The 72,089-nt window shown below is 40.2% G+C and overlaps 3 protein-coding genes across 3 annotated transcripts; 2 read left to right on the top strand and 1 right to left on the bottom strand.

Annotated features, from left to right (window-relative positions):
• Positions 1 to 10,253: 10,253 nt before the first annotated feature.
• Positions 10,254 to 12,142, top strand: irx4b (iroquois homeobox 4b; the record flags this gene model as incomplete). Its single annotated transcript, XM_079258976.1, has 6 exons — positions 10,254 to 10,298; positions 10,495 to 10,668; positions 10,758 to 10,864; positions 11,062 to 11,218; positions 11,334 to 11,496; positions 11,574 to 12,142. The coding sequence occupies 6 exons, from the start codon at positions 10,254 to 10,256 to the stop codon at positions 12,140 to 12,142; spliced, it is 1,215 nt and encodes a 404-aa protein (XP_079115102.1).
• A 7,514-nt stretch (positions 12,143 to 19,656) lies between these two features.
• ndufs6 (NADH:ubiquinone oxidoreductase subunit S6) lies at positions 19,657 to 24,708 on the bottom strand. Its single transcript, XM_079259074.1, has 4 exons — positions 24,521 to 24,708; positions 23,586 to 23,639; positions 22,509 to 22,631; positions 19,657 to 19,791 (listed from the first exon to the last, which is right to left on the bottom strand). The coding sequence occupies exons 1-4, from the start codon at positions 24,662 to 24,664 to the stop codon at positions 19,723 to 19,725; spliced, it is 390 nt and encodes a 129-aa protein (XP_079115200.1). The 5' UTR covers positions 24,665 to 24,708; the 3' UTR covers positions 19,657 to 19,722.
• Positions 24,709 to 28,495: 3,787 nt separating this feature from the next.
• lpcat1 (lysophosphatidylcholine acyltransferase 1) lies at positions 28,496 to 54,315 on the top strand (the record flags this gene model as incomplete). The annotated part of the gene is made up of 14 exons (XM_079258766.1): positions 28,496 to 28,582; positions 36,406 to 36,545; positions 36,673 to 36,887; positions 40,536 to 40,648; positions 40,851 to 40,911; positions 46,062 to 46,120; positions 48,251 to 48,285; positions 48,473 to 48,527; positions 48,678 to 48,760; positions 48,874 to 48,999; positions 51,651 to 51,804; positions 53,315 to 53,413; positions 53,487 to 53,619; positions 54,188 to 54,315. 14 exons carry the CDS (start codon positions 28,496 to 28,498, stop codon positions 54,313 to 54,315), a joined length of 1,488 nt encoding a protein of 495 aa, XP_079114892.1.
• Between the last annotated feature and the right edge of the window lie 17,774 nt (positions 54,316 to 72,089).

Consider the following 72,089-nt stretch of genomic DNA (forward strand, 5'->3'; position numbering starts at 1 on the left):
ACATGTCCCCTTATATGAGCTTGACCATTGACTATGAAACTGATGCATCGTGTTTAGAGACCGTATGTTCCAGATAACCACATTGCCAAAACCGCAGGAGAAATTCTGATCTGTTTTAGCAGACTGGGGACTGGATCAGCATAAACTAGTCTGCACATTGAGATAAATGTTCTAAAAGTATGTTAATCTTTTACATGGTGTACTTGCATTATTATGGCATTAACAACAATAATCACTTAGCGCAATATTATCGTCGATCGGAATCATTTCTCAGACAATTAATTGCATGGTTAATTTTGTTACAATGACAGGCTTACCTGTGGTGTTCACATATCTGCTTAAGTGGTTTCAGATACCCCCCACACCATTACACCACCAGCAGCACTGAACCATTGCAAGGCAGGATGGATCCATGCTTTCATGTTGTTTATGCTAAATTTGGACCCTGTCATCTGCCATCTGACATGGAGACTCCAGACAACACTTTTTTGTCATCTATTGTCCAGTTTTGGTGACTCTGTGGGAATTGTAGCTTCAGTTTTCTGTTCTAACACCTGGTATGATCTACAACTGTAGCTCCACTGCTTCAAGGCTGGACATGATGTGCATCTAGAGATGGCATTCTGCAAACCTTGCCTGTATCGAGTCTTTTTATCATCTTCAACCAGTCCGCCCATTCTCTTCTGACCTCTGACATCAACAAGGCTTTCTGATCCCGACAGCTGCTGCTCCCTGGATATTTTTAACAGCTTATATAACCGGACCTTAAACTGTTTAACTTTTCAGTGATTTTACATGACATTTCTTCACATTCATTTATAGGAAGATACAAAAAGTACTTCCAGTGAGGAGAAGGCTTAAATCTTTCTAACTTTATGACAAACGAAGAACCTTTAAGGTTTTAGCAATGTTTGGACCATTGTGATTGGCTGCTTAGTTATTCATGCTGGCATGCAAATAAATCCACCTGAACTGTACAGAAGTGAACTTAATAAAGTGTCCAGTGAGTTCAGATTCCCACTAAAAGCCAATAATGGCTCCCATGAAGGGGTTTTTCCTTTCAAGGGGCTAATTAAATGTACCTCTTTGGTTTAATTAAATAAATGCAAACAAAACAAACAAATGAAACAGCATATAATAAACAATAAAGTCACGCATTCCCTCCAGTTTCCAAAAGGAAGTTTTTTTTCCAGTTTGGGCCCTTCAGCACTGCCTGCATTTCCAAGGTGAAATAGCTAAAACCAGGCGGAAGGCTTAAAAAGCATCTACATGTTAAACAGATTAAAATTGCATAGATTTCAGGCTTAAGGTAGAAAATGCTTGAATGCAACACAGTGTGATTGAAGGAACTTGTGATTGGAGTTGTTTGACCTCTTCTCCCAAACACTTTCTGCGGTACTTAGACCTCCTCCTCTTCTCACATTAACACGCTTCTATCATTAACCCCCATGCTCCACCTACTGCATAATAGCTAGAGCTGGATGCAGGAAGGAGGAAATAAAGAATGTGTTTCCTTTCTTTCTTTTTTTTTTCCTGCGGAGCATCTTAAATGAATGATTGATGTGAGGGGAGCGAGATCAGAAAGATATAATCACGGTCTAACGAACGCAGAGCCTTAAGAAATAAATACTAGAGGAATGCCATAAATTTATAAACAGACCATATTTTAATATATAAGTAGTGCATTGAATATTCAAAAAGAGGGAAATAACATTATCTATGCACATCTGTGAAGCAATGCATGCTTTGTGTTTCTTCTGTATGGATTTTCTGGAAAGACGGTGAGAAAAGTCCAACTCCACTGTAGTCTGCTCATTCCCATCTAGATCACAAGTTATTACTCCATAAACTACACCAAACTGAGATTAAACTCAGCCTTGTTTGTCGTCTGGGGCTAAACAAATTGCCATTTTCTTTGAGTGACATATGTTTTGTGTGAAGCTGTGCACCACCAGCAAAGGGAGATAACTTCATTTCCCAGCTTTGAGCACAGATGAGGGGAAGACAGTTAGGCCATGTTCGCTGTATGAGCACCTTTCACGGGACAAATGGAATGTCAATCAAGCGCCGGTACACAGATGCTTTCTCCCCGGTGGGGACCGAGATGCTTTCTGGTGATGCAGCTCTGTTGTTCCAGCGTTACTCTGGGTGCACTGGGAATATTTTGTCCTTTTACCTCACCACATCCCCTCACTCCATTTCAGATCCCCTGACTCTTAACGATTTCTTCAGCTCCCCAAGTTTGCCTCTTTAGGCTTTAACTCTGGTCCACATCCACTTCTCTATGTTGTTTTTTCACGTACATAACAAGTTCTTACTTTATTTATCAATTGTTTTGATAACTTTTTCACATATTTCTTCACGTTCATTCATAGGAAGAGACAAAAATAATTCCACCGAGGAGAAGGCCTAAGTCTTCTAACCTTATGATAAATGAAGAACCGTTGTGGGGTTATCAATGTCTTGGCAAACAGTACAAGCAACTACTGACAAAATGATACCATGACCATGCAGGAATGCTTTGTCATAACATGGAGAGACATTTAAAGTGAACCCAACATGATGGGTCATACATATGCGCATGAAGAACCTGCCTATATTTCCCCTTGAGATTGTTTTCTTAAACCTACGCATCACACAATCCATGACAAGATTTGCAGATGTGTGATTGTCAAACATCACCAGAGCTTCCAGCTGAGGTGCAACAATACGTTACAAAGATTCGATTATAAAAGATCCAATAGCATCTATCATATTTGCTAACAGCAAATGCTAATTTAGTAATCATTTACTGTACAACAACACAAACTTATTATTCAAACAAAGTATTATATTTGACACATGGAACTTATATGACCTCTGTTACACTTGCAGCAGCAGACAAAATTATTCAACTCCCACTCCAAAGTAGGTTTGTTGGCAAACTGTACAAACTAGCAGCAGTTTGCAATAAATAAATCAAGCAAGAACCATTATAATAGCTCAACACAATTTATATCACGAGTGGTTTCACCTAATTCAACAGGAAATGCAACTTTCCATGACAGCTGCAGTGGAAATTATTCAAACCTTTGAATAAATGTCTCCATCTACAAACCAGGTATGGCCACAAGCCCAGCTGATAAAACCAGTCCAGGTTTTCATTAGTTGCATGAGGTGAGCTTCAGATAGAACACCTCAAATACCAGACATTGGATCACAGATGGATCAGTAAAAAAAAAAAAACTTGTCCAAGACTTTCAGAGGGGAGATCATTGCTTTGCATACTGTTCCTATAGGTGGAAGCATGATTCACAGGTTTTCTGTTCAAGGAACAGTGGCTAAACATCCTGGACATCGTAGACAGAGGAAACAATTTTGGGAGGCAGGTGGTCCGAAATCCCTCAACTTACTGCAAAAGCAGTCAGCAATCAAGACTTGGTAGCAGGCAGTGAAGTTTCAGTTTCCACACTAAGGTGTACACTACATGCTGGAGGGCTCCATGCCCAAATTCCAAGACAAAGACCACCACTGATGCTAAAGCACAAGAAAAGTCGTCAATTTGCTCAACACGACATACAGAAGCCAAAGAGCGTTAAGGATGCTGTTCTGTGGAGCAATGAAACAAAACTTTTCAGGCTTATAGATCAGTGGTATGTCTGGAGGAGAAAGAATGAGGCGGAAAAATCACATAGCCTATTGGGAATATTATGTTACGTTACGTTAAGTTATGCTATATTACAGTGAAAGTCAACTTGTGGCTACAGTTGATGTGCAGTTCTTGCTAAAAACATTCATTCATTTTCTGAACCGCTTAATCCAATTCAGGGTTGCGGGGAAGCTGGAGCCTATCCCAGTTGGCTTTGGGTGACAGGCAGGGTACACCCTGGACAGCTTGCCAGTCCATTGCAGGGCCACACAGAGAGATGAACAACCACTAAGGGGCAATTTACAGTAACCAATTAACCTAACATGCATGTCTTTGGATGGTGGGAGTAAGCCGGAGTACACAGGTTCTCCACGCATGCACGGGGAGAACATGCAGACTCCACACAGAAAGGCCACTGACCAAACCCCTCCCCAGCCAAGGATTGAACTAGTGATCCTCTTGCTGTGAGGCCACAGTGCTAACCACTGTGCCACCGTGTAGCCAAAACAAATAGTTAAAAACAATCAATTTATTTTAAAATTAGAATTATGTGTCAATCCATCGAACCTTCTCTTCTCTTTATGAACTTTGTAGTCGAATCCATATCAAGAAGACCGTTGAAAGATTTCCACATTTAGTTTGCAGACTAAAATAAGTAAGCCAGTTCAATCACTGGGAACTACATTTGGTACTGGAAGACTTTAAGGATTCTTGGGAATAATCGTACATTCAAGTTACCGTTCAGCTCTGCGATGGACTGGTAAGCTGTCCAGGGTGTACCCTGCCTTTCGCCCAAAGACTGCTGGGATAGGCTCCAGCTTCCCCGCGACCCTTAATCGGACGAAGCGGTTAGGATAATGAATGAATGAAGCTACCGTTCAGTCAGAAGCATTAGTGAACGTCAGTGCTTATCCACTTTCATATCCCCCTTGAGAAAACAGTTTTGTTTCCAGCTGGGTCATTCCTGGAGCTCACCAGCATTCCCCGAACCACCTCAGCATCTGACATGTTATCTTGTTGCCATGTAAGTCTTCTTACTCTTGGTTGTACCATGGACTTTATTTAAAAAAAAAAAAAAAAAAAAAAAGCAACTTGATGCCAACTACTACCTTGAAGACTAAAGTCTGAAAGTATTTCTTTTCTGGTATATTGGAGCTAAAAGTTGAGGATGTATGGTTGATCGGATTAAAAATGAGAGAACATGAACACAAGCGCATCCATGGCGTCCTCCAACCCAAACCACCATGTATATCTCCCCTAAAAAAAGCGGTTTTCATTTCTAACCTTAGCCAGACAACTGTGTCATCCAACTCTAATCAAGTTGACAAAATAAACACTGAACAGAAAAATGGCAATAAGTGAATAAATATAAACTAAACTAAACCAAAGTGAAAACTTAGGCTGAGACATTTATGATTCAGGGCTTAGTTGCAGAACTATGCTGGTGGATAACAAAGATTTTATAGACTTTTGAAGTGACAAATTGATATTGACTGAATAGCCACGATTTCTACCGAGGTTAATGGACTCACTTTAAAGATGCAGTGTGTAAGTCCAATTTTTCTTACGATTGCTACATTTACATGGGAGTTTTAATTTCTGTTTTATTCTAAATAAAAGTTAATTCTGCTTTAAACTGATGACAAACAACCATGTAAACACTTAATTCCTAATGCAAATTTCTATTCGAAATTAAACTTAATTCTGATGTAAGTGGCTGGTTTATTCGCATTTTAATTCCAAACTATTTAATACCTGTCATGTAAACCTTAAATCTGATCTGAGTTAATTCTGGTCGTTCTGCACATGCTCGTTACCTTGTCCTGTCCCGATGATGCACGTTGTTTTGCCTCCCATGTTTATCTTTCTTGTTCCTCTCAGTTGTTGCCAAAAGTGAAGTAGTATGCCCGTGTTATGATGGTGCTTGAAAAGTATTAATAAAAATAGCGGCGAAACTGGTACTTAATATGTAGTTTTGACAAGTTACGACTGAAAAGATGAGAAGCAGGGTGCGAAAATTGTTTATTTCCGGTATAAGTCATACGTCACGTGCACCCTCTGTCCAATCAGAACCCTTCCCAACCCGCCGATCTAAAGAGGAGTTATATCTGCCCTGGTTGAAATGAGTCCACGCTTCTTACTGATGTCCACAATCGTTTATTTTCTTCTCTGCAGATTCACGGAACACCGTGAAAACTGGAAATAACAGAGTGTTTTAACAACAACATCACATATCAGCTTCCACAGTGGATAAAATAAAACACAGTCTTTACCGTGTATGCCACGTAAAACCAGTGGTAGATAGTTCGATGAGTGCAAATGTCCTTTTTTTCTGTCCGTGATGTCTCTTTCTTTTTTTGTCCGACTCGCGTTGTCACTTCCGGGTCATGTGACTCACGTAAACTTAACAACCCAACAGATTTTACCAAGTAAATTTAAAACGTACAACAATAACCTTATGGGGCAGAATGCAAGTATGTGATTATAAACATAAAAAAAAAAACAAAAAAAAAACTCTTACCACTGTTTCAACGTTGCCATGGAAACGCATAAACAGCCACACTTCAGTTACAGGAATTAAGTAAGGATGTGTTTCATGTAAACCTTCATTTGGAATTATTATTTTCATGCAAACTCATAGGAAAATACCAATATCAATTCCAGATTAAAAAACTTTATGTCTACTTGCCGCAGGCTGACATTCATGGCTGCAGCCATATTTCTGCCACCACTTTTACTACGTTGTCTCTGAATGGACAAACAACTCTGTCTAAAGTGAGAACTCCTTGACCTTTATCAGAAGCGTGCTGGATAAAGATGTTGTTTAGTGTGGTTTTTAAGCCTCGGGCAGTTCCAGAAATGCACAGGATGGATGTTACTGTGTCATCGAACAAGTCTGGAAGGCCAAGTTTTAAGATCAGAAAGTTATATATGCATCTATAAAAGGCCCAGAAGAGACTATTTTGAAGTGGTCATCAGTCATCGCTGGACCTAAAGTAAGTGGATCAACTGGATCCACTAAAAGAAGAAAATATTTTCATGTCTGGAAGAATTTTGGCCACTGAAGGCCACTGTCCATTCACAACTGTGCTCGGCATTTGATGTAATTCTGTTTAATAGGTCAAGTTTACCTTCAAGACAATTGAGGGTGGGGTCAGAGACTGCAGTAAAAAAAATGGCAGCACCAATATGGCGGATGTTGTGTATGTGTGAGTAAGTAAAAATAAATGGCTCATTCTAAGATGATAAAAGCATAATTTATTTTTGTAAAGTGGTTAGATACCAAAATAAAATAGTTTTAGATGTGGGTTTTTTTTTTTGTTTTTTTACCTGTGATGTTGCGTCCTGCACCTTTAAAGGTGGAAAATAATATGCAGTTCAGTGGAATGAGTGGGTCACTGACACTTTAAACTAGCAAGATTTGAATACATAGTATAAGCAGAGTTGGTGGAAGGTGAAACAAACTAAGCTGCTAAAACAACACGACTTGTTTAAAAGAAAATTTACCAATATATCATTTAAGAGTTAAAACAAAAAAAAAAGGTAAAACACACAAACTCTGTATTTTAACATATTTTATAATATTTTCATCATAATTCAGTTGCAACCATGACAATGTAATGGCTGACAGAAATAATGCTGGTTTTGTCAGCTCATTTTGCAGACTGCCTCTGTTGCATGGTGCATGTGCATTTTGCCGCACATGGCAGGCTCAGTGACGTAAGCAGCGAAGTGACAGACGGATGAGATTTTAAGCCAATTCGTCGTGAATTGTTACATGTTTTGCTTTAATTTACAGCATGTATCCTATTTGATACTACTTTCTGAAACTTTTTGCATGATTCTATGGTAAAAACCTGATACTGCCCCCTAGTGGAAACCTTTGATTCTACACCAAGTCTGATCCCTCACGCAGTAAAACATCAGACATATATGCTTTAAAAATTATTTTTGTTTATTTTTTTTATTTATTACGTTTAAGAACCAAATGAAGACCACTTGTTAAAAAAAAAAAAAAAAAGATTTTTTTAACCATTATTTCTTGGGTCAGGCTTCGGAGTATTAAACTGGTTAACTTTTTCACTGCAAATGTGTTCTGATGTTTTCTGTTACTTTTAGATACAAGTTCAACATACCACACATTGTACCAGACATTTACTACTTCTGTCATTTTTAAAAATCATCACCAAAATGACATTGGTGTGATAAATGCCAATGACAAAATAAAGCAAATCAAATTTAGGACCCCATTAAAACCTCAGTTGGCTCCAAGCAGCAACCCTCCGTTAAAAGTGAAGCCTATGCGGAAGTAAAGCGTAAACAGGAAGCGTAAAAGTTGCCGCCATAGACCGTATATGAAAGATGGACGGAGCCTCCAGCAGTTAAAAGTGAAGCCTATGCAGAAGTGTATAAAACTGTTGTTCCCCCTTTATCCATTAGGGGCTGCAAAACAGCAAATCTCCATAGACTCCCATGTTAAAAAGGCCAACTTCACAGTAGAAATAAATATTTTACAGCCTGGTTAAAAAATCCATTTTCGGTTTAATAGGTCAGGTTTAACTTCATGACAACTGTGGGGGGAGTGAATTTTTTTCTAACTCGCCGGTTTAAAAGTAATTTAATCTTGAAATTCAGCATATTTAGGGGCGTGTCCTTTTGATTGGCAGGTAACCAATCTCCCGCTTCAAGTAAGAAGAAAGTAGAACAACCGTAGTTTTTAGCTGGTTAACAACATGACTGAGCTTTAGCCCGCTTACCTTTGTTAGCTGGTTAGCTCCCGTTATCTCGGGGTTAGCTATTAGCTACAGGCAGCACGGAGTTCGCTCGATGTCAATCATCCACCATGACACTCACGGCCCCCCTCTCAGCTCCACCTCTTTGCCCATATTTGTATTTTCCAGGCGAGACGACACGCATGCCTCTGCCAAGATGGCGAAGGTAGGAACCGCCCACCAAGCTTCAGTTCAGCTCTTCAGAAACCTACTGGTGACGTCACCTTTTTCTGAACACCTTTGACCAGCTTTAGAATGAAAAGAGGCTTAATTTCTCTTTTTAAAAATGGATCTACTGACACTTCTCATCTCACATACTTCTGTCTTCACAATTGGAAATTAATAGTTTGTAAATTTGGCCGTTTAATGAGATTATGAAGCATAAAAGCACTTTGAAAGCAAAGATGCCACTTTCTTTGGCTTGTTTATAGAAAGTGAAGAGCCACAAAACATTTAGTGTTTCTTTTTTCTCCCTTTTTACACATTGTCACTGTTTTACATGAATGGGTTGCACATATTACATATGCCTGCTGGACTCCCACCGTGGCCTATTAATGTCCTGCTGTTTCTCTGAGATCTGATGAGTCTTTAGTAAAGAGTGTTGGATCCGAGGTCAGAAAACTGAAGGCAATCATTTTATTTTCCTCATCTTCGAAAGGAAAAGATCTAAAATACAATTCTCAGTCTTCCTGTGTCTTCTTCTCCCATCATTCTGTCCCTGAAATAACTCATTTCTGTCATTTCTGAGCAGAAATATTTCACTTTTCCTTGTACCTTTTCCTCCACACCTGTTCTTATATTTCTCTTCCCTTTAAAAAAGAAAAGAAAAAAGGCCTCAAATCTGCAGGTAGTTTGGAGAAAAAGAAGTGTTTCCACTTGGTCGGGGCAGCTTAAGACTTCATTAAAAACATGACAAGCCATTCAGCTGCTAAAGGTGCTTACTCAAGGGAATGCACGGAAGTGTTTATTGTTTGATTAATTTGCTTGGGGGGGGGACCTGAAATATCCCCACTCATGAATATGTGGGTGACAGCGAGATTTCTCCGTGGTGACAAGTTATCTAAACTACAGGGCAAAACGATTATGCTAATATCAGGTTGTAGTCATCAATCATCTTGTGTCAATGTGGTGTCAGCGCGTCACGTCCCTGATCCAATCCCCCCACCCTCCCTCCGCTTCATCCATCCATCCCACCGTACCCCCACGGCCATAATCTTTACTATGGAGTATGTGCTGACATGTGCACGCGCTCATGTGGGGATCTGCGTTTGTTTATTTGGAGAATTGATCAGAGTCTCCTTAGAACTGGAGACAGGTTGGAGTGGGGGGAATTGCACTTTCGCTGCAGAGCTCCTAAATATGCGCCCAAGAGGAGACTGGGGAGTAGGGGGGTTGGGGGGAGATGGGGGGGTCATTCATTAGGCGACTTTCTTCACCTTGATTTGAACACCGGGACTGCACGCGCCGACTCCGAGCTGACGTCAGGGAGGCGCGCCTTAAAACCAAAGAGCGCAACACGGAGAGATGCATGGTTAGATCAGGCACACACACGCACACACGCGCGCCAAACTCGCTTTGGGTTGGACGGTGGGGAGGCTTGTAGAGGGAGAGCTGCGAGTTTTTCCAAAAGTTACTTTTTCAGGTTTGCTTTTTCTTTTCTTCTTCTTTTGGAATGAAAGCGGCGCGTAAATGTCGGCGCGCTCTCGTTTGGACAAGGTGGTCGATGTTTATGTAATGTTAAAAAGCCAGAACTGGTTCTGAACTGGTGCCAGAGGGGAGAAATCTGGTTCTTGGCACGGATGCTGTTGGATTTTGCCACTCCATGCTTCAGACTCATTGATCTTCCTTAAACCATGGCTTACTCTCAGCTGGGATACTCCTACTCCTCCACACCACAGGTACAGTACTTTTAATTAGTAAAAGTCCATCCAGAATGTCTGATGTGTAAACTCCCAGTTTGTTTCCAGTTTAATTACATTTTTTTCTCATTTATATGAAGAAATAATACAGAATTTTACTCATTTGAACAAAAATATCACGAAGTAGAATTATGATGCGCATTTAAGCCCTTCCACTCCTTTAATCTCCCCACAGTTTCTGATGTCCCCCAGCTCTCTGACGGGGAGTCCCCCGTCCCACCCGGCGCTGCGCACGCCGGGCCACCAGCTCGCGCCTGGAGCTGGAATCGGGGTTTACAGCGGCCCTTACCCAAAGACTCAAAGTTATTACAACGCCTGTGCCGCTGACGCGACTGCTCTCTATTCCAGGGTATGAGGACATATTTCCAGTTCATCTGATGCAAACTGCACTCGGTGGAAAATGCATTCATAGATATTATATTTCCTTTGTATTTTCAGGGGGCTCTAGATGCGAAAGAAGCTTCTGTGCACGTGGGGACTTCTCAGACACCTGCATACTATCCTTATGAATACACATTTGGACAGTATCCTTATGACAGATATGGGTAAGTTAATATGGGTAAGTACGGATGACAAAGTGTCTGACTGTGTAAATAATATTTGTTAGATGTTGATATTTTTAGTCTTAAACCATTGTTTTCTTGTACTTTTCTAGTTAATATTTGAGGGACATCTTTTTTTCTTTTTTTTTTTAAATTTTATTTTTATTATTTATTTTTGCATCTTGACTTCATCGGCTCAGGTATTCGTGCTCGGACAGTTCTTCACGCCGTAAAAATGCCACCAGAGAGACCACCAGCACGCTGAAGGCCTGGCTGCAGGAGCACCAAAAGAACCCCTACCCAACCAAAGGGGAGAAAATAATGCTTGCAATCATAACCAGGATGACACTTACACAGGTGGGTTTTTACAATCTGACACGTTTTTATTCCTTTTTTTTTTTTTATTTGTGTTATTTTTCTCTTTTTTTTTTTCTTCTTTCTCTCTGACCCATTTGCTCCTTCCCCTCCTCAGGTGTCGACATGGTTTGCCAACGCACGCAGGAGGCTGAAAAAGGAGAACAAGGTAACATGGTCGCCACGGGCTTGTAAAAGCTCTGAAGATCGAGGCTGTGAAGATGACGGTGATGAAACTGAGAAGACGCTTAAAGATGAAAAGGATCTTCCCGGTAAGCGAGGTCTGAGTCATTTTTTCAAATTGTCTTCCCGCCTTCATGGTTTGTCAAATGGCTGGCTGTGTGGTTTGCTGTTGCAGACCAACAGAGTGATCTGGAGGATTTCGACCTGCTGGAGTCCGACGCCTCCGACAGCGAACCCAAGCAACGGTTTTTACCAGAAGACAATGATGGAAACCCGAACACGGATCTCTCACATGGGAGTCTCTTGCACCACTCAGACCTGCTTCAGGGAAAGGAGAGACTGTCCCCCGACTGCCCCAAGCTCACACCGGTCCATCAACAAAACAGCTCCTTCTATACCGCTCCAGACCTCCGAAGCCCAGACAGCAAGCCAAAAATCTGGTCCATAGCGAACACGGCCGTGTCTCTGGAAGCCAGCTTGCAGCCAGACTACCCAGCTTGCATGCTGTCGTCCAGCAGCTCCTCATCTCCCGGCTACCCCACAAACATGGCGCTCACCAAGGCAGACAGGCAACAGGAATCGCCGGTCGCCACGCTCAGAGAATGGGTGGACGGTGTTTTCCACGGCCCTCCGTTCCAGCAGCCTAAACCGGCCGAGGTGTGGAAAGGCTTAAACGATGCCATGATGGACAGCAGGACGCCCGCTCAGTCCTTCGAACTAGTTCAGTCCCCGTCATCTTTGTAGTCGTATGTCGTCGTGGGAACTTTGGACTTCTGGACTGAAAAGAAAAAGTCTGTATTTTGTTTTTTGTGACATGAAACAACTGACCGCTCACTGAAACGCCCCCTCGAGTTCATCTAGAACACAAATCCAGCTATCTGGATTAATCCAGCTTTATTTCATCTCCCAGGAAGCAAACTTAAAAAAAAAAAATCCTCCAAACACTTGATGTGAGGAGTAAGTCAACTTCCAAGCTTATCGTTCAGGTTGGGGCTTTAGCGAACGGCCAGTTAGCGATGTGTGATCCCGCTTCGGCTTTTTGAAATTCCCTAACGCTCCAGCATCTTCCGGACTCTCATAAACTCCAGCGACGGCCAGACGTCCCAAAGCAAAGTAGCTGTCACCACACACACTTTCCTGCAGCGAGGTTGTACAGTTTACACACTTTGAAGAATAGACACTATCGTACACTTTGCACTACGGCCTGCACATGCACTGAGTCACGGAAAAAATCCCAAATAAAAAGTGTATTCTGTAACATGGCAAAGTTCTCTGCGTGTGCCCTCACATTAGATATCCTTCTGGAACCTGTTATGGAGTCACTTTTAGCTGATATGAATCCTTTTCAGGACCGGCGGAGTATACCTCTGCAGCTCCGGATATGTGTGTGTGTGTGTGTGTGTGTGTGAGAGAGAGAGAGTGAAGGAGTGTTTGTGTGTGTTTGGAGGGAGTGAAAAGGGGGAAAGTGGGTGGTATTCATCCGTGACTAATGGAAACACACAGAGGAGGGTGCTGCTAAATTGTTAAATCGATGCCACTTCCACCTCGGCTCCAGATATAGCTGCAATCAGCGATGCGTCCCTTTTCATTAGGCAGCTTTTGACTTTGTCAACCTTGGACAGCAAGAAAATTCGCAACGAGCAAAACGCTACGTAGAAGCTCTAAGGTGATCTGAAGTGTCACACATTTATCCATTAGGTGATTTTTTTTCTCCCCGTTTCACGCAGGAAACAATGACAGATACAACTGACAGAGAAGGAAACGGAAAGAAAAAAAAAAATGTTGGCACGACTGTGTCTAAATATTTATCTAAAAAAACAGATTTACATCAACTTGAATTTCTCAAGAAAACTCGTAAATTTAACCCAGAAAACATTTCAACCAGCAGAAGCACAATAAGAAACAGTAGTTTGTTGGTTTTTTTTGTTTTGCTTTCGTTTTCAACCCCCATCTCTCTCCTGCTCCTGTCTTTTGATTTAGGAACAGTGATAAAGTATTTATCAGAACAGAGGAGGGATCTGCCTGGGCTTTGTATGGAATTAACCATTTCAGATTAAATAATTCAGGATGAATTCAACCGAGAATTTCATTCTGTTTCTGCCTCATAAATAAGTAAGGTTTAAGATGATAAATAATGACATCTGACTTCTTATTTCTGCAAACTTTTCTTTCCTTCACTTGCTGGCAGACAGGATCTCATTGTGGGGGGTGTGTAGTCTTTTGTTTTATGATCTTGCTGATCATGGTTAGTTATTCTATTTAAGTTTAATGTACCTAAACCAGTACAATTTTCCTCCTTTAAAATGAGGCGCATTTGACGACAAAAGAGGAGGTAGCATTGAGTGGAGTGGCAGTGAGATAGGAGGCTGACTGATTGGGGTTTGCTGTTTGAGACTTGTCTTTTTTCCATGGTTTAGATGATGTTGGTTTCTGCAGAAACACCAGCTCCACCTGTTCAATTGCTTTACACAATAGCAGAAACTCTATGCATTTAGACATGAAGACATGGTCAAAACTACTTGTCAGAGTTTAAACTGAGCATCAGAATGAGAAATAAAGGAGGTTTAAGTGACTTTGAATGTGGTTTGGTTTTTGATGCCAGACAGAGTGGCCTAAAGAGTTTTAGAAACATGTCTAACCCTGAAGCAGATGGGCTACTGCAGGAGAAGACCACACCAGGAGCCACTCATATCTGCAATGAAACCGGGAACTGAGACAACAATTCACACAAACTCACCAAGAGCAGACATTAGAAGATTGGAAATGCATTTTCTGGTCTAATGCGTCTCTATTTAAGCTGTAACATTGAGATAGTAGGACCAGGATTGGTGCAAATCATTGCAAACAGGTTTCTTGAACACAAGCTTGCTGTACTCCAACGGCCTCCACAGTCGCCAGATTTCAATCCAACTGAGCAGCTTTGGGATGTGGTGGAACTGGAGATTCTCATGATGCATCTCCAGAAACTGTGTGATGTTTTATGTCAATATGGAGCTAAATCTGAGGAATATTTCCAAACCCTTGTTGAATCTATACCACTAAGAATTAAGGTAGGTCTGTAGACAATAGAACCTGTATAAGTGAGGTGTACCTAATAAAGTGCCTGGTAGGAGTAAAACTCTAGGCTTGCATTGCTAAATAGTTCACAACTGGATCCAAATTGGGGAAAAAGTAAAGTTTCATAAAACATAGTATAGTTTTAAATTCACTCTAGCTGTTAATATGTAATAAACATTATAAAGATTAAATATTTTCTTCAATTATTTTCTTCACAAAGGCCATATTATTACCATTTAGGTTTTTTTTTTTTCTTTTTTTTTTCTTCTGTCTGATAAAATATGGTTTTATGGTTTAAAAAAAAAACAAAAAAAACCAAAAAACATTTTTTCTTGATTTAAACATAACAAAGTACCTCTGATTTACATCCCCAGTTTTAGCAACTGTCCTTTAAAATGGACAATCTCCTTTTTAGAAAAAGTCGAGAACATAGGAACCAGTAACACACTATAAAGCTGAAATGTCACAACTGTGCCAAACCTTCGTATACCTGCTCTCAGTGCAGTTTTCATCCTTAACAGCAGGTGTCACTGCTGAGAAAATGGTACTGTTACACTGCACTGCAAGAAGATGCTTATGAAGTATGGCCCTGTCCCAATTCCCACACTGAAACTCTTGTATCCCAAGAATGCGTATTGGTGTTAAAGGGTTCTAGTCTGTAGTGTGTCTCAATTCTCCAGAGGGGATGTTAGCCCCACCCTCTTTGCACTTTAAGTCTTTGACTTAGTCCAAATCCATCCGTCCTCCATCTGCAGACTTCCATAGAGCATATTCATGGCTGCACGTGACATTTTGGACCAAAAAAGGAGGAAAACAGGTGATGTATGGCGATCAAGGTCTTGTGCCTGTGGTAAAAAGTAAAATCAGTCTTTTCAAGTTCATCCCAGCAGCCAGTAGCCCACAGCGTTAAACTCACCATTCGGACTAACTCCGGCGCAGCGACGAGAGTCTGCCGTGCTTCAGCGTCTCCGCTTTTTTCTTCTCAAAGTAGGTGTTGCAGTTTTATCATCATGTTCAGCAGCAAAAAGTGTACACAACTGTTGAGAAAATGACCTAAAGGCTTAAGTAACCATCACTGTCACAATTCTGCTGTTTTCCCACACTTGTAACCCGCACACTTGAACCCTTATGTGCACTTCTATCAGGTGCTCACCTCAGAAGACCATACGGTGTGGTGTGGGTATGGGACAGGGCCTAAGTTATAAACACAAACTGGGAAGCTAATGTGGGAGAAAAGAAGCTGTTGCTGTGGATTTTGGGCTTTGTAACCCTGCAAACCTTTTAAATGCAGAAAAGTGAAAGAAACCAAAAAAGTTTGGCACCATCTACTCCATCTTTTAATGAAAAACTAGTAAAACAAACATTCTGAATGGTAAACAGACTTATATAGTGCTTTTCCAGTCATATCAACTGCTTCACATTCACACTCATACCCCAATAGGCACACCAGGGGGCAACTCAGGGTTCCATGTCTTGCCCAACGACACTTTGGCATGAAGTTGGGGGAAGCCTGGAATATCAGTCGGAAAGGTCTGGCAAACTTCTAGCTGAAAGACAACCGTTCTTCCTCCTGAGTTACAGATGCAAGTCTACATGTGCCATCAACAAATGGTTTTGGAAACTAAAATGCCACTAAGAACATCTAAAAGTCAACTTATTTATTACTTATCCAGAGGATGGAAGGTGGATGATGCACAGCAAAAATTCTTCACTTCCAGTCTGCAGGATTTAAAAAAATATTTTGACAGATGTTCATTAAAATATGAATAACTTTGTTTGTCTTTATATTACACCAAAGCAAGCAATTTGTCACCAAACTGAGAGTGCCACTTTGTAGGGTGTTCTCCAAGTCCAGGATCAGACTCAAGAGGGTCTTGGCTGCAGCCTGGAGAATGAGGCAGTGCTAGATATTGGGCAGGGTTGGACATCCAACTCCGCCCAATATCCAGCCCCATTCTGGAGAACGCCCCATTCTCCAGGCTGGAAAATGGGGCGTTCTCCAGCCTATGACAATAACCTCCTTATTGTTATACTCTGGCTCCAAGAAAGATTGTTGAAATTCTTTTCTTTTCTTCTTTTTAAGAACAACCACTCCGGTTCCTTCTACACCTCTGGAAATGGTCTGAGATGCTCACAGATGTGTTTACTCAAAGCTTGATTACCAGTCGCTCAGACTTTTTCTAACTGTTAACCAGCTATCACAGCATCCAATTTGCCCCATTTCCAATCCAATCTCACAGCAACTTCCGGAAGAGAAATGCACATCTGGGGCAGTCAGTTATTTGCTGTCTGCCATGTTGCAGACTCAGTCAACACTCCTTTAAAGGCCCGATGACATGCTTTCTGACTTTTATTAGTAGTAGTTCTACCGGATATATACACTAGTCTCTCTCTCCCCTCTTGATCATGAGACTTTGTTTTTGCCACAACTTGTTCACAATCATAGCTCCTACATTCCCTTGTATGGTCGTATTCTCCATTTAGGGCAACGCAAATTAATTGTGCGCCTTGTCCACCACAACCATTTAAACACTTTTGCTTGTGGTTATTATCTTCCATTGGAGCCTGACACTTTTTTATTGTTTTGAAAATGTCACCAAGAAACCGAGCTCTTGGTTGCAGAGACGATGCGAAATCTTCTTAAAACTAAAAAAATGGAGGATTTTTTTTGTTTATATCAACACTTTTTCCCCTGATTGATCAAACTGCCTGGCTTAGCTGACCTCTCAGACCTCTTTAAATCTCCAGCCATCTCTACATTTCCCTCCTTGACCCCACATCATTCTCCAATCTTTTCCACCCCTTCTTCCGTTTGCTCTTCTCACCTCACCTATCTCCTCTCGACACACAAAAGGACCACTCAATGGCCAGTCCGATACGAAGGCCGCGCTCTCTGGGCCATATGATGTAATTAAGACTTAGTGTGTTGCTGCACGAGTCGAGGGAATGCAAGACTCAAATGCTGAGACCTACTTATCTAATTCACAGCAGCTGGAGTTTATGTTTTACAAAACACTGAGAGGGTGTTAAACCTGAATCAGCAACAGTAAGTCATTTGATTGGAGGGGACACACACACACACACACACACACACACAAACACACACAGTTGTATTGATATTATCAATCATTTGTTGGTTTTATTTTTAGTTTTTTACAGTGCGGCCTGTTTGCTGAATTCACCTGGAATGTCTGCACACACAGGAAGTATTGACAAGTCCAAATGGCTCCTCTCTGCACCTTCCGTCTGACACCTATTTCCTTTCAACACTGAGTCTCCATTGCATACTCAAACACACAAACACGCACGCACTCACCGGCATACATATACTCACAGTTCTAAGTCTCTTGTGTCTTGTCACACACACTTTGGTTTTCCGGAGCTATCAAAGTGCTGAGTGCAAACTCTGTCCTCCAAATTCTGTCACATGTCGCCAGAGGTGTCTCGCTCCCCGCGGTAACCCTCTGAGCTCCTGGCACAAGAACAAGTCATTATTTCCATGGTAAAGGTCAGAGGCTCTGTCACCTGACCAAAGTGGAGCTGAGTGGAGTCGCCTCGAGACAATGACCAAAGGTCAGTTTTCTGATTTGCCTCTCATGCAGTGAGACTAGATTTGAGGAGGACGGACTGCTCCCAGATCTGCCTTTGAGCCTCTTTTTGGTCACAGTCGCTTCCAGAAGTGGAAGCTCAGATAATTGGCTGCAGGGAGCTCCATAATGAGCCTCAGGGTCTGTAATGTGACACATCTTAAAGGAGAAATATTTTAATAGGGCAATTACAGGGAAGAGGAGGATATTTTTTGTAGAGTGAGTGATTGTTGTGGAGGAACGCTGTATTAAGAAATTCTGTGGCATTTAGTGCCATTATCTATTGAGGGGCTTAGTGTTGAGGACATTTTTAATGTGATTAGTCCCATTTGAGCTCATCTTTGAATGGTCTGACCCACTGGGGCAGGTCATGCTCTGCTTTAGAGCTGTATGTGCAATTACTCACTAATATTATGCAGAAATAAAATGAATAACTGGATGTAGTGGGCTGATTTAACCGTTCAAAAACTGAACCGCTCCATCTGCAAATTGGTCCAATCTACCTTTAGAACCTGGAGGTACTTGACATATACGATGTTGAAGGATACTGTATTATTCCAGGTGATGCGTTTAAAGGCAGTGAATAATTAAAAAGTGCAGTCAAACCCAGCACTAAAGCTCCATGCTGTTTAATTCAGCACGGTTCATATGCTCAGTTTCATCTGAAGATTTTGCCCGTGGCAATGCCTGCAACTCAACCAAACCACAGCCTCTGAACTGCCCAGACTTACCGACCGCAAGCCTAACCTGCCATCTCTCTGACACCAACCCGACTCACATGGCTCATTTTAACAGCGCACCTCTCTTCCCTTTCAATCATCCTCTGTGGTCTGACTATTGATGAGGGTAACTACAGCGTAAGCCTTACTTCCAGGAGTCACCGGGGCCAATTATATCAGCCTGACAACTCTTCCTAACCTGAACCCTATGGAGTGGAAAATGCAGTTCCACTGGCTGCATCACTGGGGACAGAACAGGCTAGTGGTGTCTGGAGCCCGAGCCAAGCCCAGGCCAATTTGGCATGCAGAGGTCGATGGGGAATAAGCCTGATGAAATATATATATATGATCTCCTTCAAACATGTATTGTTCCACACTGCTATGTCTCATCAGGCTTGCTCTCTCTCTCTCCTGGTATATCCCAGACTTGGCAGAGCTAGACTTTCCTGCCAGATTGTATTGAACAGATGCAACAGGAATGCCAAGGTTCTCTCCTTTCAGTAAACAGTAAAGATTAGGTTCATATTGCCAAACCCATGCACACTCACAGATCAGCGACTCATACAGACAATAAAATTAGAAATAACTTTCAGAAGTTGAATTTTTAAGACTTAAAAGTTGCCACAGAAACTAAAAACCATCATTTGGCTTTATTTCTGGGGCAAAAAAAAAACCAAAAAAACAAAACAACAAAAAAACGTCACTGTTGTTGTTTCAGAGTAAAACAATCTGCAGGAGAGTGCTGACCTCTCTCTGTCACAGGCTGGAACTGCAGCAACTCACAAAGAACATACAAATATTTCTCTTTCACTCATATTTGTGACCATTTACAGAACAATCTGCTTAATATAGATGAAAACAACGTTGCTTTTCTAAGAAAAAAGTGCACCAAATAGACAGACATATAATTTATTAACCAATATGGCAATTTGTACAGAGAAGCAAAGACAAAGGTAATGTTTCAGTGATGATGCTTCTGCTTGAACTGCAGTCCACAGTAGCCACATGTGCCCACTTTTGTGTCTTTATCCTGCAAGCAGACAAAAATATGAAGGCCGTTTGGTTAGTGTTAGTGCAGTTTGGGGCTTTAACCAGCCAGTACCCAGTAATTCAATCAGAGACAACCTCACATATGAACAGAAAAAAGTTAAACTTGCACACAGATGAGACTGAAAGTGTATAAATATGCATCTTGACAAAGTTGTACACACATTTTTAGTGAAACAACACAATGACTGAACAATACATCAACTACCTGTCACTAAGGTTAATTTGCAGCTGCAAATTAAAACAGCACTAATAAGACTGACCAACACATCATACAATGGAAACGTCCAGCAGTAACAGTGCAGTTCTGAGCAGCGAAATTTACACAAATCATTTGTGCACAAATACAAGGTTTAGGACGTGTAGCCGATTTGACGGGTCTAAACCATCATAAGCTGAGAGGAAAATGGTTCAGATGGTCAGGATCAATCTGGAAAACACTGGTGCTTTTACACCTGGATAGATCGGGGATTGGGGAGGTGACTACAATTTTGCCCAATAAGCCCCAACTGCAGTCTGGAGAATGGGGCGGGGCTGAATATTGGGCGGGGCTGGATGTCAAATGGGTGTGGTTAGATGGGGTTAGGGTTAGCAATGGCCATTTAGAGGGAAGGAGAAACATGATCGAATCAAAATGATGAGGTCATCCAGCCCCGCCTCATTCTCCAGTCTGCAGCCAAAACCCGTTCCTCTCATCTGGTTTGTTTTCATATTACATTTCACTCAAATGGAGCAATCCGCCTCGATAGTCATGCAGTTACAAACTGCACAGTAGAAACCATTTCCCCCAAAACAACCACTGACCAGGTAGAAAGAAGAGAATCTGACTCAGAAATTAATGGAGCATCAATGAATTTGGTCATTCTTAGGGTTTCTATTTTTACTAGGGGTTTAAATCCTACTGTGGTTTTAACCTGAATCTATCTAGTTTAAGCAGCAGGAGAGGAAGGGACAGATTTGACATATTGTGTCGCATCCCAGGTCTCCAGACCAACTTTTTGCATTACTTGCACTTGGGCGCCTAACTGTTTAATTTGGGTTCACCAGCAAAAAGTTTAGGTGCACCCACATGTTCACAGCAACTCATTTTAACAACCGTCTTTTCATCATAAGACATTGGCACTGTGCTATGATCAAGACATTAACGGCATGTTACAGCTGCTCTGAGTTTCACTCTGATGCCACACGTGTGATATGTGTGAAACATTAGCAGTCCAGCAAGGAGCAGCCGGGGTATTTCTCCTGCTTCGACGTTAGCAGGGACCATCATGTCCATCACGGGAACGTGCAGAGCTAACTAGCAGAATCTGCAGTCATTGTAGTCATTTGTATTCCAGGTTAAGATGGATCCACTATTGGTTGTGGATTTCTTCCTTGTTTTTTTACAAGAGGAAAAAATAACGCTGCACAAATATTCTTCTAAAGTCTTCATGTCTTATATAACCTGTTAGCCATCACTGACCTTCTGGGGGAGTTCTGATCTCAGTCAGCAATCAAAACATATATTCACCTCTCATCCAGCTTTTCGTCTTCACTTTGGTCAGACAAGATGAAAAAGACTTCAATAAGTGGGAATAATAATAAACCACATACAATCAAATTCCACCATATTCTACATTTTACAATCAATTCTTGTTTCCATAATTCTCATCTGTGCTGTGCTTCAGCGTACAGGACGCTCTTTATATATAAAATAAACACACAACATGTTGTACAGCTGTGGATAAGGTGTAGTAGGTTTAGCTTACAGGGGGTATATGCTGTATTTAACCAATGTCAACACATGCAGCCCACGAGCTAGCTAAGCTAGAAGAGGCTAAAAGATGACAGATTTAATCATTAAAAACTTGTAAAACATAAATATAAAAGAATCAAAGTGAAAAGCAAAGAAATCTGCACCAAACCATTTTAACTATTTCAAACAATTCCAGCCGAAAATAACACAGATCTTTGTCTAGCATGACTCTCCTTGTTTTTATAGCAGAACAAAACGGGCTATACTCATGTTGACATGTTCTGGAGACTTCTGGAGTCTGGTTTCATTGTCAGGTGAGACAAAGACCAAGCTTTTTTTTTTTTTTGTCACGATCTCCAGTTTTATCGTCTGCTTTGTAGTAAAAAAAGCATTAAACAGCAAGACCACTGCTGCAACTGGAAAGCATGGTGGTGGAAGCATCATGCTACGGATATTTTTTGCTGCTAATGGGACTGGAAAAATTAAACCAAGTTATAAAAGGATAATTACACCTTTCTCCACCCAAAATCTAACAGGCAGACAAAACTGCTGCTTTCTGGAGGGATGAAGCGGTGTAATAATAAGCTTTAGGTAAAAAAGTTGAAGTAAAAATCTTAACGTTAACCTCAAAGACAACCTTCTGACTCGGTTTAATTTGGGTTTGTGCCAGGAGGTCAACACTTCTGCTTCAGCCAACTAGAATCTCTCCAGCAGCTTTTGGCCAAATGTGAAAAGAGTGAGACAATTCAAGGTGCAGACTTCCCAAGGACAGTTAGTTACACATTACCTACATTGTAATTTCAGATTTGAGCCAGAAAGATTAATGTTAACATTTTGCTGATGTAAGAAAACTCAAAATGAATCACAATAGTTTTAAAGGGGTTTGTGCCTTTACATATACATCTATTTCTGGACACTGAGGCTTTTTAAATTACTCTAAATGTTTCATGTATGCTAGTTCTTACCAAGTTGATGTACACTTTGGGGTGTCCAAGCGCCCCTCCGCCTCCATCACAAGACACAACTCTGGCCTCAATATCTGTCACTGGCTCCTCTGCCACTAGTTTAATGGCAAAGTTCTTATTCACCTTGACACAAACAAACAAAAAATAAATAAATACCATAAAATACAATACAAGAATTGTAAGCACGTTAATGGATAATAACAGATAATAATGAATATTGAAGTAAACTTAGATATTCACATATTTTAATGAAAAGATGTCTTATAAACAAAACATGTTAAAGTGAACTTAGAACGACTAAAGCTATTCATGAATACATCTGGCAGATATTAGAACCTCTGATCAGCTACAACAGGGGTGTGGAACATCTAAAACATGCAGGACTGCAGCACGGGAGGATCAGGGTTTCCCGTCACTCTTCTACAAGCTTCTTTTACAGCCTGCAACTAACTGCTGTGCATACAATCCCTTATGTTTCTATTAAAGGGAATTAAGAAATTAACAACTGGATATAAACTGAGAATAAATTTTTTTGCCAGTTAAAAAAAACAATAAGTTTTAATCATTATTTTCTTTAGTTGGATATGTGCAGCAATACTTTCACCAATAGGTTTTCTGACCTCTCTAAAATTCTGAGGTACTCTGCAGATTTAATCGTGTTTTTTTTTTTTTTTTTTTATTAAATGCCTACAGAACCAAAACAACAATGCATGACAGAACGTTCATAATAAGGAGAATCTTTTGCTTATTGGTGTTCTTTTGTCTTTGGAAAAACAAAAAACATCCATGATGTCGTGTCTAAGGACATCTCGTAACAAGTTGAATGCAGAGATTTAGATTGATTAATAAAGTTTTAAATGTCTCAGTTTTTGGGAATGTTTAGTTTATATCATTGCTGAACAGTCAAATGAATTGTTTCTTTAAAAGAACAAATATATGAGGTTACATAGTATTTGAAAGCAGAGGTGAAATTTGTCTTTTTTGGGAAAATAGTGTCTCCAAAATAAATGTTCTTGTTGCAAGTTTATGATGACAAGCAAAGTTTTTCTATTAAGTTATTTGTTGTTTAGTTCTTACCTCTTTTTGTTTGCCAACAAATCTGGCTCTCCTGGGATCATTTTCATCAAACACCTGTTTTTTGTAAAAGAAAATAAAACAAAATTAAATTAAAAGAAATTGTTGCAGCAAGCGCACATCCCTTCTTGTTTTAGGAAAGGGTCATTGTTGTGGAAAAAAGTCTGTCAATGACGAGGAGTCTGGTTCTGAAGTGAAAAATATTACAAAGTTTATTGAACAGAAAATAAAGTACAGAATAATACAAATTGCAATTTGGAGAGACGGTCCAGAGGTCCAACGGGGCAGAAGTCTGGAATGATCTACCTGAGTCCCGGGTTGAACCATCCTTTTGTCTGCCCTTAATTTATGCTATACTGAACAAGAAATGTCTGTCGTTATCTGTAACCCTCTTCCAGGAAGAGAGTGTTTTAACTCATCAGATCCCAGATGTCTGAATGCAGACATGTAAGACCCTCTACACATTGCTATGTCTGTAAAGTGGAATAAGCAGACACTGTGTAACTAAGCTGAAGTTCATCATGACCTTTTCAGAAAGCTCACAAAGCCATAATCAGAAATGAATATACGCTAGGATTATGAAATATATGAAAATCTAAGCCATTTCAACGACAGTCATTTTTGGAAAATTATTTGCCATTTGGCACAAACTAAAAAGAAATGCACTGGCTGACTGGCTTTAACAGAACAAATGTAAATATTCGGATATGTATTGATTATATTCGGATATGTATTGATTTAATTTGGACATGTATTAATTATATTTGGATATGTAGTGATTATATTTGGATATGTAGTGATTATATTTGGATGTGTATTGATTAAATTTGGATATTTAGTGATTTATGTACAAGAGTTCATCTTTACAATGCGTGTCCGATAATGGAACCATTAGCAACATGACTACTTGACTAACAGAGAAACGATTTTAAACTTACCTGTCCAGTGTGAGTGATGGGCTCACCGGTGCTGGAAACCTCCAAACTGTAACGATGGACAGGTACAGCAGTTAACCTCAAAGGTGAAACGAGCACCTTTGCATTTTTACTGAAGGACAGAAGTCTGCCTAAAGCGGCCGCCATGTTTACGTCCGTCTCTTTTCCCGAGCTGCCTTGCGAAGAAACCTGCTTTGCTTTCCTGGATTTTGTCTATCAGGTTCACAAAACTATAAGCGTTTTCAAATCGTTCACGGAATTTCAGATATTTAAATTTATGATGATTATATCTAACCCGTAAGTCTAGCATGTATAGCAAAAAAGGAAGCGTCTTATTTCCAATACCAGAGGTGGCAATTTGTCTGCGAGTCAAAACTTTGGACTTCACCATTTACACACCGGAAGCTGTTCACTAAAGTGCGCAAGCCAGGAATAGCGTCGTTGTCTTGTAGCGATTAAAAAAAGCAACATTCAGGGGTATAAACCCAGATTTAAAACTTGTGGGGATTCATTAAAGGTTTGGGCTCGTTCTTTATCCTGATAGGTTGTTATTGTTGTCTGTGGCAAATGTTTGAGCCTATTTAATGTCGGGTTTTTAGCTTTAGCAGGTCAAACTATGCATCATGCTCGTCTCCTTGAGCATGTTGTTGCGTGGTCATCTTACGTACAGTCCTCTCACTGTAGCATCCTGTTAGTTGTGTTCGTTTTAAGTGTAGGTAGATTAGGCATATATATATATAAAATTAGGGGTGGAACATTCGAATCGAAAATCTGAATAGTTTGCTTCACAATTTTAACATAATTTTTTTTTTTTTGTTGAAAAAAAAAAATTTCTTTTCAAACAAATAAAATTAGTCGACTCTAAATTTTTTTGTAATTTTTATTGTTTTTATTGAGCTTTTTACTTGTCTTCTTGGGCATTATAGCAGCAGAATAGAGATCTGGCTACTCTTGTTATTTTCCTAATAGCAAAAACAAGATTTAAAATCATCCTTTTTTTTGTTTTTAATCTACAAAAATCAGCAATATTGAAAAGTATATATATATATATATATATATATATATATATATATATATATATAATATGTGTGTTAATGTACATATATATAATATAGTGTGTGTGTGTTTATAGGTTTACATATTTAAAAACAACTTTGCTATATCATCTATTCTGAAGTTATTTTTTGGCCACTGATGTACAAATACAATGATGTGCAAATTTTTTTTTTTTTTTTTTAATTTTCTGCTTTGTCCTTTCTTTTTCATGTTATTGTAATTACTCACACTTCAATGATAGGTGCACAACCAATCTGGAACGTCATATATCTATTCTACATCTTCTTTAACAGACACTTTCTATAGACTAAATAAATGTCTTGGCCTGCTTTGTTTGCAGCTTTCTCCACCATGACACCTCTCCTGCTGAGGCATCTGGCTACCTCCCTATCTCGACAAGTGACCCAGATGAGCTGTTTGCATCCAGCCTTCTCCTCATCAGCAGCCAGTGCCTACAGATGTCTTGGCACACTCGTTGCCACCCCACGCTCGCTGCTACTGTTAACAGCCAGAGTCACATCCTTCCAGCTCCCTTTATCCGGCCTCCCTGTTCAGTGTGGACCATCTCTGTTTGGACAATGTCAGCATCTTCCCTCCATCCAGCCCTCTGCTGGGATGAAAACCAAGTCCGCCCTGAAGAGGCGCTGCAAAGACTGTTTCTTTGTTCGCAGAAGGGGACGCTTGTTTGTGTTTTGCAAGACAAATCCAAGACATAAGCAGAGGCAAGGCTAAATTGTTGGAGAAAACTGCCCTGTGGTTGTGGATATGTACAAAAAGAAAAAAAGTGTCTAAATAAATTGAGTGCGTCAATATCTCAGTACTTTAGACCCATTTATTTAGGATATTTAAAAGCAGTGGTTTGGAACATACATGAAAATAGTTTAAAATTAAAAAAATTTCTTTGTTGATGTTAAAAAAATATACATACATACATACATGAGCTTTTTGTAATGACAGGTTGTGTTTCACTATTTCACCACAAGAGGGAGCCAAAGTCTACAAAGGCACAGGATCCTGACTGGAAAGCAGCTTTGCTCAACCGCTTTTGCATTTCATAGCTTATTTCTGACTGTGTATTTACTTAAACGTTAGATAATCTAGCTAGTTATCATAAAAATCTATTGCTATTCTTGGTCAGAATGAAGCACAATGTGCTTAACCCTTTTTTTTTTTCTTTTTTTATTACCAGATATTGTTCAAACTGCAAAGACAAGGGAACCTGATTGGTTGAAAGATGTTTGGCTACAAACACTGGCCCTGCTCAAATAGCTTTCTTAAAGGTTAATATTTGCCAATGGAGTAACAAGAAACATTACAACACCAGCATGAATGCACTTGCAGTATTTCATATGAGCATGTCAAGTTTTCAGCGAGCACAACAGAGTATTGATCCAGCATCTGCAGCCATTTAGTTCACACAAGCACACTTTCATACAAGTACAAACATATCAGAAGTTTCCTAAGTTGTGAAATAAGTTGGTGTAAGTAAATACTGGCTGATAAAGCATTCTGCTGCAGGGTACACAATAGACCAGTCCTCTGTAGGTTAGAGGTGGACTGTCTGTTCATACTTTCGCTGTCATGTAGAAAACATGAGATATCAGAAATCAATGGACGGATCAAATGTTGGAGGAAATCCAACGTCAAATGCCTTCTATACTTCAGTGAAGGTTAATTGTCCTTAACATCTACATTCCACTGCCTGTTTGTGTGTCGGCCACCGTTGAATGAATTTACAAGCATTTTTCTTGTTTTTTTTAAGTGCTGGGATCAGATTTGTTCATTCTTATTGCAATTTTTCAAGTTGAGAAAGTTTTATTCATCAGATGTGTTGGTGTCGCTTTTTATGATGTTACTGGGTACACAGCAGTGATCAGCACTGCAAATGACACAGTTATAGACAGTGGAAAGAGAGAAACACCAGCTTTGTTGTGTAACCCGTGCAGAAATCTGATCCCTTGCAGTAATGCACATTTTTAAGAAGATGGATCTTGCCAAATATGGTGGTTATGGTCTGTCATCCTGGTTTAGTCAGATTTTCTATCACCATTCAAGTTTGTCTTCAAACCCTGCAACCTGTAAACACAATCCGAAACCACTAGAAAAGTGGTTGGTTCCTTGGGTGAATTTCCACTGAACAAGTTCAGGCCTCATTATCTGCTTGGGCAACCTTGAACCTCAATGAAAAAGTGAGTAAGACTATTACAATAAGGGACTAAACTGACTATAAGGGACTGAAAATGATTACAAAATTGGTTTGAAGACATATAAAGACCTTAAACATTTCATTGTGGAAGTCAGATGTCCAGACTAGGAAACATAAACAGATTTACAAACTAAAACACAGAAGTAGTCCAGGCAAAATGATAATATGGTCACAAAGCCACGGGGGGAGGGGGGAACCCACGTGTTTATAATTGTGTAGCTGGGTCCTCCAAAAGTTTTTCTATCTTAATATCGTACAGTTTCGTAACCAGTTAATTAATTTTGGTTATGCCACACCTAACTTTAAATCTCTTAAATCTCGGTATTTTCGTGTATTTAATTTTGAAATGCAAACGTCACCTAGCAACAGCTGATAAACGTTCAACTTCGGTCGTTATTATTACAATTAAACTATGAAAAAACGTGGATCAAACACAGTTTTGTGAAAGTTTAATTTACATTTTTCTGATTCAGTTTACTCTGTCAGTTCTCAGATAGTAAAACCAGAATAATTTAGCCTTTCAAAGCCGGAAGTCACCCCGCTTTCCCTGCGTATTGTCTAGCTTGACGCCTCGCCGCGGATCCCACCCTCCTTCCCGCCCCAGACAGTCTCCGCCAACACCGGCGGAGGAAGGTTTCCTCTGCCTGACGGAATACTGGTGACATTGCGGGCTGAAGTTCTGTTTTATTTATTTATTTTTTGTCTTAATGTTAACAATGGAGACGTCAAACAGCCGCCCCCCAGGAGTGGGTAGAAACCCTTTCGTGCACGAGCTCAATTTCACTACGACGGAGAAAATAAAGGTGAGAAAATTCAGAGCATTAAAAAAAAACAACAAAAAAAACCCTTAAAACTTAAAAGTCTGCTCAAAGTGCTATTTGCGTGGTTTAAGTGTATAAAGAAGTCCCTAAGCGGAAACTTTCCCCGGTTTAGGCTGTCAAGGAGTAAAAGACGTGTTTTTAGGAAGAGTTCACAGTCTGGTAAAATAACGTGAAGTACTGGTGTGAAAAAAAAACACGCAGGGGAGTGGCGTTGTACTGCTACTCTCGAGGAAAAGTAACTTCACTGTGTTGTGTTGTTCTTTATAATAATAATAATAATGTTTATTTTAAAGAGACTAGAAGTGAATAACATTTTAAAGCTGTTAAACTTATATTTAGTTATATTTTCTAATAGCCCACCACTACTTTATCTAGCAGTTCATGGCAAGTAAACGTCTTCTTGGTTTAGTATAATAGTTGAGTTTATGTTATTTATCTGTGCTATTAAATTACAGGACTATGATAAAAGTTTAAACACACTTAATGTTGCTTATCACTACTTTTAGCTGCTGATAAATGACCACATCTGTGCAGCTGCACATGTATCTAACTCTTCTTTACAGTGTTCATGGCCTGTTCGATCCCAGCAAGTTGTAGCTCCACGTGCTGCTTTGAGTATTATCTGAAACATGAATTGTGTCTGTCTCATCCCCACATTTCCTGGATGAAGGGACACAGCCACACTTGAATCATATTGACCAAATTTAAAATGAATCTCCATTAGATTTCCAACTGCACCCCTGCTGTAAACAGCAGGTCACAACCAGCTCTGTCTTTAAAGAAATCTGTTTTTTAATTTTTTTTTAAATTTTTTTTTTTTTGACTGGTCTTAGTTGTAGGCACACACATTTATACACACAGGTGTGTTTACACATGGGTGTTTGCTGAGGGTTGAAGCTGCGGACTTCAGGAGTGGAACATGTTAAAGATGTGAAAGTGTTTGTAGGGGCCGTTTGTGTGTGTGTGTGTGTGTGTGTGTATACGGAGCCAAAGTGAAAGAAAAACAGGGAAGTGTAAAAAGATGAGAAGTGACATTTCTACAACTCATGAAAACAGTTTAGTCGTAAATAAAAGCAAAAATCCAAACTTCAATTAAAAAAAAAATTTTTTTTTTTTTAGAGGATTTTTTTTTTTCCAAATCTGGTTTGAGTTTTTAATTAATGTGTTCGAGACAACGAGAAACATTTTAAACTTTTTACATTTTTGCCTAAAGTCTGAATAGACGTTATGTCTGTAAGCCAGCTGGGCAGATCAGATACTGGCAGCTTCACACTGGGTTTGAACATTTCCAACAACATTGTCCCTGCACCCCCAGCACTTCAGTGCAGGGACAGGTGTTGTGCTGAAACAGGAACCACTATGGATCGCTTATCGTGGCACAACCCCTGGTTATCTTGTAAGTTGTTTGTGACAGGGGACTGGTCTGTGGCAGCACTGTTGCTGATTGAGAAGAGCAAGAACGATACATGCTTCTATGTCAGTCTTCAGTAACAACTGAAAAAGTCAACAGATTAGTTTTTAGTCATTTTTATCATATATAAAAACGATTTACTATAGGGGTCTGAATAGTTGCTAAAAGCAACAGTGTCTGCAGAGAGTCTGCTTATGGTATTTTCCCGGATGCATCTTTGCAAGTGGCAGCGGCGTGCTTATCATTCAGAGCCATAGACTGTGTATAAAAAGATGGACAGAGCCTCCGTGACGTCACCCATAGGTTTCTGAAGAGCTGAATTGATGCCCATTTTGGCAGGGGCATGCGTATCATCTCGCTCAGAAACTAGAGGTGAGAGTGGCAGTGAGCGTCATGGTGGATGATTGACATTGAGCGAACTCCGTGCAGCTTGTAGCTAAGAGCTTACTGAGCTAACCCAGAGATAACAGGAGCTAACCAGCTAACAGAGGTAAGCGGGCTAAAACTAAGTGATGTTGTTAACCGGCTAAAAACCAAGTTTTTTTGTGTACTTCTTACTTGAAGCAGGAGATCGGGTACCTGTCAATCAAATGGACACGCCCCTAAATATGCCAAAATTTTGAGATCAAATTACTTTTAAACGGGCGAGTCAGGAAAAAAATTCACTCCCCCCACAGTTGTCATGAAGGTAAGCCTGACCTATTAAACCTAAAATGGATTTTTGCACCAGGCTGTAAACGTGTTTATTTCTGCTGTGAAGTTGGTCTTTTTAACATGGGAGTCTATGGGGATTTGCTCTGTTTTGGAGCCCCTAGTGGATGAAGGGGGAACTGCAGATTTATGCACTTCCGCGTAGGCTTCACTTTTAACCGCTGGAGGCTCCATCCATCTTTCGTATATGGTTTATGGTTGTAACGTTATTTTATTCATATTCTTTTGTTGACATCAGTTGTTTGTGTTCATTTGAAACCAAAGTCAAAACTCCTGAAACTTTAAAAAAGGAGATTTGATTTCAATTTGAAATGAAATGAAAAATACTTTATTAATCTCAAAAGGGAAATTCAAAATTGTAGTATATAATAATTAATTTGAGGAGGTCTTGTTCCGGAGGCTTGAGGAGGTCTGTCACCTTTGTGTTGTTGATCCAATCAAGAAACAAATTGCACGTTTCTTGGACAATCTTCAGACATTTATTGTGGACAGTACTTCAGGTTTAGGTGTATTCAGATAGCCTCAGGGCTCAGAGAGGTCTGCTTTCATTCAGAGCTAAACTAAGTGGCCTTGATGCTGGCATGACAGATTCCTGACAATCAACAATTCCACTGAGACAAGCAGGAGACCAGTGCCTCCAGCCTGTTTTGTTTTACCATTTCCTCAGCAGCAAGCCGCACTTCCAGACTTGGACTCTTCCCTGAACGCTTTGACTAAACTTTTTATTTTTCCCAGAAATGGTAAGTACGGCCTTATTAGTCTGTGGTGTTGTCAGTTTTTCCGTCCAGGTTTGCAGCTGATTGTTTGTGAGTGTGTGCCAGACGACGGCAGCAAGTCAGCGAGCTGGACCATGTGCATCTCCAAGCACGCTTCACACCTCCTGCTGCCTGCCTCTAACGCAGCAGTGAGGTGTGTTTTTCCACTTGCGTGGAGTCAGTTACACACGCTCATGTAAACACACATGAGCTCTGTCTAAACAAAAACGAAACACGACAACAGCTGCACTTTTTCGTTTCTGAAATCTGCCTTCAGATCTGCTTAGTTTTGCATATTTTTGCAAGCTGCTTTCAGCCTTACAATCTGTACGTTTGACACAAAAATCACTGTCGATGTATGAACACATTTCTCCCCCTGTGCTGTAAGAGACGGACAAACAGCAGCACTCGTTTCAGCTGAGGCATGATGCTGTCATGGCGGCCAAACCTCCAGCACATCAACAAAACATCTGTGACATTCAGCAGAGCTGTCGCATTCGGCGACTGTACAGCAGCTTCCTAAGGAAAACAAAGTGTTTACAGTGTTATCTGCTGTGTGTACGGCAGACTTGTGTGGGCCACTTGATGCAGCTTTTGGCTCTGATGTGTAGTTTTTGCTGCCAGACTTTGCTGCCTGCTTGACCTGGTGGAAATCAGGTCTCATTTCCTTTTGCTTGTTGAAAAGAAGAAGCAAAGAAAAGCTAGTTGTCAAAAACTGTGCAGAGCGACATTATCTGAAGGTGTTGGGTGTTTGATGGGAAACTCACATGAATGTTTACCTCAGGTGGGAGCCTTTGGGTGGTGGTAGGGAGGTTAATGACACAGACTCAACATCCGTCCATTATCCATCCATGAAATGGATGCAGCATCAAGCTAGTAGTTATTCTGTTTTTAGTCACCACTATCATATGATTTACAGAAAGGCTTGATGAATGCCTAAAAATCAGCTTTACTGATTCATGTTTCCCGAACTCGACATGAGAGCTAAATAATTAACCATCATATGACGGCTACAGTCAGCTGTGAATTCAGGTGCATTTTCAAACTTCACTGCTGACCAACTTTAAAAAAATTACCTAAATGCCAAGATTTTGTTGTGATAAAAAAACTGGACAGAAAAAAATCATGACTTTTTAAATGTTCTGATGAAATGAATTTCATTGAGTGGAGGTGCTCTAAATATTCTTCCAGTTCAGATCTCAGACTTTAACCCTTTAACAAAAAGGCCAGAAAAATGTCTCTCGGTGTTTTTCTGTTTGTTTTGGACAAAAATAAACAGAATAAATATTTTTAGCAAGTGTTTGAGATGTTTAAAATAAGAAGTTATTAGTAATATAACAGTGAAATGGATGAAATGTGAAACGGACCAAACCAAACCAATTGGTAGAGATGGCTTAGACAGGTTTATTTCCACAGTTTTTAAAAGAAATTAATCAAAGTCACTGTAAACTTACCTCTACCAAATGGCAGACCAGGACCTTACAGGCTTAAAAAAACCTATGAAGACTATTAATCCATTTTAGGCTCAGAAATGACTACAACAATTCTACAAGATTTAGCTTGTTTCTGCTGCATGTGTTCCTGTGATGGGCATGATGTTATCAGTACCAATGAGACAGCCTAATGTGCAAGAGACACCAGTTTACCTATCAGTATGTCTTTGCACAGTAGGAGAAAGAAACAGTTTACCCTCATACTGATACACATATCAGAAATCATGCCGCCGTTCTCTGATAATATGAAGGGGAAACCGCCCCAACCACTTCTTGACAGCTCATCTGCTGCACATGTACCTGTAGGAGCTGGTAGTCAGAGAAATGCCGCACCACATGACAGAACAGCTGCATCTGTATTTGTTTTATTGCAATCAGTTATCCCCCTGGTGATCATGGTTGTTCTGTTTCCTGCTCACAGACTTGTGTGTGAGGGGTGGAACCAATCTGTAGTGGACCTTTAAGAGAGAACACCTCAACGTTTGGATATGTAGTAGCCCCCGAGGATTATACTGACTAATAATTAGACAAACTAAAACTTGTTTGGTACTTTCCTAATGGACTGTAGATTTATGGCATAAGAGAGCTCAGCCGTGCGGAAGTTTATGTCCAGGAGAAATAATAAATCAGAAGCTGTTGATCGCTACGGTTCACATAAAACATCTGAAATTGCTCAGCTCCACTCCGCTTCGGCTCATTCTTATTCCGCCTCTTAAGAAAATGTCAGCAGATCCTCCCGGATGAATTTGTTAAGCTCTGATGATGCCGCATATCACTTGGAGGGGGGGGGGGGGGGGGGTGAAAGGTTCGAGAGAGGTTTTGAGCATCATAAATCACCTTCATTGCTGTTTATTAATGCAGCTCTGAAGCTTGCACCTGGGTCCTCCAGCTACATCCATACATTGGGAAGAATGGAAAAAGGGCAGAGGAGAGGAGAGACGCTTGGATACGAGTCCCCAGAGTGGTGACAAAAACGCATGTCATTGCAAAGTGGGAGGAACACAGTCGAAGGGAGAGCAGCGTGGTGAATGAATGCGCAGCTGAGCTGTTAGATAGAGACGGTGAGGGACTGATGGATGGAGGGGTGAGGAGAGAGGAATCCCCTTGGGTTTAGAGATTGAAATAAGGTGTAAGCCACAACCTCGATGAGACGGGAATGAAGGAACAAATGAAGTGATTGAGCAGAGGTCACACATGCAGGAGGAAGCAGCGATGCCACTTGGTCTGGATTTATACTGTGACCGTGTTGGTCCATACAACCACTTATTACACAGTAATACAAAGCATGACGGCTCAGCTGACTTCTCATCACTTCTGTTGGGCTTCAGTCTGAATGAGGAAACTCTGCAAGCTGTAAGGTTTAAGTTTTACCGTTGAAATGAAGTCCCTTCAAGTGTCTCCGTCTTGCTGGAGTATTTTGAGAAGGACTTACTCTGGTTTTTAATCATCTTCATAATCCTGATCACTGTTTATTTTACTTTACATTATGCAAAGTCTCCGTGCAACTCGCAGGCAAAACATTTGCAAACTTTATGGTTTTGAAATGAAGAAGCAAAAAGAAAAACTACCCACAAAACCCATAAATCTGAATAGTTTATGCTCTATTACACAACCTCAGAAGTAGATCCTGAAGTTGTTATGATTGAGTAAAACAAATTAGCCTTGTCATATTCTTGGTGATGATGTTGCAACAATACTATGCTGCTGATGGTGTAACACAAACAGACACCAACAAAGCAGAACTAGGTTTTATTCATCATGGAATAAAAAGAGCTTTATGAAATATTTATTTACTTTACTTTTGTTTGGCTTGTAGTTTAAGGTTGACAGGAACATGCACAAAAAAATCCACGGTTATGAAATGGTCAGAAGATAAGCTAATAATGAACCTGAGAGGCAGAGAGGAGTAATAAAAGTAGAATCAGAAGCTAACTTTGAGTTGATGTGGAGTTTAGTCAAAGTTTCTTCCATTTAAGTGAAATAATAACAAATGCATTTAACCTCTTTAGTCTATGACAAAGAAATGATCATTTTTCTCTGTAAGTCCGTCGTATGTAATTGCTTTGCTAAATTAATTGATGTGTTTTACCTGAGAAAGCCATTTTTAGTCATAGGGAATTATGTGCTGCCGCCATGTTGCCCTGTGTGGAATGAAATACAACGTGTACAGATTGCTGTTCAGAAGCACGCAGAGAGGAAGGAAGTGGAGGCATCTGTTGTTATAAATATTGAATATTTGAGAAAGGGAGGATCCCATTTATGACCTAATACAAGAGCAGAAAACTGTACAAGTATAACTGTAATCCACAGTGTCTTGGCTATATTGTGGTGTTTGTTGCATGTTTATATGTTAATTCTTTCACTTGCAGTGATGGAAATTCCAAAGATCCCTTATTTTTTCCTGTTCTGGATCATATCATCCAGAACTTACCAGGATCCATCTTTCTGTGAGATCTTGTAAAACCTGTTAGAAACTTCTCCAGTCATTTTTGGCCAAGCACCCTGGAGTTTACTGCATCCTGAAAAAGGCCGTTTCTCTCAATGGTAGGGAATTCTTCCAAGTATTTTGAATTCAGACAGTGATCCAGATCTCTCCCAAAAATTAGTGGAATCTAAGTTACACCAAGACATATTTGTAAAAGAAAAAAAAAATGTATATAATAAAAATCCATCCAGTAGTTGTTGCATAAAATTGCAAAAATCAACAGATAAACTGATTGAAAACCAGCAAAAACATAACCTCTGCCTCCTCCTTGGTGAAGGTAAAAAGAAGGAAAAATAGCTAAAAACTGGCATTTGTTGTTATATCTATATTTTAAAAGATTTATTAGTTATTTTATTATTTTTTTGCCAATTGCAGATGGTTCAAAGAGCCACCTGCAGCTCCAGAGCTATATTAAAAAGGAAACTGCACCTTATATTCCTCACAGAAGAAAAGCTCTGAAACATAAAGGTGATCACACCACAATGATTCTTTAGTATAAATGATAATAAAACTCAAAACACTGTTTTGAATAAGAAGTCTATTTGAGGATCTCTTGATTTGCTTTTTACGTTTTGTCTGTTTAGAGTTACTCCACTTGTCCATGCTGAAGTTAACTAGTGTTGATCGTCTCAACCAGTGTTTGTTTTCAATATGAAAACCAGCAATCTCAGGTGTTTCTCTCGCATAACATGTTGTCAGAGCGGGGACTTTGATGGATGTTTGTTTATTCCTCTCTGAAGCTTCAGCTGGAATGCGGCTCTCCTCTGCTTTGGCCTGAAGGATAAACAGACATATTCCTCTGCTGCATAGGAATGTTCTGCATACGTTTAAGTGATGATTGCTTTTGGCTAAAAGGCCACAGGAATCTAACAGTGAACTGCAGGTGGTACAAATGCAGCCGTATGGTAACAGTGCCACTCTTTGTTCCTCTCCGCGTCTTCTATTTTCAGATAGGACTGATGTCAGTTACAGTGTTTCCTGTGCGGCTGCTGCTCGTCTCCTTCCTCATGTTGCTGGCTTGGCCCTTCGCCTTCACAGCCTCCCTGGGACGCTCAGAGTTTGTCATCGAGCCACAGTCGTGGTGGAGGAGGTGAGTTGTTGGTTGGCTGTGTGATGGAGACATCCTGTTAACAGCTTTATTTGCAAGATTTGGGAATATTGGATGTTTGTAAGTTTAACATTGGTGGAAATTTAAATGAAAAACTTTACTTTATCAGATTTATAGATCTCTGTCTGCGGCTGATCATGCGAGCCATGTGGTTTTGCGGCGGTTTTCACTGGATCAAGGTGAAGGGGGAACGCGCCGCATCCTCTGAAGTTCCCATCCTTACCGTGGCGCCTCACTCTTCTTTCTTCGATGCCATTCCAGTAACCATGACCATGTGCTCCATCGTCGCCAAACTGGAGAGCAGGAGCATCCCAGTCTGGGGCAGTAAGTCCTACACCTCATTTTCTGCTGGGCAAAGGTGTAAAAATGTAAAAATTAGATAGAAATGTACAAAAATCTACATCCCAAGTTTGACAATTGACAATTAGATGAATGATTAAAACAAGGTGCTTCTCTTTGCCTTTATAAAGAATTAGAAATGAAAGTTTAGATGTCGCTCTCATGCTAATTAAGATGCTCTCGCAGGACAAATGCTCTGTAGGATGCTCAGTTGGAAAGTATCTTAGTTTGACACCTTGTTTGAGCATAAAACCCCCCCAAAAAGTGTATAAAATATAAATTAAACCAGACTGCAATGATTCACAATAAAGCAAAATTTTATTTATGACACATAGAAAACAATATTTTAGAGTGAGATATTTTATTATTTCACTAAAAATAGCAACACGTCTCAGAAGCTTGGATGTGCACAACAAAAGGGTGGGAAAGTAAATCTGACTTAAGAGAGGCAGAAAGAGGATGCTGGTGCGACTAATTAGGTTAACTTGCAACAGTTTAGTAGCATTGTTGTGTATAAAAAGAGTACCTAAGAGAGGCAGAGTGTCTCAGAAGTAGAGATGGGCAAAGAATGTGTTTTAAAAAAAAGTTTTAATAGATATTGTGCAGCAGTTCAAGAAAAATGTTGTAAAATGGGAAAGACCTTTGATATCCCATCATCTAAAGAACACATTTCCATCATTCCAAGATCCAGGAATCAATAAAAGGGACCCTGGTTAAAAATTAATATTGGATGGGCTTGATCTTAAATAGGGGAGAGATTTAACTCGTTAATTACTGTCACTGGTGTGGTGGAAATGAGGACCCAAATGCGGAGACGGGAGCCAGAGATGCAGAGTCAGGACGTTTATTCCCAAAAACAAAACTGAGGGCAAGCAGACACATGAGGCGAACAGAACCAAACATAATGGAGCAGCAAACAGAACTGAAACCGAGGTGCTACAAATACAGACAGAAACCAAACAAGACCCCGGTATAATAAATAAACTAAAGAGACAAGGTGAATCTAGCAGGAACAGAGGCTACACACGAAACAAGACAAGAGAACTAAACAGGAAAAACTAAAAAAAAACAAAAAAACAAAACAGGAATCTAGAACTTAGAAAACACATTAAACCACAAGACATGAGAATTTATGATGAATTATTTACAGAAAAATTCACACGTTAAAAAAAAAAAAAAAAATTCATGCATTTAATCACAGAAGGTTTTGTTGTATAAAATTTCCTGGTACAGTGATGCACACAGTACCTCCGCTACTAATTTAGCTACTAATTTTAATTTGGTGTTCGTTGAGCCATTTTTCAGACCCTTCAGTGAGTTTATTTAAAAAAAAAACAAAACAAGCATCAACAAGTCTATCAGGTTTTTCTGGTGTTATCGGGGACTCTTGGTGAGCAAAGAATGTGAAGTTTTCTCTTTTCTGTTAGCAGAAGCCCCCCCTCTCCCTTCCCTCTTCCCCTTCCTAAAGGACTCTCATAGGTTGGTCCTGCAGCGTCCAGCTCTACGCTGCTGTCAGAGCAGGAGGTGATCACCTCTGCTGCATGATCAGACTGATCTGTTCGGGTTTACTGTCCTATCATCATTTCTATTAATGAAGAGAAACTCCGAACAACTGGAGCTGTTAGTTAAAGTATTTAAAATGACACCTTAAGTTTATTCAGTTTTGGCCAGGGATGTTTTCTATTTCTTATTTACTTTTTTAAAATTAAATGCATTTTTCCAGGCATTAATAGAGCTTGAGTTTACTATAATAATCTTTTTCTATTATTTGGTTTAATAATCCCTTAAAATGAATTTCAATGAAAAATATAATTGCTTCTTTTGGCAAATTTTTATATGGGATTAAAATGTGATTAATCAAGATTAATTAATGAATTACAAAACCTGTAATTAATTAGAGTATATTTTTAAAACTGAGCCTAACTCTGTATAACTATAACTTTTATTCCATCTAGACTCAAGCACACCTCTAGAAGTCCTGCACATAGTTTGGTCACAATTGCAGGTGTTACAAACCCACAGCTCTGCTAGGGGAAGAGGGGCAGCAACATTAACGACATAAGATAAATTGGGGTAAACAAAGGATTTAATATTTCACCAACAATTTGGTCACAAAACAACCTTGCTGGTTTACGCAACAAAACGATACAATAACCAAAGAAAACCACACATCCAAAGGCCAACTAAAAAGGTCGACAAAGGCAGCAATAACAAAACCAACCAGTCTGAAGATTTCCAAAGTGGCAAGCTGTTCCACATCAGAACAACAGCTGTCCTGAATGTTCGTCACAAGCTGGCTCAAATAGGGATGCTCCAGCCGGCCAGCCAAGGAATGGGCCAATCACAGGCAGGGGGTGGCACAGTCAGGTGTGTGCTGCAGAGCCAGCCAATCGCAGGTGTAATAGCTGCTTGAAGCAATTATTATTGCAGCAATAGCTGCTGAAATACATTAGAAGCTGAGGCCAGGGGGCATAACAGCAGGTTAAAGCTTTATCGTGCAAAAAAGAAGCCATGTGTAAACGCGATGCAGAATTGCTGCCGTTCGCTCGGCAAAGCTCAGAGCAAGCTAAAGCAAAGCAAAGACTGCTGATGAAACCTGAAACCTGGATATTTGGAAAAGCGCTTTCGAAGCTTTGAAAGGTGCAAGTTTCCGTATGGCCATCCAGATAACGCCTTGCAGATTTCAGCAAGACATTAAACACATACTGCATCAGTCACAACATGGCTTCACAGGAGAAGAGTCCAGGGGCTGAACTGACCTGTTGGTTGTCCAGAACTTTCCACAACTGCAATCCTTTAGTACATCATGAGATACAAAATGCAACACAGAAAACACAGGACCGCTGATCAGCTATAAAATGCTGTTTTTGACAAGAATAGAACCATAGTCCTGGAATATTTATGTGTCTAACGTTTTAATTATTTATGTTTTCTTCTTTATTTTGATTAAAAAGTTGTTTTGTGAGGTTTGCTTATCAGTGAATTCTGATATAGTCACAGTACACAATGACCCGGTTTTTCTTTTATAGAGTTAGAGTTGCATTACTCCTCAGTAGCATCTTATTACATCCAGATTTCTATCATCAGCTTAAATGGAAAACATTTTGATCCACTTGGAATATCTTTTGTGAAGGAATATCTTCACAAAAGCCACTTGGTCTCAAGGACGACCCAATTAGATCAGTGCTAATTAGATCTGGTCCTCTTGAATTACACGATGCAGTAATAGAAAAAGTGATGACGGTTATCTTGTCACATCATAACACTGTTTTACTTATTAAATGCTATAACTCAGAAGCAGAAATGAGGGTCGAGCTACATTTTTACATTTACAGGTAAATGCATTTTAATTTGTTGACAAATTACATTGTTACAAAACATATATTTGAACAGAAATTTGACATTTTATCTTAGTAGAGGCTGAATTGGTTGGTTGAAGGATTAAAACAACTTCCACTTAGTGATTGTGGTCTTCGGTTTACTGGTACCACAAACATCTCCGTCATTCCCAAATTACATACGGTTAATTGACTAGATGTGTGTTTCTACTTCTCTTTTTTAAGACTAGTTATATTTTTCATGTTTACTGTATTGTTTTGGCTTCCAAAATGGCTTTTTTATCTCTTCCCCCAGCTTTGATCAGCTACATCAGGCCGGTGTTTGTGTTTCGATCAGACCAGGACTCGAGGAGAAAAACCGTGGAGGAGATAAAGCGGAGGGCCCGGTCGGGAGGAAAGTGGCCTCAGGTAGAATATATTTCTAATAAACATGGAGCTGCTCACGCACACAGAGGTGAAACCAGGCCACATCACATGTTGATTTAAAGATGATTGCACGAGTAGAGGGGAGATCTGCACACTTGCAGCTATGCAAAAAGGGAATAAACAATGAAAGTCACATGTTTCTTGTGCACATGCTTCCTCCTTCAAATGTACTTTTCTGTTTCAGATCATGATATTCCCTGAGGGGACCTGCACCAACAGGTCCGGTCTCATCTTGTTCAAAGCTGGTATGTATTTGGTGCCTTTCCTGCTTTAGCCTGGTAACATAAGCAGATGCAGGGGAGCTCTTGCAAAGCTCTGGAAGTTGACTGCCTTTTTGTTCGATTCTTTGTCGAGATGAACCCACACTTCTTCAATAATGTTGAGGTCTGGACTCTGGGAGGGACTCATCAGTCCATCAGACCTGTTGCTACTGATTTTCAGTCCAGTTCTTGTCATTTGATCTACCTTTTCTTACCTTCCTCAACCATATAAAGCCAAACGTATTATTTGTTACAGAAAATTTCTGAGGCATTTTTTTATCACTTTATGGTAAAAACTTTGCTCAGAACCCTGTTGAACACAATCTGATACTTGTCTTCTGCTCCCTAAGAGATACCAGGAAGCAGAAGATAATAACTGTAATAATTTTTACATATGACGTGGTAATAAATGATAAATATCCCTCCTTAAAAAATCGTTAAGTTATTTGTTACGTTTTGTTAAAGGACGAAGTAAAGACCTCATATTAAAAAAAATTGGTCTTTTCTTACCATATTTTTTGTATAGGTCAGGCTTTAAATGGTTAAGAATGGCTTGTTGACATCTGTGACGCGTTCTCAGTGAAGAGTATGTGAATGAGCTGAAGGTCCACATGAACCTGTCTGGCTCTGCATGAGGTCTTTAGTGTATTTTTTCATATTTCTTGAAGATGTAAGTTTCAGGTATGTTTTTCCTGCTGTAAAAATACACTTGTTGTGTTCTCCATTTAACCAGTTTCTTCAAAGTTGTAAGGACACACTGCAAATGATTCTTAGATGTCCCAGAGTTTCAGCTCACTGGGAATCAACTTGGTGAAAAATAATATTTTAATCCTGCCAACCTTTCAAACTGTTGGTAATCAAGTACAAGAAACCATGTAAAATAGGCTATTTGCTGTTTTCTGTAGACACAAGACAGGTTCTTACTCAGATTGTTTTGATGTACAGTATTTGGACTGAACAATGACATGTGATCGCTTTGGATGTTCAGAAACCACTACGGTGCCACATGAATAAATTTGATCTTCGCCTTTGATTTATTGACATTTCTCTGGAAAGTCTGAGTGCTTGGTAAAAAATTGTAATGATAATTGGAGCTGTTCAGCAGTTTTACAGCAGCTTCTCACTGTAAAAACTATAAAATTACCAGGTGTAAAATAGCAGAGGCAGATGTTGGTGAAGATCCTCCGCTCTTTCTTTTTCTTAAAGAGGCTTTATGATGCACATTTCAGTCTAATTTATTTTAACATGCAAGTTTAGAAGCAAAAGAAATAATCAAGCATTTTACACAAACCCCTTCATTAATTTTGTATTGATCATCTCAGATCAGCCTCTGACAGAAACAAGCAAACAGAGAAAGCTCCGCCCTTTGTCTGCCTGCGAGCTGATTGGTCAGCTGCTCGGAGTAGTTATACTGAACAGTGAAGGTGGGCGTGGCTTTCTTCTTGTGAACGTGAACAACCTAGAGAAGATGACCAATCACTGAGTCCCTCTGCCGGGACGTCACTAAATTTTCCAAGTAGAAACAACTCTCTAAAACCAATCGTTTCCATGGAAACCGAACAAAGAGAGCCATGGAAAACTCAAACATGCGTTTAGGTGATAAAAAACGGCGCCGCTTATATGTTTGATGAGTATTCAACACTATAACACTGTAGAAAGAAAACTAGAAATAGCATCGTAGAGGTGTTTTAACAGGTCCTGGAAGTCTGCACACGCTTACATAGAAGATGTACATGTGTGGCGAAGGCATTATAGTTCGGTAACTAGATGTCTCATGTTTAGCCTGATGGATAATTGGCTAGTTAGATGTGGACGCTGCTAGTACTTAGAGCATCATTACCTCCTATGTGTTAATGAGCAAGAATCATTGGCTTGCTTAAAGAATTATAAAATCAAAAACAAAGTCACAATTTAAATCAAAATCTAGCTCCAAGTCATAGCATGTTTTTAGTCATTTCTGTCCATACTTGTGTGTTTTTATTTTGCTTTTCAAAGACTTTGATGAGCAGAGATGTGACTGGTTGATGCTGTAATTCTGAGTTTCAAGAGCAGTTTGCAGAATCTGAAGGGTTACAAATAAATGTTACTGATTTCACAGTAAATGTAAATGGCTTTATGTTCCCTCAGTCCCATTGAGAGTGTTGTAAGCGATACGTTGGCAGTGTTTTGTTCGGGGCTACTCCCCAGACATGGGTGTGTCTGTGTTAATAGAAAGCCTCTGTGTTTATTTCATTGACTCTGCCTGAACCTGTAAAGGCTTATTTGTAAACAGAGCCGACGGTTCTGCACATACTTTCAGACATCGGGGCATGTTGAACCGATCCCAGCAGCTTTAGAGGTTCACTGGCTTGCTTCAGGATGCTGAGGGCTCAGTTGGACTCATTTCTATGAGAACTTGTTTTTCAGCTCACATCCTGTCTGTGTGCATATGTGTATTTTTGTGTGTGTGTGTGTGTGTGTGTGTGTGTGTGTGTGTGTGTGTGTGTGTGTGTGTGTGTGTGTGTGTGTTATGTTGTCAACCATTGTCCACTGGCTGCTTTCTCTAATCCCCTTTCTTCCAGTCTGTAATTCTCTCATTCCCAGTAAGCCCTGTTGGTCGCTCCCTGTCCTGCTTTGGGTGTCTGTGTGATGGTGTGTGTGCATGTTTGACCAGCTTGATTATTTTGCTTTGTGCTGCCTGTCCTCTCCAGATTCTAGTTATGTCTCCTCACTGCCTCCTAGGACACCGTATCATGTGTGTGTGTGAGAGTGTGTTACTGTGCACTTGCCACCTGTGCATGAACGCCCTGTTTTCACATTTCAAACAGCTTTTTATCTCTTTCATTGCCCCCCCTTTTGTCTCTTTGTTCTCTTCATATAATGGCATCATTATTCAGATGACGTAGATATTGATCTGTTTTGTGCTTCGCGTCCTCGCTGCCTCATCAGAAGCTTGTACAAGCACTGATCATCATAGCTTTGCATTACCTAAAAGTTGTCAGACAGTCATTTCTCTTCAATGATGGAGGTTCAGTTTAGATCTTTTTTCTTTTTACCAAGTTGTAACTGAAAACAGTCACAGGAGGTGCATTCATAATAATAATAATAATAATAATAATAATAATAATAATAATAATGCATTCATAAATAACCTGCATCCACTGGTTAAGTCTTTTCACATCTGTTGTATTCTTTTCATGTTGTCGTTCCTTTGAAGGACACAGAGCTTGAATGGGTCTTTGTCCAGCGATTAATACTGCATGTAGCTGATCAGCTTGTCAGTCACCAACAGGATATAATAAAGTAGGTTATCCTGAGGCTGTCGCTCGTCAGGGCTGGTGTAGAGAATGTAAAGGTGACGTCATGCCATGTTGCATTTTGGGTAGTTGGAGGTCAGTGTTTTGTTTACAAACCATGCTGTTTGGATGCTGTTGTCTTTAGTATGCAGGGATGCTGCATAATAAGCTCAAAGGTCTGTTTTTATGCACACACACACACACACACACGGTAAGATCAGACTTGCGGTGTATTTGTGTGTGATATGATGTTCCTCTAAAGTAAAACAAAAACATTTGCAACTGAACCAAAAGGGGTTTAATCGGAATTTGACTCAACACCAGGTTGTTGCAATAAAAAATTGAGGAACTGCTCATGAACTAAGTTGTGTTTGTGTTCCCACTGAGCCAAAACATATAGTTTACAGTATGCAAGAAGAGTGAACATGGTGCAACAGCCTGTTACATTATCACAGGCTGTAGAGCCATAATCACTTACTAGGTCCACCCTACTAGCACCGGATTTGACGCCTTTTGCCTTCAGACTGCCTTAATTCTACATGGCAGAGATTCAGTCAATCAATCAATCAAATCAAAGATACTTTATTCATCCCCGAGGGGAAATTCAGAGCTTCAACAAGGTGTTGGAAGCATTCCTCAGAGATTTATCTCCATATTGACATGAAGCATCACACATCTATGATGAGAATCTCCCGTTCCATCACATCCCAAAGATCTGGTGACTGTCGAGGTCATTGGAGTACAGTGAACTCCTCATCATGTTCAAGAAACCAGTTAAACATGATTTGAGCTCTGTGACATGGTGGACTATCCTGCTGGAAGAAGCCATCAGAAGATGGTGCACATTGCTCATAAAGGGATAGATATGGTCAGGTATACTGAAGGAAGGCTGTGGTGTTTAGACCACCAGCAGTGATCCGAGGCATTAATACGAAGCACAACTGATCCATACTTTTATGTTCTTCACATCAAATTTTGATCCGACCGTCTGAATGTTGCAGCTGAAGTAGAGACTCATCACATCAGGCTACATTTTTCCAGTCTGAGTAAACCTGTGTGGTGTTCAGCTGCGGTGAACCATCTTCTTCAGGGTTGGAAGGGTTTTATATTCACAGACTGTGTTCTGCATACCTTGTTTGAAACCAGTAGTCAATTACTGTTTCTTTTTTGTTGTCTTTAGTCAGTGTGCACATCTCACTTTCTCTACGCTAACGTAGAGAAAAACGTATCAACAAGGTAGAAAACTGCTGCTTCCAGGATATTCTTTCTTCTTCAGACCATTTTCTGTAAACCTCAGAGATGGTTGTGTGTAAAAATCCCAGTAACTCAGCCATCAGTGTGTTCTACTCAGACCAGCTTGGCTGGAACAAACAACATCCTACGTTTAAAGTCGCATAAATCCCCTTTCTTCCCCAGTTGTTTGTTCAGTTTCAACTTCAAGAAGTCATTTTGATCATCTCTGTACAGTATGTCTTACTGTGTCGAAGGACTGCCCTGTGATTGGCTGGTTATCTGTGTGAACAAACATGTTGTAGCTAATAAAGTAGCCTGTGTGTGTGTGTGTATGTTTACCACACTGGACCTTAGTATTGCTGTTCAGTTTCTCCTTTATTTCCTCCGTTTTATCAGATTTAACCATTTTAACAGCGTTTTTAGCCAAAGCAACTACAGTAACAAACATTAGCAACATGCCTTACAAGATGGCGCTCTTCTCTGACCATGTAGCTGTAGTTTTCTCTGCATGTCTCGGCTCAATTCATCAGTTCATTCTGCTTTTTCAGCTGAAAATCTGTAGAAAATGTCCAAATAGGCATTTAAAACTTTGGCTCTAACAAGCTTTTTCTGTCTCGTGGTTCAAAGGTGCCTTCATCCCAGGACTCCCAGTTCAGCCAGTGATACTACGGTACCCAAACAAGCTGGTAAATCCCACGCCCATCCTGTCTTCTCCTTCTAGTGTCCCTTTCTTCTCCACCTTTACTACGTTTTTACTGTTTCACACCTGTAACCAAGTTATTTGTGATCATATAAAGACGATGCACTTCCAGTTACACACCTTCCAGCTGTACACAGCGACACACCTGTGATGTAATGGTTTCAATCCCCTTGCATTAGGGTGTGTTTTCCTCTTGTCTTCAATGACTTCATGTTCTAGTGGGGATGATATTTCATCCCCTTCTCACACACAAACCTGCACACACAGGTGTCATGTCTCCCCCTCAGCACCTCACCTCACCGTCATGAATTATGCATTTCTTATTACCCAGTTTTACCTAGTTTTCCTCATCTGTTTCCCTAGAAAGCCCCCGTATCGGTTTCACTTTGTGCTCAGAATAGTTGCTGCTTACCTCAGTGGCAATATGCTGATGCTATATTGAGGTAAAGTAGTCAGTACTTTGTTAAAGGAGGCTGATGGCACCTCAGGTCTGCTGTAGATGTAATATTTGAACCAAATCATAAAACATATGGAGAATTGACGTCTTTTTGCATCTTCCTCTGTGCAGGAATGGATGTGTTTTTTTGTGACTGACACAGAAACAAACTCCATTCACTTAGCGTTTCATTCATCCATACAATGGACAATGAGATTACTTTTCAGGTCACAAAAGTTAAGATTTCAAGTTTCTACATCCCTGATATTTGAGTTGCGATTAAAGTTCCATCTTAAATTGTTTTTAAGGGCTTCTTTCCTCAAGTTCCCACATTTTCACTCCAGGAATTGAGAGCTAATCGGTGTCTGAGTGTGAGATATTTTACATAGAAAAACAGCCCTTGTGGTCCAACTTTGAGACCATTAACCTTGGGAGTGGGACTGACAGCATTTCTGATTAGTTGAGCATTCCTGGCATTTTCTGTCCATCCTGCAGGATTAGATGTTAGTGTTTGCAAAACAACTGCTGTGAAACCTTTTAAGCAGGATTAACTTTATTATTACTTCTAGGTGCAAATAAATATACCTGAAGTTTATAAGTTTTAGAGGAGCAGATTTTGATTTGGCAGCGCTGAAGCACACTGCTTGGTTTAAGTGTTTTAGGAAGCGGCTTAGATTGTCCCGTAAGGAAAGATGTTTATCTCAGAACAGACTTCTGCTCGCTTTCTGAGACCTTATAGAAAATACAAAACAACCTGAGCTGAAGTACTCTAAAAGGTAAAACCAAACTCATGACTTTCAACCATAACTTACCTCAAACGACGTCTGGTACGGATATCTCCTCGTTGGGCGATTCATTTTCATCTCAGTTTGCTGTTTCCACTGACTAGAGTCTGTTTTGTGAAACACTGAATCTTTATACCTGCATCCCATCCTTTACTTCCAATAATCTGTTGCCAACAATAATTTCTGATCAGTGCACCTGCTTGTAATTTTTGGGGGGGTCTTTACCCGTCGGATCTAATACATATGTTGTCTGAATGGCCATGTTTTTAATTCTTCATTATTGCTTTATGTGAATGTATTATTTATTCTAATGGCCCCATGCTGGCCATTGGCCAGGATGCAAATGAGAATAAATAAATAAAAAACCTTTCTGGGTGGTGTTAGAGAAAATGCATCTTTGGAGTCTGACTGAATCAGGTTCATTGTCACAAAGCATTACAAATACACAGATGTGTTGAGTGTCCTGTCCTTTGCTTCAACCCGTGTCTGTAAACTGAATTGCCTCATGGGCATAAATAAAGTTCTATGATTTTGAAATTATTAAAAGTTTGATCAAATTAAAACAGCTTACAAATAATTAATGATTATTAATCACCATTCATGACTATACTTTGCTTTATTGTATCAACATGCATACAAGGAGCCTTTCTATCTGCTTTAGTTAAATGTAGACAATAAACCAAAAATGCAGGATAAATGATGGAAATGAACATTTTCTGCACAGTGAGTGTGTAAAATCCAGGTGAAGTTGTGGTAAGATGCAGATATTTAAATAAATATCAACTTTAACTCATATTTAATCCTTCATGTTGGCTGAAAATCAGATCAAATCACAATTTTCCAACGTTCTCCAGCTGTACGATGTGTTTCTAAGTCATGTCTTCCAACCCTGCAGGACACTATTACATGGACGTGGCGCGGTCCCGGAGCGTGAGTTTTCTTTCAAACTTCAACACTTGATGCATATATAGATCACATGCACACATGTGCAGTAGCAGTCAAAAGTTTGGACACATTCACCCATTAGATTTAAGGGGAAAGTGTGCCCAGACTTTTGACAGATACTGTATGATACGATCGGCTTTCCATCAAAACATCAAACTCTTCTATCCTCCAGGTTTAAGATTGTTTGGCTCACTCTGTGCCAACCTCATAATGCTATGGAGATTGAGGTGAGTAATCAAGTTTATCAGAGGGAAGGTAATTCTTCTTTCTGTCTGTGTCTTTTCTGTTTCCTTCAAATCATCATATATTATGGTTTAGTGTGCAGCACTGTGACAGGACAGCAGACATGAGCTGACCTGCCTTCCTCTTTTCCTCAGTACCTACCCATATACACACCATCAGAGGAGGAAAAAGAAAATCCCACTTTGTTTGCTAATAATGTCAGAAAGCTCATGTCGAGGTTGGTGTTTGCTCTGGTTTGTTTGCACAAGTTTCTTTGATGAGATTGAAATAATCCTCTCGTTTTCATTTCGGATGTGTGTAAACAAAACTTGTTCTTATTTGTCCTTGAAGGGCTCTGGAGCTGCCGCTAACAGACCTGTCCTTCGACGACCGAGACCTCATCCTGTCACAGGGTCCGCTGCGTATCCGCGACTGCAGCAGCCTGCTGCAGCTCAACCATCTGCTTTCCCGTTTGGGGTGAGTGGATGGAGACTGGATTAACTGGTTTTACAGTGCTGATTCAAGGTGTGTGGGGATACACTGACATCTGGTGGTGAAAGAGCAGAAACACTCAGGAGCAGCACAACTGACTCATTAACAGGCTGGTGAAGAAGTGCGCTGACACGAGGACAGTAGACCACTGCTCTCCTACATGTAGTAGTAATAGGTCCAACATTATAAAACTGTTGCCCCTCAGGAACAAAAGAAAGTTGGGTTTTTTTTTTTGGAAGAAATAAGTGTATAATGAGTCCTGACGGTGCATGAACCTGTGTCATGTACCGCATCTTAAAACTCTTCTTTTCATGCTTCAGCATAAAATTATTCATATTCATCCCCATTGGTGAGAATAGTCAGCTTCTATATCAAACTAATATTAATTTTAACGTGAGTAAAACATTAAAATCCCTAAAGAATAATCCAAGTCCAGGCACTGGTGTATTTTTAATGACTTTTTATTAAAGACATTTTATTCTGAACCACTTTGCGTGTCTGGACCTGGATTATTCTGACAATTTTATCTTTGTTTTAATCCTCTACTCAAGCGCTGCCTTCTATGAGCACCTGTGTTTCAGAAGGATTATTTATTGTTAGAATTTTAAAAATAAATCGCAGTGTTTCTATTTAGACTGGTGTGCTTGAGTCTCTCCATGGGCATTCCCAGTAGTCGGGGTCTGGATTGAAACAGCGATGATGGGAAGTGGTGAGGCGAGGAGAAAAAGAAGTTCTTAAATAAACAAATCTTTAGTATTACACATTATGTATGATAACTGGCCCAACTTTCATTATGTTTAAAATGTTTTTCATTGATCATTCACCCTGATTCTAATGAAGTTTTCATAAAAAGAGGAATTAAAATGGTTTTTTATATAATGATCTCATTGAAAAGTTCAGAAATCTCTTGTTTTTCTTGATCAGCTGCTTCAAACTTGGTGGGTTTAAAGTTTAGGACCCAAATGAGCACATTGCCAAGTTTAAAGGTGTTTGAATGAAGGATTCACTCATCCCAGATAAAAATATTTTTCCTTAAAAGTGACTTCTGATGCCTGCATGTGATGGTGATTTAGGGAACATCTACAAACTGCTGCCCCCCCCATCTCCAGCTGTGGAACAGATTTCACTAAAATAACTAGTTTCAATTGTTTATCTATCAGGTTCACATAGTTGTTAGAAAAAAGAATAATTATTCTGCATGATTTTGCCACAATGAGACTTCAGCCAAAACATTTTAACCTGAGCAAACAGCTCGACTCCGCTCAAAGCGATGAATGATTTTCATTGGTTCATATCAGGAACGTAATGATTTACAGTATGCAGTGTGATTCACAAAACATGAAGCTTCGTCATAAACAAAGTTTAATCACACGTTCACTTAACAGTCAGTCAGTCATCTATCCATTTTCCCGAACCGCTTTGTCCGGCGAACGGTCGCCGGAAAGCTGGAGTCTATCCCAGCAATTATCAGGCGAGAGGCAGGACAGGTCGCCAGTCCATCACACGCGTAGTGGTTAGCACTGTTAGCATAGTGGGGCGGCTGTAGCTCAGGAGGAAGACCAGTTGTCCTTCAACTGGAAAGTTGGGGGATCAATTCCCCTGACTAAAATGCCAGGGGCAAGACACTGAACCCCAAAGCTGCCCCCGATGTTCCTGTTGGGGTTCAGTGTGTTGAATGGGTGAATGTGACAAGTAGTGTAAAGCGCTTTGAGTGGTCTGCATGACTAGATGAGTACAAGTTCATTTACCATTTACCACTGTGAGGCCACACTACACAACAGGAAGGTAGCTGGTTCAGCTGGTTCGAGTCTCTGAGGAGGAGATTGAAAGGAGTTTCTTTCTGTGTGGAGTTTGCATGTTCTCCCACATCATCCAAAGATATGCATGTTAGTTAATTAGTTGCTCTAAATCCTGCCTAGGAGGGAAGGTGAGCATGACTCTCTGTGATGGCCCAGGGTACACTCTGGACTGGTTACCAGTCCATCACAGGGATGTGACTGAAATGTGGATCTGACAGGTTTTGGATGGACTTCCTTTCATCCAATGATTGATCCAGTGAATTAAGAGAATGGATGGATGGAACAGCCGATAGCTACTTACAGACGTCCTCTATGCAGGGATGTTGGCTGTGTGTGGTTTTTTTTTTTGGTAAAATGTAGAGCAGAGGTGTCAAACTCCAGTCCTCAAGGGCCAGTATCCTGCAGGTTTCTGTTGTCTCCATGCTCCAACACACCAGACCAATGTGAATGGATAGGCTGACAAGAAGCTGGTGGATCCATTTTGATAAAATCAGGTGTGTTGAAGTAGGGGAACAACAAAAACCTGCTGGACACCAGAGGACAGGAGATTAACACCCCTGATCTAGAGGTAACTGAGGCGTCTGTGTTAAGCCTGCAGGTGTTGTGTGTCAGGGCATCTGTAAATACACTCCTGGGTAATGTTCACTCTGAGAAGCAACCACACTAAATAAGTATGGTAGTTTTTTAAAGTAATAACTGCTGCATGTGAAGTAGAGTTGGGATATTTGAGCAGAAAATTAATGGAAATTAGTTTAGACAATTCTGTGTTTATTTTTTCCTAATATATCTACAGGCTAAACAAAGTTAAAGGAACTAACAGAGTTTCCATGTATTTAGGTTGAAGGCAGGAACCACACAGCAACTGCTGGAGGAGCAGGCCAGGAGAGCCAGGAAGCTGCAGGGAGACAGACTGGGCTTGGACGACTTCGCCCAGTTCCTCGATTTACCAGTTACAGACACACTGAAACAAGTCCACAGCCTGTTTGATCAGGTAAGCACAGCATTCACCATAAACAAGGGTTTATTTTAGTGAATGAATAAAGTATGATAATGGAAAATGATGGATTTGTTAAATAAAAAATTAAAAATGGCGTTGGAGGAAAGTCTGCGTTTGGTCTTGGTGGGAAACATTTCTGAAAATATCCACAGTATAGAAGTTGTGTTACTATAAATCAAAACGATTTATTCAAATCTTCTTGTCTAGAAGAATGGTAAGTGAGAGTTTTGACAAGCCAATAAGAAAACAGGAAAAATAGAACCAAGGAAAGAAAATCTTGTTAAAACTCAGTAAATCTGATAAAATATGTTCTAAAACCCTGAATGTGGATTCATGCAGCACCAGTAGAACCGAATGAAATGCAGTCAAACCATCCCAGATATTTGCAGACAGAAGTTTATCTCAGATTTGTTGATGGGGAAAAAATGTAAATCAGGATGGATTACTTACACACTGCTCACAATATTTAGGTATATTCAACTTTAAATTTACAGAAAAAGTACAAATTTGATGTGACACTGATATGATATCATGAATGTAGGACAGAGGTACTTAATGCGGTCCTATGAGGACCCCAATCCAGCAGGTTTTCCCTGTCTCCGTAGTCTAACACAGCTGACTCAAATGGATGAGTCTTCTAGCCGAACCTGACAGGCTGTTAGATCCATTTATTTTACTCAGATGTTGGAGCAGGAATACATGAAAAACCTGCAGCCTTCGTAGGACCGAATGGAAAACCCACTGATGTCGGACGTTTAGGTTGAGTCACCCAAAACTATTTATTGATCTAAAAGCTTCTAGCAGTGGTGGGTATACCGCAATATGAAATGTCAGTGTGTCAATAAGTCGTCCTGTATTGAGTGTAATTTTGGTCAGATGATGTAAAAATGTGACCCGTAAGATGGAGAGGACTGAAACCAGAACACACAGTGGGGGATTCATGGTTCAGACACTATCTTTGGTGGTTTTTGTTAAAAAAAAACTGTGTTGTTTAATAAACAGTGAAGAATTGTTGATGCACATTCAAAGGTTTAGACAACATCAAGTCAAGTTCAGTTTAATGTTGTTTTTTTTTTCTTTTAGAGTAGATGCTGTGAAAAGACAGCAGCTAATAGGATCTGATAAATAAACTAACCTAAATGAAACATTTCCAATCATCATTTTGACATGAAACACTGTAAATAAGACTTCTAAAGCAGGAGCTGCTGTAAATTCTGGACACTTTACAATAAAAAAATTAAATTAACTCATGAAATTTAATGGGGTGAAAATGATTTAATTGTACCACAACTGAAAAACAAAACAGCAAAACCTTGTTCATGTACATCACATTACACAGAGATGACTTTTAACAAAGTAAAGATCAACCTCCTGCCATTTAGATTGAAATATTTGTACTTTTTACGCTGGAGATCGCTGTGAAGTGACGGCAGATGCTGTTTTCCTACAACCTGAGATTACTTCCTCTGCTGCTTTTTTCTCACTGAGATTGTTGTGACTTCAGCAGGGAGATGGACGGATAGACGTCAGACGTTTTGTCGTGGCTCTGTCCACCACACGTCGACCTTCTAAATCAACGGAGACTCTAAAACTGGCCTTCAAGGTGAGCTCTTCTCCCACCAAATGTGCTTTGTAGATTCAGCTCCATTTGACTAAAATGCCGCTTCGCCAAACAGATGTATGAAAGCGAGGAGAGCGGAGAAGTCCCGGAGGAGGAGCTGGTCGTCATCTTGGAAATAATGCTGGGTGTGAAGAAAGAGGAGCTGTCAGGTCTGTTTGAAGCATCTCAAACAGGAAAGGTCTCTTATGGTAAGATGCTGTTTCTGTTTGTTTTTTATTTGTCCTTTTTAAGGACTTGTGCTATTTTTAGCACTTTGATACAATCAGACCATGTTAGATATGATTGACAGCATCTGTCAGTGTGTCTTTTCACTTCATCTCTGCTGTCACAATCATGTTCGACTTTTTCTGGGCTTTACTGGAGAAGATAAATGCCATCTGTTAGAGATTTTAGGTGCACCATCTGCTTTTTCGAGAAACTGTCAAAGCTCTTTTTGTTCTGTTTGTTGTACTCTTTTATTTCTCAGCTGTCCGATGAATCCGTCTCCTCTTTTACCATCAAACCATCCAGCAACTCTCTCATCTGCATGTGTTTTAAAAGCAGTATGTGGACAGATGGGAGCTTCTTTAGTTGTATCTGTAATGTTCTGAAATGATGAGAGTAATTATGCCAATTTCTCTGAATGAAAGAGCTAATCTGGGAAATGTTGATTCCTTCTTTAGTGATGTTAAAGCACTAAAGATTCATTCCCTCACCTTAAAATGGTTTGACAAAATCAGCCTTTAATGTTTGTCCGTTTCTGACCCCTCATTGCAGACGAGCTCCAGCTTCTCGTACAGCAGCACTTCGCCCTGGATGGCCTTCATTTCAGAGCTCATCCGCACAAATCCTGCATCAGTCGACCCATGAGCTGCAACGGCCACAGCCACGACAAAGATAACTAAACGTCAAACTGTTTCTTATCTAGCTGCCACCTCTGTGCCTTGAAACGCAGGTAAACACAGAGAGAAGCTGTTAGATGGGAGGAAAACCTCTTCTCCATCTCTTCCATCACTTCTCTTCCTTTTTCCCTTTAATTACCTTTATGTCAGTTCCCATTTGGTTATTAAAAAAAAAGCACATTTTTTGCCCTGCAAACGTAATTTATTTTAACCTCAGGTTTGAGGTCGACTTCATTGTTGCAGATCAGTTATATTTATTAAAACTTATCTCAGGCAAATCAAAGCACATTTCCAGTTTCTGTAACTCTTCATTTCTAAAGTCAAAAACATGTAACATGAAATGTTCTATGCAGAGAAAAAAAATAAGCTCGTTGATGAAAGGATGATGAGTGGGCTCATATTTATGAAATGACTCAGAATGTGAGGAGCTGTGCTGAAAGGTAGCAATCTGCTCCAGATTCAGAATAATAAAGGAAACGCTGAAGAGTATAAACTATGTTTCTCAAATGTTATTCACCTCCAAACCTGTAGAAAACTCTGCTCTCCACATAGAAGGGAAAGAAAATACTTCAAACATTCTCAAACAAATCTATAAATCTGAACATTTAATGCCAAAGCGTCGTGCAAATTGCTGTTATGTGTCCCACATACGTCTTTACCCGGTTGGGACACAGCTGCAGCCTTCCTGGATGTTTCCTTCATAAGAACGATCTCAAAATAAATAAAAACAGCTGGTGAAGTGTTTTTACTCCTAACCCTAAAGTTTGGAGCACAGATGGATCAGTCTGACGACAGATGATGACTTTTATAAACCAAAACGCCTTATAAAGATAGAAAGTAGAACTTTTTATCTCCACTGTCAGAATAACATCTTTTTGTTTTGTTTTTTTTATAAATAAACAAAACATTGTTTTCCTTTTCTTCAAGGTTAATTCTGCTTTTTTAAAGATTGCTTTTGAATGGAAATGGAAAATTTGGCAACTTTTTGGCCTTTCTGGATGGAACATCCTGTTAAAACGGAGCGCTTGTCTTCACTCATTTTCATGCTGATTAAATTGTTGATCTCAGACGGTTTGTGCTGGACTGACTTGTATTTTTTGACTGCAGAGTTTCTGTTCATCAGATCAGAGGTTTTCTTTTTATTGCACAATAAAAATCCTGTTTTGTCTCTTTTATTCTGTTTTTGTCCACTAGGTGGAGCTTTGCTTTTATACATTTCCCTCCACACTGGCCTGACTGGAAGAATCAAATGGAAACTTTTTTATACATATAAAAAGTCTGGCGGATTTTGGTGTTTTTTTTTGTGTTTCGAACTTATTTATTAATTGTCACTAAAATCTGAACTCATTTCTTTGCAATTCTTCTTCTAGTCGTACAGTGTAACTAAGCAGGCTCGTCCTCCCGTTGCTTTCATAGTGACTCTTCTCTTCACAGTCCAGATGGTGGTGCTAACTCCCTATGCTAACTACACCAGAGAGCCCCATGCACCACTGCCCACCTGATGGACAGGAAAAGCATTACCTCATCCCTTCCTTTCATTCCTTCAGGTAAAAATAGACAGATTAAGCCTGAGCTTTGATGAGAGAAACCTACAGAGGAGGTATGGAAGCAGGGAGAGAGGGATGGAGGAGAAAGACTAAATGGATCGTTCTGCTCCAAATCCAATTCCTAATGGCTGGAGGGAGGGAGGGATGGAGGAGGGAGGGAGGAGGGCGAAGAAAACAGTCAAAGAAAGAGGGGAGAGGGAGAGTGGAGATATCACGTCTAACAATTAAGACCTGCCTTCAGGGTCTGAAGAAGAGGCTTTGTGGAGAACATATAAATTGCTCATTGAGCAGTGCCTGTCTGCAGCATCTCTCAGATAGTCCTGCCTCAAAGGAGGCTGCCATTAGAGCAGACGGCCCGCAGCCGACTGTACCACACCACACAGGAGAGTTTCTATCACTTCACTGTGTGGAGATCCGTCTCCAGCTAAGAAAAAAAACACATCCCCAAGACTTGGAATTAATCCCAGTGACTGTACTTGAGGAAACATCATGGCACATCCTGCTGGAGGACCCGGGTCGTAGCGTAACTTCACAAAGCCAGAGATCCAGCTCACATAGATGTTACCTTTGCCAAGCACGTTATTTGATGGTATGGTTTGATTGTTAGACAGAATCAATGAATGAAAACTTTTACAGGAGGTGGCTTATGGACCTGTTTAAAGGGAAAAATGCTCTTGCTGCTGATTTGGATTTGGATTGAGGATTTATTTATTTATTTATTTTTATTCATCCTTGTAAGGAAGTATTTAGTCTCATGTTTCCATTTGCTACACAGCAATGGATGAGTCTCTCGATGCCTGGAAGGAGGCCCATTTTCTTCTGAGCCAAGTTGTGAATGTCAGCATTAAAACATGTTGAATGAATGTTTAAAACGTGCCTTTTACGGCTAAAGCTGTAACAGAAAAGGTTTGATGAAGACGGACATGAAGCTTACTGAGAGGAGAAGGACATGTTAGACTTCCTGGTAAAACTAGCAATGCTGCTGAAGGTAAGGATAGAAGTTTTACCAGGAAGTCATTTCAGGAAGAGTGTTCCAGATGTTTTCCAGCTGTGATGATCTTTTTGGATTTCTGTAGTCTAGGTGCTTCTACAATTAAGTTTATTTTGTTATAAAGGAAATCTACATTTAACTAAAAGGGTGTTCATAAGGTAGCTATTATTAGCTAGTGGGGTTTAGTGATTAGAGCAACACTGCTTAACTTTCCAACTTTACCAGTGCTTTTGATTCAAGTTAATGGCCGACTGATAATTATTATGTACATTTCTGTAGTCTACATTGCCTAGCAGTATCTCAAAGCTGAAAAAAGTCACTTCAAAACGGTTTATTTTTATTCCAGAGCATAATTTTACTGCAGCAGTTTTCAGAGTCACACACTTGCAACTGGGTCTCAACCATACAGTCTATGGTCTCAACACACCAGCTGCATTGAAAACCCACACAAACGATTAAACAAAGAAACCAAAGAGGACAATGTTGGAGGAAGAAAGGAAATGAGAGAAAAGGCCAGAACCAAAAATAAAACGAGTCAACATCAGACTGACTTTTACTCACTGGAGAAAGCTCAGAGAAGAGACAGGATGCAAGATGGATGCAGAATCAGCCATCATTTAGAGTACACGTTAGTGAGAAAATCTGCCAAAGTTCAGTCGTCGGGCTTTAAATAGCATTTAAATAGCATTATAGTGCAATTTATTGTATTCTAATGGACAAATACAAGCTATTTTCAGACATATAAGCACATAAATAAACTGAATGTAAAGTAAAACAGTCAAAATAAGCTAAAGATTGTGGATCAGCATCCATATAGTTAGCTACATGAGATAGTAGAGGAAGCATTGATGTGCTGCAAAATCCTTTACAAACCCAATCCTTGTCTCGTGGTCCAACAAGAAGTAGGATAATCTCCTCCTCAGCTGTCAAATTCAGTCTTTTCAACTATGCTGAACCAATAAGTGCAGCAACATTTTGGCTTTGATTTCACTGTTGAATTCCTCCTCACTTGGCATTATTTAAATATTCTGCATCTCAGTGGGTTTTAGCTGTGACCTGATTCTGCTCAACTATTCACTGCTGAAGTGAAATATATTTTTGGGGGAGTGATTGATGACACATCTGAGCAAACATGCCAGCCTCCACTGCCACGCCGCTTCATGTAGCGGCTTCACTGTGGTTTTCAGCCCCTCTGGCTTCACTGATGAAGTAAGAGATGAAATCGTCACCAGTGAAATTCTCCTCTCCGCTTCTCTGCTTTGGAAGTGAAGTTGGTATGAGAAAGAAAAGTCACAAATTATTACACAATGACTTATTTATGGCTTGCCTGTGGGTTACTGTACATAAAAACCACTTGGATCAACTGAGAATTATTCAGCGCGATCTTTTGTTGTTTCTGAATTCTGACTTTCCTTTTTGATCTCTCATCCTTTGCACTTCGAAGTCCATGTTTAGTTGCTGCCTGTTTTTCACTTGAGGATACCTGTTTGCCTCCCAGAACTGCTGTTTTGATGTACACTGCTGCCCAGCCTCATAAATCTTTTGTTTTAAGAATACCCCATAGCTTCTCCATAAGGTGAAGATGAGGGAATATTGTTTTCTCTCTTCTTAATTCCCATAGCAACCAGAGTCAGCTGAGCTCTGTGCAGCATTGTCCAACACAGACATAATTACCTTTCCACAGGTTTGATTCCTCTTTGCTATACAATTCCATGGCAGGGAAGGGTGATTTAGGAGGTTTGCATACCTTGCAGAGGTCATTTTGACACCCAGAAGGATCCTAAAGGGACCGGCCATCGCGCCTCCCAGCATTCCAGCTCGGATTGTAATTCTGCCATCTTCTTCTTTAAGTCAGACATCCATCTGGACCACGCAGTGGATTGTGGCCGTCCATGGATGAAGTGATGCTTCTGAGCCTTTTGCTAACATCTCTCGTGACCTTTGCTTGGTGTTGTTTGAAGTGCAGGTCTCTGCACAGCTGCCAGCCTCTGGATGATCCTCCATCAAGAGGTTTTCAGAGTCCAGAGAGCAGCATTTAGTATTCTCTCCTCAGATTTTCCTTTTGGGTTGTCAGAAATGTCTAACAAGTCGGAGAAGAGAAATGTAACCCTTGATGGCAGACTATTGTTCAGTCAGTCGTTCATGGCCAAAATGTGTGAATGGAGCGTTTGTGTGATGGCTGAACCAGAGGAAGCCACATTTTTACTTCCACTCATAAATTGATATAGATGAAAGGGCTTACAGCTGTGCAAATCTGTTGATTTTTCCTTAAATTTTCCCTAATTAGCCTTTATCTTACAGGATTTGCCAAGCAGGATCTGAATTACAATGATATGCAGTGTAATTATCTTTTTTTTCAACAGTTTTCATGCCTCTGGGCTTAACTTTTCACACTTTTGTGCTTTTATTAAAATCTTTCTTCTTATTCAAAAAGCAGCAACTTTCTTTTCCGCTGTTTCTTGACGTCTTTCTGCATGTCTAAGAGGCTGTTGAGACCTGTAGTACAGCCGATCTAATCACCACCTAAACTAGAAGCGCAAACCACCGTCAAGCCACAGGGTCACTTACCCAAAAACACCCCCAACAGCCCACCCAGTTACCAACCCTATGCTAAAACTCTTACGTATACTTGTAGCTAATATCACTAACCATTTCCATCATCAGGATACGCCACATCTTATTCAGAATCCTTGACTGGAAATCCTTAGACACCAAGATGAAACAAATGTCTTGAAGTTTTAAAGAAATGTTCATTTTCTCGAATGGCTGCAGTCTATTTCAGCTTTCAGTGTATTTAACATTGACCATGATGTCATCTTGTAATGGGCTGTATTTATTTTGACTATAGATTGTGGGCACGATCTGTCGAGTCAGAAGCTGTAATGGCAAAAGCTCCCTCTGGGAAAGAATCCTTTAAAAAATCCATGGATGCAGACAGGCATCCAGATGCACATTGTCTGCTCTGATCCTCTGGGGAACATGAATTCCCTTAAAACCATCACCTATGTTGATTCTTTAATATGTTTTTCTTCTTTTCTGCTATTGGAATACTGTAGATTTTTGGATCAAAGTATTCAACGGCATGGTATCTATGCAGTTACCAGCTGTTTCTGACCACTTTTTCAGTTGCATGCATGGGGTAGCTCAATAAATGCTGGTTGCCTGCAGAGATTTTACACTTATTTTTGTTTGGACTCTGCAAGCTGCACTCCTTTTTTCCCTCATGAGAGTTATTTTGTGCTGCGCTTGCTCCAAAATCGGAGCAACATAGGTGCTGAAGGAGAAATGCATGCCTCTGAGTCACTTTTTTTTAATGTTTTCATGGTGCAATCTGCTCACTTTTGAGCATCCATCCTCTAATGTGTATCCAAAGGTGCTTTTTTATACATCAAATGTCAGTAGCAAGAAACTGATAAAGAAATCCTTTCTAAGAACGGGGAACAGGAACCCTGCTGTTTGAATCACGGTGATTTAGCTACATCAAAATCACGCCAAGAGGCGAGCGCCGTGGGCAACGCTGCTTTTTACAGAACTTTTTCATCTCGGTTTCCATTACAGCTCCAATGATTAGATGTATTCTGAATTGGAAGGGGCTAAGCTGGCAGCATTGATGAGCTTGATAAGATGGTTGGAAATTTCTGGAAATGGCCTTGTTGACAAGCAGCTGTGAAAGCCTTTCAGCTCGCAGCCATTTAAAGAGGTATGCACGTTAAAAGCTGTGGAAAACGTTCATGTGCACACGTCTGCTCTCTGAGTGCTACATATTGATGGTTGATGGCTTGCACTCATAGAATATTGCCATATCCTTTATGTTGCTCTTCCTGTGTTGCTTATATGAGGCATGGAGAAATGCATTTGATCGAGGGACCCTCGCCATAAAAGACACACTGTGCTGTATGGAGTCCATTAGTCTCCGAGACAAGCGGAGAGAAAACACTTGGGTTCGGAGATAGAAAGATGTAAAAAGAGCGGGACTGGATGTTGAAAGGTTCAAGGCGAGTACCAGGAAAATGAATCGGAACTTGGCTGATGTGATTGTCAGGGAGCAAAAGGGATGTAGAGCCTGTGAGGTAGAACAGGCTGTCAGAAACATCAGAGAGCTGGATGAGCTCTCTGTGGAGTAGAAACAGAAGCACAAGGACAATTACAGAGATGACAGATGTTAGAAATGAAGATGTGACAGGATACAAACACCCCGAGTGAGGCTGTTACACAGCACACCTTTCTTCATGTTTTCATCCACCATGGATCCAATATGGCTGTCAGAAAGCGTGTGTGTGACTCACATTCCTGTGCGTCTCACGCAGCTTTTGCTTCTATGAATTATTGTAAAGAAGTAAAAGCAAGTCAGACATGTTTTCAGCGGGAAGTTTATTAACGAGTGAGCGTGACAAGCAGAAGCAGGACAGAAAAACAACTTGCTGAATGAAGCCAGTGAGTTATTTTTGGCTCACCTGGACTTGAGAAAATAGGATCTGCAAAGGAAGTGCCACGCATTATTTATTTATTTTATTTATTTATGGCTTTATGTTGTTGTTCTTTGCTTTGAGAGTTAAGGAATACCAGGTAATTTAAAAAAACAAAAAAAAACAACTACTACTACTAATAATAAATAATTGCAAACTTGTAAATGTATATTTAGTATCTTTAAAATCTTCCTCCTTCAAAAATAACTTTTTTTTTTATCTTAACATGTTCAAGTTAGTTTTTTTTTTTTAAACTTGTTAACATGTTAAAAATTTGTTTTTTGTCTTTAATTAGAACAAAGGTACAACCACAGTCCCATTGACCCAGTTGTGTGGGTGGGCCGTGACAGCTGATGAAGATGCACATTAAGGCTAAATTTGAATATATTAATCACCAATTAACTGAATAAATAACAAGATATAAAGTTTGAGGCATTAATAACCGCCAATGTCAGACTTTACAGGTATAATACTGTTTCCACAACATTTCCAACATTCTAAGAAACCTAAAGCAGTGGTTTGTGCATTATAGGTAAATTTATATTGAAATTACATCATGTACTTAAGTTAACTACAAGTTTAGCTTTGTAGTTTTAAAATAGTTTTGCTACATTTATGCTTCATGCTCCCTTATATTTTCTATTTTTCTACACAACTTTTCACGCAATTTGACAGCTCATTTAAAACACAACACACTGGTAAAGCTTAAATTGGTGTAATTCTGACGTTCTTGATAACACTTTTATGTTTTAAATGTCTGCAAATGAACACGTCCACCAGGAGGGGATTTTATTCCCCCCTCTACATTTCTTATGGAAAAAGAAAAGAAATGATCTGGTTCCTGTCAAAACTGGCCAAGCATTTAACAGTCTGTCATCACTTGTTTACCAAATGCAGAAGCAGCATGTCAAGAACAAAGTACACTCCATGATTCAGCAGCTTGTAGAGTGACCTTTAGCAGCAATAACTGGAAGTAACCGTTTCCTGTATGACATTTTCAGCGCAGATCTCTTCAGGTCCTGCCACAAGATTTCTATCAGGTTGATGTCTGGACTCTGACTGGATCGTTGCAACACCTCAACTCTTTCCTTCTTCAGACATTCTGGTCTAGATTTGTTGGTATTTGGGGATAATTGTCCTGTTGCATGTCCCAGTCTTAGTCAAGCATCAGCTGTCAGACAGATGGCCGCCCATTTCACTCGGCATACTTTGTTATACAGAAAAGGTCACGGTTGGCTGCAAGACGTCCAGGTCCCGAGGCTACAGAGCAAGCACAAATCATCAAACCCCCGTCACTATGCTTGACATTTGGTATGAGGTGTTTGTGATTTGTTTTTTATGAAATGTGTTGCTGTGCATTATGATCAAACATTTCCACTTTGGTCTGGTGTGTCCAGAGGACAATTTTTCAAATGTATCTTATAAAACCTAAACTGTGCCGCATGAGTCGTTCTTTTTCTTGGCAGACCTTTTATGCAGGTTCATCCATCAGATTGTTGTAATGGCTGCTTAATCTCAAACCCAGATTCTGGAGCCCATTTAAAGGAGGCACCTGGACAGGAGGCTTGTCCACCCAGCTCCTTAGATCAACTTAGAAAACCTAACATGAATGTATTGGAACAATTGGATGAAGCTCTAGTGACCAGAACATCCACACTCGCATGAGTAGTACAACTCAGTGAGAAGTCCTAAGGAGAACCTACAAACTCCTCTCCAAACTGGGACTCAGACCAGTAACTGCTTGATTTGAAGCAACTGTACTAAATGGCGTCAAACTTGTTCTATCACTGTTCTAATTGTTGGGTTATGAATGTCTACCTTGGTGACGAAAGCCTGTACAGCCTGAAATGTAGCAATCAAGTTGTTATTTTTTTTCCTAGTTTCTGTATTACATGCTGACAGGGAAAAAACCTGTTAAGATGTCCGCAACTGGTATGATTCGCTACTGTGACAAATGGTTTCCATTTATTAGTAACCTCTCTCTCTGTAGAAAGATGACCTCTAACTCATGTTATGGCAACCTCAGGTGGTTAAAAGTGAAGCCTATGCGGAAGTGCATAAAACTGCAGTTCCCCCCTCATCCATTAGGGGGTGGCTCCAAAACAGAGCAAATCCCCAGAGACTCCCATGTTAAAAAGGCCAACTTCACAGCAGTAATAAACAGTAATTTACAGCCTGGTTCAAAATCCATTTTCAGTTTAATAGGTCAGGTTTACCTTCATGACAACTGTGGGGGAAGTGAATTTTTTTCTAACTCGCTCGTTTAAAAGTAATTTAATCTCGAAGTTCTGCATATTTAGGGGCGTGTCCTTTTGATTGACAGGTACCAATCTCCCGCTTCAAGTCAGAATGTACAACCACGGTTTTTAGCCAGTTAACAACGTGACTTTGCTTTAGTCCACTTACCACTGTTAGCTGGTTAGCTCCTGTCATCTCCAGGTTAGCTCAGTTAGCTCTTAGCTACAGGCAGCTCGCAGTTCTCTCAATGTCAATCATCCACCATGATGCTCACAGCCCCCTCTCAGCTCCACCTCTTTGACCATATTTGTATTTTCCGGGCGAAACGACACGCATGACTTGCCAAGATGGCGATGGTATGAACCGCCCACCGAGCTTCAATTCAGCTCTTTAGAAACCTACGGGTGACGTCACGGAGGCTTCGTCCATCTTTTTATATACAGCCTATGGTTACGACCCATTGTCTGGAAAGTTGGTGCAACAAAGTGCGATGGACAACACGGATTCAAAAGAAAAGCAGTTTATTACATACCCCTGGGTAGCCCACACAATACAATCAAGCTTGTAGCGACACGCTAGGTTTTTGGGGTAAGGGGAACAGCTGAAAGGGAAAAAATAAATGCTGTAAAACAACATATGAAAACACAATAAACAGCCAATGCAGCTGTTCCCATTAACTGAATAAGGTGGTCTGAATAACCCAACACAGGATATTCCAAGAACCCAAATAACAGGGCAAGACAACAAAAGGAAACAAAGCAAAAGACCAGATCTTAACCAAAGCGTTAAGATTTTCACACAGGAATGTCCTGTTAAGAAAGTCAAAACGTTCTCTATGAAAGTCAGCCACAAACACAAGTTACAGAGGTTTTCCACCAAACACATAGTAAACATTACAAAAAAAGTCCATCACAGAACTCAACTTGAGGGGGAAAACCACCAGAAACATACAGCTGATTCCCACCTCCTGTCTAAGTGCAGCAGAATCTTTTTAGGTCCTGTGTCAGATGGTTTGCTCCCGGAATGGCCCTCTGTGAACCAATGAGAAGAGGAGGCGTCAAGGGTGTGTCCATGATAACCACTCCTGCACCAGAGGGGCAGAGCTGGCACTTTTATCCTGAATGAGCATCAGGTGTGTTTCTCTCATAGGTGCTCGTAACAATAGTCTTGTATGGCTTCAGGAACTAATGTCCTCCTCTGAGATCCCTGCTGATGTCTTTCCTCCTTGGCATCGTGTTTGTACAAACCGAATGCAGGAATTATCTGCTTTTCAAGGAGAGGCTCGCACTGATGATCAGTTGATAAATAGCCTTTGGTTTTGGGTGCCTCGCTGCTGCCCTCTTTCCCTCTGAAGTACTTATTAACCTTTATATTATATAAAGGGTCAATTTGAACCATTAACTGGGATAGTGATGAAGTGGAAAAGACAGAGTTTCTTTCAGAGACTAAAGACATTGTTATTGATAATCAATTTTCCTACGAGAAAAATTTAGAGGATGAGTCTGCCGTTGTCACCGCATCAGATGAAAACCAAGCATTTGGCAAACATACTCCATAGAGGTGATGTGGACATCTAAGGATGGTAATATAGAATGGTCAACATCACCACTCAAGGATTGCAGGGAAGCTGGAGCCTATCCCAGCAGTCTTTGGGTGAAAGGCAGGGTACACCCTGGACAGCTTCCCAGTCCATCGCAGAGAAAAAACAACCACTCACGCTTCCTAAGGAGTAGCCAATTAACCCAATATGTCTGTCTGTGGACAGTGGGAGGAAAGCATACTCGCATACCCGGGGAGAGCATGTAAACTTCACACTGTCCAAACCCCACCCCAGCCAAGGCTTGAACCAGCAACCTTCTTGCTGTGAGGCCACTATATCACCGTGCAGCCTCTCAGCATTTCACTTCTTCATATCCAGACCAATAGAGAAAATTATACTGGACATGACTAACTTGTAGGGGAGCCGCTGGATCAGACTGAATTATTTTTTAATTCTGGTATTAGCTGGAGTGTACAGGTCAAAGGGAGAAGCAACTATAAGTCTATGAGCATAACTTAGTTACATCCTACTGCCTTGGAGATGAACTTCTACAGAGAAAACTATATATTTGGAAAAGTCAGAAGAAATAAGCCAGAACTTTCAAGAATGCAAGAATAACATCTGCAGAAAACACACAGTCTGTCTATCATCTGGAGGACATTGAAAATGTTCAAACTGAAAAAAATCAGAGAAAATGGGGCAAGATAAGTGTTTGTGAAGAGGGAAAAAAATAGATCTTAAGTATGGTGTTGTAGTTAAAAGATTGTATTTAATGTCTCTTTTCTAAATGTTTACATAATATGAAAAAAGTTATTAGTTGAACTAGATTTTTTAAATGTTCTGAGTAGATTTACACAGTGTGGTTCAAAATGACCCGCAGCATAATCAATGTGATTTTTTCTCAATATAATACAAGGGTTAAAACATTTAGGAGTGTATTTTTTATTTTTCCAAACACAACTTCTGCATTTCGGCCCACATTTATGCTAAACACTTAAGGGGGTGGTAGGATGAAATGTCCTCATGCAAAGGGAAGGGTAAACTTAATTTCTTTTGCATAATGTCATTATTATCAGAGATGATCCATGAGAATGTTTTGCATGGAAGCCTTTACATTCTATTTATATTGTACCAATCAAACTGTGTCCCTCTCCCACCCCCACCCCCTTTTTTTTAAGAAAATATCTTTCCTCTTCTTGTTGTGCTCCATTTAACACATCCATAGACCACTTGACTTGACATGACGAATCAAATCAAGTGAGTTTCATCCTACGACTGAAAAAAGGGAATAACGTATTTTCTCATATCGCTCATTTTTATTGGTGACTATTTGCACCACGCTGTTTTCTATTAAGGTTTCTTTCTTTTTTTTTATCCAGTTTTTATTGACATGACATCCCTGCAAATGTCTTCTATCTCTGTTATTGAATATATGAACAGGTATGCAGGCTTCGTAAGGCTGATCAGAAAGTGAAATGCAGGGTCTCATTTATCAATTCCTGTTAACAGAGTCAATTTTCCATCCTGCTGCAGAATGGACATGGCATCATTTTGCCTGCAGCTGGCTGTCAGTGAGTCTGAGGCCTGTATGCGGTTCAATGTGCGAACGTGAAAGCATCCATTCTGCCTTCAGCATCAGTCCTTTTCACTGCAGCCATAATTACCACTGTCTGAGGGTAACCAACAGTGGCGGATCTCATTATGCCATGATATGGGTCGCGTCTGCATATATAGCCACACATACACTGCCTATTTACATATGAATGTTTCCAGTTTTGCTTTCACAACCTGCAAGCAGGAACGCACTCATCTCCCCCACCCACACACACACACACACACACACACACACATACAAAACCCTAGCATTTACATATAAAAGCATTAATGTGCAACTCACATGTTACATAGTACACACACAGCCGCCTATTCAAACATGCACCTCACACATATTGGCTACTCATAAATTTAGACACTTCCGTCAGAAGGCCCTCGCCAGCCGACAGGGATATGAACCCAATATAGCATCCCAGAGATAAGCCAGTGACTCTGGAAGCAGAACTAATATTATTTGCACGGTGTCGAACGTTTATCTGGCACCGCCTGCAAAGTGATGGTTCGGTGTCACTTTTGTTTAATAATGATGTGCCAATAGTAATATGCCTGCTGGCTGGAAACCTATTACAGTTCAAAAGATTATCCAAATACAATCTAATTTGGAATATTGCATTTTGACAGCCTGTGACTGGAGGAGGTGGGACGGTAATGTGATATTTTCTTTCCTTTTTAAAAATTCCAATTAACATTTTTAATGCTCAACAAACCAATGGTGACTGCAAATATGCAGAGGTGTTTGAGTGTGGTAAATCTCCTGATGGGATTCAGACAAAGGAGACAGAGAAATAACTTTTAACACAAAGCAAACTTTTGATTAGCTTAGCGGTGTGTTTGGACTCCTCTGTCAGGGGGGCTTTAAATTAGGGGGGGAGGATGTAGAAAGAAAGAGAAATAGATCTTTAAATGTTGTGCAAGAAAGAAAACAATGTCAACTCCTTCAAACACAGAAATCCTTATTAGTCATCCATTATTCTTATCTGAGATGACACAGGTACCTTCTATTGTCTCTTTAAGTGGGCTAATCTTACATGCACCCTTCTTTAATATCACATAAATTTAGCTTTTACTGCAGGTTGAGCTACACTGTTACGACATGTAAATCAACATAAAAGGATAAAATTAGTTTAGTGTAACAGAACAAATTTATGCACATTTCCACATATGCAACATCCCTTTTTTCCTACAATGCTGTAATTTGTCAAAAATTCTACTTAAGGCCTGTCTTTGCACACCTGCAGCCTTGAATTTAGCTGCCTTATTATCACTTTCCTCTCATAAATACTTAAGTGTGATAGATCAACACAGCAGATTAAATTTGGGGTGGGGGATGGACTTTTTGCAAGCCATTGAAACTGAAATTAAAACCCAACGCAGATCATCTCAAATTTTCATATATCACCAAAATCTAAAGTTTAATGTATTCCTGAAGTTATGTCGTGATGAAGTGTTTTAATTTACACTCCCTTCCTTCCTCACCTGCCTCCCCTCTGCTTGGCTCGCTGATGTTTCTCCTTTAAGCCATTTATTTCCTGCTTTTCTTGCATGAATGACTTCCGACAGGCTCCACAGAAGCGGTGAGTTGTTGCTTCAATAAAGAATGAGCATAAGGAAGAGTTCATATCGGAGCCATACAAGGCTTCTACTCTTTAAACTGTTCATTTTTCATTTTTTAGCACCCCGAACTTTGCCATCTCTCCTCTTGTGGTGTTATGTTGTCTCTGCATCGGTTGTGTGATCTTCTTTTTTTTTTTTTTTTTTTAATGGAAGTGGTGAACATCTGGTGTGTACATACACTGTTAATTTATGCACAGGTTGCCTCTTCACAGGTGTGATGCTGAGCTTATGTTTTCACACCTGCAATAACGATCGTTTTTAGACTTTTAACCCTTTCTTCTCGCAGCTGTTTCACCTCCATTATTCATTCACTGTGTTAAAGGGCACGCCAAACAGTCAACTGTGTTTCAGTAACAATTAAAGAAGAAATCGCTTATCTCTCCTGTTTTATTCTGCCTTTAAAGATTTTCAATAAAACAGTCTTATATTTCTAGACATTGATGTTTTCAGTCACAACGCAGTGACAGTGGAGGTGAGTCTAGTGTAACACCTGGAACAGGGGTCACCAACTCCGGTCCTGAAGGGCTACCATCCTGCAAGTTTTAGTGTTTTCCAGGTACAACACACCTGACCCAAACCAATGGCTCATTAACAGGCAGGTGCAGAAGATGACAACAAGTTCTTGGAGAACCTTTTCACTTGGATCAAATGTGTTGTACCAGGGAAACACTAAAACCTGCAGGATGGTAGCCCTCGAGGACTGGAGTTGGTGACCCCTGACCTGGAATAACATCCATTATGATCCCATATAGTGTTAAAATACATCACAAAGAACTAGAAAAAACACAAGTAAGTTGCAAATATAACTGCTAATTGTGTGTATACATTCACTCGCCACTATATTGGGGGCCTCTTGCTATTGGTTCATAATAATTATTATAATTATAAAGCATTTTTCTAACAACAGCAATTAAAGCACTTTCCATTAAATCCATTAGTCATTCACGTTACATTGATGCTTGGTGGTGGAAGCAAACAGTCTCCATCTAGGGCTTCTTTGAAGACCACCAAACATTCATACGTCAGATGAGTGTGTAGCTAAACAAAACAACAGGTTGACTGTGATGAACGCGCCTATTACTAGACAACATGCTCTATCCCTGTCATCTGAGCCGCTGTGGCCTTGGATGGAGCCCCTCTTGCCTTAACTGGCTTAATTCTTTGGTTTTCACCAAGGTGTTGGAAACATTCCTCAGAGATCTTGCTCCATATTGACACAATGGCATCACACAATTGGTGCGGATCCATGATGAGTCTCCCATCATGGATCTGCACTACAGGCCTGAGATCTGGTGACTGTGGAGGTCGTTGGAGTATATATGTATTATGACATTTATTTTTCCTTCTTATCTGCCTTTTTGCCTTTACAGAGTTTTTCTTTGATGGGGGGGGGGGGGGGGGGGGGTTGGACTGATGAATCTGGGTGGTGGTCTGCCAAATAGATCTTTTTCATCTTCAAAGCCTGGAACATCAGCTCAGCAGAGGCCGATTGGTTTCTTTCAGTCTAATTCAGTTAATGCTGTACTGGAATACCAGAGAGACGGAAACAGCTGGCCTCAGTAACTAATAAGACCGTCCCCACGCTACTGTACCCACTGTCTGCTTCCTGCTACCGTACAGTGTGCTGGATTGACTGTTTCATGGTGATTGATTTAGTATTTTTCACTTCTCTGATAAGAGTTTGGCCATTGCAAATGCTTAGATTGAGTTGTGGAAGCAGAGGGAAATAACATCTCTTCATGTCCTGATGTGTGAGACATCTGTGTGGTCAACCATAACCGTTTCTTCAGCAGAATTTTGATGAGTTCATTGCCAGTGTGATTGCCTGCTGTTGCTACAATTGTAATGGAGCTATGTGCATGTTAGGTTGCTTTAGAAGGAAACGTTCATTTTCGCCTGAAGGCATGAAATGGCAAATGAAAGCGATAGTGAGATTGTGCTTGCTGCTACGTTCCTGTTTTTCTCTTTCCTTTTTCAGTGGTGTGTTCTGTGCTGCAAAGACAATGCATTTCCATTTTGCCAGTGTAAACAGTAATCCCCCAGACATTTAAACTGACACACATGATTTCATGTGTGTCAGTTTAAATGGTGAGAAATATTAATATGCAGATAAGCATGACTGATCAATATAAATAGTGAAATATAAGTCATTTTTGATGGATTTAAAAAGCATTCTTGTCCTGCATCTTATTTTCTTTTTGCCCAATTAAACAGCATAATTACAGAATGGTGGTGAGCCAGGCTGTTGTGTGAGATTATAGTAAATCATTTAACATGCAGTGGCGTAGTGGTTAGCACTGAGTCGCTGGTTTGAGCCTCGGCTGGGAACAGTTTCTGTGTGGAGTTACATGGTTTCCCTGTGTCTCGCTGGGTACTCCAGCTTCCTCACCGTCCAAAGACAAGCATGTTAGGTTGATTGCAGGGGTGGGTGTGAGCGTGATTGGTTGTTTGTCTCTGTCCAGGTGTATCTGCCTCTCAGCCAATGATTTACTGGGATAGGCTCGAGCTTCCGGCGAGCCTGAACTGGATTTAACATGCATGTCAGACTGTCATATATGACATAGCACAAGCATTAATGGGCAAAACAGACATACGCGTGGGACATGTCCCCCACACTTTTTTCCGCCAATACAACTGTTTAATTTGTTATTAACCATAATAATGTGTTTTCCAAGCCATTTTTAAACGCTTCACATACTCTAGCAGACCACCAATAGATATAATGTGTCCTATTCTTTAGTTTATTGCTAATTAATAACATTAGAAAATCTATTATTTCACCTCACTGAGTGAAGAAGGTGTAAGTTATATGAGCAACTTATCTGTTAATTAGTTTATTAGCATTGTAGTTATGAATGGGCTTCTCATGCTAGCACAAATTAAGCACAAATTTGCTTAGTAGCTAGCTACATCTGGCATGCACGACTGCAAACGTCACTACTGTCCAGACATTAAATATATAATGGCTTTCTTTTTCTTTATTGCTCTGTCAGAGTATATATCCACAAGTGCCCTAAAAACAGACCAAATTATGAACAGAAATTATGTATGTATGCATGTTTTAAACAAAAATATGTGTAGTTTTTACTAGGATTTCAAATATTCCAGGAATGGATGTTTTTGTTGCCAACAGTTTTGCCATAACGTCGTTACGACCCTAAATTTCTGCAAACATGCAACTTAAATAGTTTAAGACTTTGCAGTCTTACAGATGGTGAATTATCCAAAAAGCAAAATGCTCTATCTTTAGTCTCAAGCATAAATGGTCCTTTAGGTGCTGGGTCTGGGGGAATCCAGTGGGGATTCTGAATGGCCAGGTGACCATTCTGACGTGCTTCACCAAGGATTTTTTTTTTTTTTTGTGAACACTATTGCGAACTTTTTCTGAAAATCCCATCCATTCATTACGACTCAAGTTCAGGCTGTTGCCTGGGACTTTTAGTTTCAGGCAACAACCTGAACCTGTTCTAAAGCAAACGGTGGTTACCCTCACACAGCCACAACCCCTCCTGGGACAGTCTTCATAAGTGGGGCAACAGTCCAAACTTACATCTGCTGAGAGGTTCAAACAATCAAACCAACACTGACTAAAAACCAAAAAGTAGAATTAACAGCACACCTGCCGATTGGCCGGAGGACCTTGCACTGACTACTTAAATAGAAATTGCAGATGTCAGGTTATATGTGTTGAATAAACTCATCACGCACTTGGATCGGGGGCTCTATCAATCATCTGAACAGGCTGCAGCTCAATCCTCAGCGCCTTC

Source organism: Telmatherina bonti, assembly GCF_933228915.1.
Source record: "Telmatherina bonti genome assembly, chromosome: 19".
NCBI lineage: Eukaryota > Metazoa > Chordata > Actinopteri > Atheriniformes > Telmatherinidae > Telmatherina > Telmatherina bonti.

Bases quoted from the DNA above. Each gene is read 5' to 3' on its own strand.
- ndufs6 (XM_079259074.1), bottom strand. From the start codon at position 24,664: ATGGCGGCCGCTTTAGGCAGACTTCTGTCCTTCAGTAAAAATGCAAAG. The intron at 23,640-24,520 runs GTAAGTTTAAAA...TACAAAAAACAG, and splicing joins CCATCACTCACACTGGACAG to GTGTTTGATGAAAATGATCC. The intron at 19,792-22,508 runs GTAAGAACTAGC...GTCTGCTTGCAG, and splicing joins CCAAAGTGTACATCAACTTG to GATAAAGACACAAAAGTGGG.